This window comes from Carlito syrichta, unplaced genomic scaffold, assembly GCF_000164805.1.
Source record: "Carlito syrichta isolate Samal-C Ts95f unplaced genomic scaffold, Tarsius_syrichta-2.0.1 Scaffold309784, whole genome shotgun sequence".
Taxonomy (NCBI): domain Eukaryota; kingdom Metazoa; phylum Chordata; class Mammalia; order Primates; family Tarsiidae; genus Carlito; species Carlito syrichta.
Window position 1 is genome coordinate 1,645,632 of NW_007253880.1, and position 72,089 is coordinate 1,717,720.

The 72,089-nt window shown below is 42.8% G+C and overlaps 1 long non-coding RNA gene across 1 annotated transcript; it reads right to left on the minus strand.

The window, feature by feature from the left end:
- Positions 1–17,623: 17,623 nt before the first annotated feature.
- LOC110596526 lies at positions 17,624–49,940 on the minus strand. Its single transcript, XR_002482529.1, has 5 exons — positions 49,829–49,940; positions 47,683–47,773; positions 27,194–27,378; positions 21,807–21,916; positions 17,624–17,753 (listed from the first exon to the last, which is right to left on the minus strand). It is a non-coding gene; the product is annotated as an uncharacterized LOC110596526 (long non-coding RNA).
- Between the last annotated feature and the right edge of the window lie 22,149 nt (positions 49,941–72,089).

Consider the following 72,089-nt stretch of genomic DNA (forward strand, 5'->3'; position numbering starts at 1 on the left):
TCCTCCCGCCTCAGCCTCCCAAAGTGTTGGAATTATAGACATGAGCTACTGCACCTGGCTGCACCCACTTTTGTAGGTAACTAAATATTTGATCCTAAAGTAGCTCCTATGTCATTTTGAGCTTTATATCCCCACAAGGACTTCAATAACTCCTGTTTTATCTTTTTACCCTAAATTTTATGAGGATAAACTGCTAGTATAAAAGAAAAGGAAGTACTACTTATATAATGCTTACTTGCTAAGCACTTCACATATATTCACTCATTTAATTCTCATAATAACCCTGTTTTACAAAAAACCAGTCATTAAGAGGTTAAGGAACTTGTTAATAAAAGGTGGAAGCCGAGGGCAGTAGCTCCTACCTATAATCCCAGCACTTTGGGAAACTGAGGTGAGAGGATTGCTTGAGCCCAGGAGTTCAAGACCAGCCTAGGCAACATACATAGTGTGACTTTGTCTCTACAAAAAAAAAAAAAATTTTCTTTAAATCAGCCGGGTGTGGTAGCACACACCTGTAGTCCTAGCTACTTGAGAGGTTGAGGCAGGAGGATCCCCTGAGCCCAGGAGGTTGAGGCTGCAATGAGCTGTGATCATGCCACTGCACTCCAGCCTGGGTGACAGAGTAAGACCCCCACCAAATCAAAAAAAATTAAAATTAAAGAAAAGGTAGAGTTGACATTTAAACTGAGACAGAATGCATGCATTTACCCCCTATGCAGTAATAAATTATACAAAGATAGCTGCTAAAAAAAGTTTTGATACATAGAAGGGAAAAAAAAATAACTTTCTCTTCCCTCATTACATTACCAATTATTACATGATTAAGATGACTCTGCTGGGCTAATAGCATCACAATGTTTCACATTTTGTAATTTTCTCACAGAGTATAATGTCTTAAAAATGTCATGCATTGATGGAACAGCTCCACATTTTCTTCCTGAATCTGCAGGCCAATGAATTGAAGTAGTTATTTAATAACATGACACTACAAATTGCTGGACTCGGGGATTCTAGTGTCTCTTGCTTTCTGCCTGTGTCTATGAAGCAGGCTGAAACTTGAAAACCTAAGACACCAGCAACCTTCCAGCAAACAAAGATAGTCATTATGTTTTCTGCACTTGGGAGCTTTGACTCTGCCAGCAGATACAGAGAGCACTCATCTCCTTCCAACTCCCAAATCTCTTGACTTCCTCTTTCTCCCTCTCTCCGGCCAGGGCCTTTTGAGGGAGAAGGCCAATAAGCCCCTTGTTCCAAGACTCTGCAGGAACAAGTAGATGCCACTGTCAGCGTCCACTAAACCATAAGTCCTTTGAGGATACAGGAAGACATCCACCCATCTCAAGATCAAAATGCAACAAGAGGAAGCCTGCTCGCAAAGAAGGTGCATCCCACCACCACCTCTTACAAAAACGACAGACTCTCTGGGGACAGTAACCAGTTTGCTCTTGAATATGTATGGAATATGTACTTACCGAAGGTTCAAGAAAAATAATACTCTCCATTTACTTTTACCTTTAAAAATGTTCCTGGCTGGGTGCAGTGGCTCATGACTGTAATCCCAGCACTTGGGAGGTCGAGGTGGGAGGATTGCTTGAAACCAGGAGTTCAAGACCAGCTGGGCAACACAGCGAGATCTCATCTCCACAAAAAAAATCAAAAAATTAGCCAGACATGATGGCACACACCATAGTCCCAGATACTTGGGCAGCTGAGGCGGAAAAATCCCCTGAGCCAAGTAGGCTGAGGCTGCAGTGAGCTGTGATCGTGCCACTGCACTCCAGCCTGGGCGACAGAGTGAGACTCCAATTTTTTTAAAAAGTTCTTATTGTATAATAAACTATACTATCAGGAATAGGATATTATGAGGCATAGTCTGCCTGACCCTCATAATGATTTTACTCTCCACTTTAGAAGGAGCCTGAGATGGGATTTGAACCCAGTTTCCACAGATACCAAAGCTCCTACCCTTTCCTCAATGACAGACTGCCCCTGCATGGATTCCAGAGATCAGAGTCTTCATTTATGATCATATTTTTATTTTTATTTATTTATTTATTTGTTTTTTTGAGTCTCACTCTGTCACCCAGACTGGAGTGCAGTGGCTGCTCCCAGCCACCCCAGCCTCAACCTGCTGGGCTCTGGCGATCCTTCCGCCTCAGCCTTCCAAGTAATTGGAACTACAGGCGTGTGCTACCACGCCTGGCTAATTTTTTTTTATTTATTATAGAGATGAGGTCTCTCCTGCCCAGGCGGGTCTCGAACCCACGGGCTCAGGCAATCCACTCACCTCAGCCTCCCAAAGGCACGGGATTACAGGCTGAGCCACCGAGCCCAGCTGATCATATTTTTAAAATTATTTTATCCTACATTCTAAAATAGATGTAATTCTACATACCAGGAAAACAGCACCAAAATATCTAAAGCAAATAAGAGGAAGGTTTTATTTTTCTTAAATTTTCAAGTTTTAATCACTAAAAGCAACACATCCACAGCAAGCATATTAGGAAAACATTCGCCTTTGATTTTATGACTCCTGTAATGTTTCTGTGACCTTGACTACTAGGAAAAAGCAATTGGATAAACCCAGAGAGGGTTATCAATAGACAACCAAATCAGCATAGAAGATAAACTTGAAAATAAAATAGGATGGGATTGACTTCTGAAAAATCAGAGTAGCTATTTCTTTTTAACATACCAGCACATGTCCCAAATAGTGTCCTCCAACCTATAATTTACAGGCATTGTCCAACCAAGAAGGACTGCCCAAGGGCGTAGGACCTTGTCACCTCTCTTGCCAGGCACCCTCCCTCCTCCCTCTAACAATCCTACAGAATTCAGTCTCAGATAGGAGTTCAGACTTGATATCCCTGGACTGGCCCTGTGCCATCCCAACAGCCCGGGCCTGTGTATCCTCACTTCTTCTCTGCAGGTGGTTTTCCCAAAGAAAACATTCCTCATCACTCAGTAGTAACTAGGTCATCACCACTAATTACCCACCATGAGTTTTGCTAGACACGCATTCTCTTCCAAGTGTAGGGGTGGCCTGACTGTGATAGAGATGAAGTGGGATAGAGTGCTTTGTTCCCAAGAAAGTCCATCAGGAAAACGAGAAGGTTGGTTGAAGAGCATTTCAGGTCATCCAACAAGTCCAACTGAAATCAGGAGTGGCTCATCCTTGTAGGTATATAATATCTGTCATGAGTTATTCAGGAAATACGGGCAGTCAGTATCAGGTCAGATGGTCCCAAGCACGCAAGTCAATTAAGCAGTCCGATGGAGGTGACACGCGGCATGAGTGATACCCAAAGAAGGTGACACACCCATTGTGGCTGGGTACAGAGCAAGCCTCCTGCTAGCTGGACGTGTTTTGAAACACTTGTAAACTTCCCAAGTCAGCATCTCCCATTCTTGTGATAAATGGACACTACCAAGGAAAAAGGTACTAAACCACTCGTGTAGTTTGAATTGATGAAGAATGAGACCATCCACTAGACTGAATGACCTTGGAGCCTCTTTGATCTGTGCGTTTCTATATTCAGCTCAAGACCTCATTAAAACCAAGGAGTTTATGTTTGGGCCAATAAACAGAGCTAATAAAAGTTTACCCTTGGACTGAGACTCTTTGAATGGGCAGAACATGGGTCATTTATGGTGTTTGATGAGTGCGAATGTGACAAAACTCCTGCTCAGTGTAAACAGATTCCTTTATGCCCTAGATGAGAAGGGCCTGTTTGTAGATGTGGAAGAGTCATCAACAGCGTAAACAACCCCAAGCCACGGCATTGAAACTTCAGAGGCACTGAGCATCTACTATGCGGCAAATAGCCTCTAAGCAGGACGGATACACAGATGAGGAAGATTTAGACCCTGCCTGTGAGACTCCAGATGGAAGAAAAGGCCCCCCAGCAGTGACACAGGTCAGAGTGTGTGATGGCCAAGCAGAATGAAGAGCAATTAATTTTGTATGGAAGAATCTGGAAGACCTTAATGAGGAGGTGCGATTTACCTAAACATTAAGACATCAATGAAGAAAACAACTGCTAGAAAAAAAAGGGTGTTCTGAGCAGAGGAGACAGCTAAGCAAAGCTCAGAAGAGCTGAAGGGTGGAGAAGGTGGGAGAGAGTGCTAGAATTCCAACATGGAGGGCTGCAAGTCATAACGCTGGAAAAGTGGAAGGCGGAATGTTCAGAACAGACTACACATGGTCCAGAATGATGGGCTACACATACACTTGACCTTGGTTTGTAGACCAGGGGGTTGTAAAGCTTTTATGTTTTTATATTTATTTTTTAATTTTTATATTTCTTTTCTTTTTGTTTTTTTGAGTTGGGAGTCTCACTCTGTTGCCCAGACTTGAGTGCAGTGGCCACTCCCGGCCACTGCAGCCTCGACCTGCTGGGCTCTGGCGATCCTTCCGCCTCAGCCTTCCGGGTAGCCGGGACTACAGGCACGCGCTACCATGCCCAGCTAATTTTTGATTTATTGTAGAGACAAGGTCTCTCCAAGTTGCCCGGGGGGGTGGGTCTCGAACCCGCGGGCTCAGGCAATTCACTCACCTCGGCCTCCCAAGGTGCTGGGATTACAGGTTGAGCCACCAAGCCTGACCAATTTTTATATTTCAATGGAAATCTTTGCCAAGTAATTCTTACATGAAACACGCTTTTTGCTACATCTCAGCTTTATTATATCTGCTTATTCTTGAATTAATCAGTGAGAAAAATTCTAATCATTTACACATTGGTCAAGTTCAGGGGTAGGTACAGAGTATCATCTCATGTGAATTATTATTTTCATTTTTTCCTTTTTACCTATTGTCATGATTATTTGTGATTAATTGCAACATTGACTTTGAATTAATAGGAGAGACCTGGGATTGGACAATAAAATCTAGAATTGAAAAAGAAAAAGTTTGGGGGTATGGGTTGCAAGTGACAGAAAATCCAATTCAAATCGATGCAGACAAAAAATAAAAAGATGGGAGAAGGGAGGAATATTTATAACTCATATAAATCCGAAGGGTTCTGGAACTCACGAGTCAGGTGATTGAGGGGCTAAAAGAATATCATCAAAGCATTCTGTCTCCTCCTCAACTCAGTGTCCCGCTGGAGTGACTGCTTCATTCTCAGCCGCCCTCCCTGTGGCAGTCCCCTGGAGTTCTGAGTTTACAATTGTCTTGACGAGCTGCAATCTTCTTCCTACCAGAGTTCGCCAAAGTCCCAGAGCTAAACCTCCACGGCCTGGCCTAGAACACACGCCCACTCCTGCACCTGTCACTGTGGCCATGATGGTGACGCATACTGCATAGTCATGGTAGGTCCTGCATCATCTAGAGACTCCAGGGACTGAGAGTGTAGGCTGGATGGTGTCTCAGGAGAACACCGAGCTGCTGTCACCAGAAGAAGGATGGACATGTAGATATATACATCATTTTCTCTATCTTGACTAATACAAAATGTTTAAATTTAGAATAAAAGAATGACAATTGCAAGTTTATATCAGTTATAACTTCCAATTTGTTTCCATTTTTTTTATTTTTTAGTAGACGGTCAGTGTCTCACTCTGTCACCCAGGGTGGAGTACAGTGGCACGATCACGGCTCACGGCAGCCTTGACCTCCTGGACTCAGGCGATCCTCCCACCTCAGCCTCCTGAGTAGCTGGTAGCTGAGACTACAGGCACCGGCCACCGTGCCTGGTTTTTTCGTTTTTTTCGAGACAAGTTCTCACCATGTTGCCCAAGCTGGTCTCGAACCCTTGGGCTCAAGCAGTCTTCCCGCCTCAGCCTTCCAAAGTGCTGGAATTACGGGCATAAGCCACCCTGCCCTGTTTCTGTATTTTATTTGCACAGTATTGGGAAAAAAAAATCCTGATTCATATAGGAGAGCAAATATAAAAGTAACCTTTTTAAGCAGCACACCTGTAATCCCTGGAACACTCCAGATATTCTTCAATTAAACTTGTACCAAAACTTGTGCCAAAATTTGGAATTAGGCTGAAAGTTTGAGTCATAGGAAATTTTATTTCAAAGTTTAGCTACATAGATCACAAACAGTCTCCTCTGGTAACTTAAGCGTTCACTAGGAAGATGCTTTTCAAATATAATCTGTAATATATGATGAGAAATTTAACAATGCCATTTTTAAAAAACTCAGACATCTCAGTTCAAAGCTTGAATATAGTAAAATAAATGTTTCACTCTTTGAGTCACAAAGTTAAGTTTCAACTTAATTGCTGACACATTATCAGCAAGTGTAGGCCTGGTAATATCGCAACTTCACATTGCCAAATTGAACTCATTCAGTTTATTTAAAAACATCAGCAAGATAATGCAACTCATATCAGAGTACTATTTGCTAAGTCTCATTTTAGAAAAAATAATTAGCAATCTCTTGTCTCATTTGAAATAGTCATAACAACACTTCACCTTAAGACAGTTGAGAAGTGTCCCCACGAGAAAGTAAGTTCTGAAACTCACTCCCGGTTACGTTCAAAAAAACTTGAAAAAGTCTGACATGTGAAGATCATGCCTTATTAAATTGACGATGTCAAAGACATTATTAGCCGCTGGTTTATCATCATCATCATTTTTTTTTTTTTTTTTTAGAGACGAGGTCTCGCCAAGTTGCCCAGACAGGTCTCGAACCCGAGGACTCAGGCAATCCACTCACCTTGGCCTCCCAAAGTGCTGGGATTATAGACTGAGCCAACCAAGCCCAGCCCAGCCACTGGTTTAAAAGATGTTCATAGCTCCTGAACAGCTAGTGCCTGTCTGTGTAATGTGCTGTGTCTTACTTAAGATCACATTTCAGCAAGAAAGTTCCTCAGCACTTTGCACCAGTGTAGTCATCCTGCAGGCCTTCTTTTACTTAGTGGGGATGGCATGATGCTTTTCTCAGCCCCCACAAGTACTAGAACTCTCTTATGTGCTTTCTCCCCAGAGCTTAATCTGCATAATACAAGACACTCATGCTTGACATGAGCCAGGACTCTATAAATGTTTGGCAAATAAATAAATATATTTAAAATACATGTGTTAGGCCAGGGATAGTGGCTCACGCCTGTAATCCCAGTACTTTGGGAGGCCAAGGCAGGGGCAATTGCTTGAGCCCAGGAGTTCGAGATCAGCCTGGACAACATCGTGAGACCTCATCTCTATAAAAAAATTTTTACAATTAGCCAGGTTTGGTGGCACGTGTCTGTAGTCCCAGCTACTTGGGAGGCTGAGGCGGAAGGACCACCTAAGCCCAGGAGGTCCAGGTGACAGTGAGCTGTGATTGAGCCCCTGCAGCCCAGCCTGGAATGAGACACTTACTCAAAAACAACAATAACGATTTTTTTTTTAAATGTGTTTTATTTACAACAAAATTCAAAGGAAATTTTCCATTGTTTCACACAAAAGAATTCTTGAGAACAAAAATTTGTATGCCCCTTATTAATAGCAAATGAAAGAAGAAACCAAAAGCTTATCTACTCTGGGAAGATGTTTGCCAATAGCTCTTCTGACCATGTGACCACTCGCATTCTCAGTCATCCATCAAACAATCAGCACACAAGCACCTACTAGGAGTCCCTAAACTGTCCCAGCTGCTACGGATATGTGTATAAAGACCATTTTAGTCGCAGCCCTCAACCTCAAGGAGTCTAACCAGGGAGAATCCTAAAAAAGCAAGCTATCCTAACGCCACCTGATAGGCGCCATAGGAGGAAGATGAATATTACATGGTGTTGACGAGGCCCTTTGAGGTTGCCAGGAAGAGAGACGTGCTCGGGTGACTCGCGTTAATGCAGTTCATTGTGAGGCTGCAGGAGGAAGCGGGGAAGAGCAGGAAGCAGTTGTAGCAGCTGCCTGGCGGGGCTGGCAGCTCGGAGAATGTCATTCAGGACACCATATACCTCCAGCCACCTGTTCTTCTTGACACTGCTTCAGCAGCCGGCATCTGCTGCTCCTTCTCTAGTGCTCTGTCGGGGGGCGGGGGGGGGGGGGGGGGATGACTCAGTCGCGCTCCGCTCTGCTTTCTCTGCTTGGGCTGCTGAATCCTCTCTGAATCCCCTTGTCCCTGCTCCCCAGCTCCTGCTTTGTCGTGTGGACGTGACTTTCAGATGCCTCCCAGGGTGTCGTTTCTACCCAACCTTTTGGCCGAGTCCCCTGAGAAGTCTTAGATTCAAATTGTGTGAAGGAGGATGGGCAGTGGTCATCAAGGATACAGCGACCCTGGAGGGCCAGCGTCTTGCATCAGGTCGACTCACTGGCCACCGTCCGCCCCAAGTATGGTTGCCTTTGGGTCAGGCATGGCAGCAATTCTCCGTTGGGTCCGCCAGAACCAGGGAGGCAGGGTCCTGGTAGAATCATGTCAACCCACGCATAGAGCACTGTGAGCTTCAGCTTTTATCACAAGAGGAATGTGGTTGAGGCCAGTACTGACTTTTCTCCAACACGATGTCATTTTTTGCTTACCACCTTGTTTGCCATCTTTTTTTTTTTTTAATTCTTTGTTTTTAAAAGACAGGATTTGGCTTTATCGCCCAGGCTGGAGTTTCAACGGCATGATCACAGCTCACTGCAGCCTCTAACTCAAGGGATCCTCCCACCTCAGCTCAAGGGATCCTCTCACCTCAGCTTCCCAAATAGTCAGGACTGCAGGAGCGTGCCACCACAGTTGGATAAGTTTATTTTGTGGAGAGACGAGGTCTCGCTATGTTGCCCAGGTGGTCTCAAACTCCTGGCCTTAAGCGATCATCCCTCCTTGGCCTCCCAGAGTGCTGGGATTGCACACATGAGGCACCACACACAGCCTCATTTGCCATCTTGACTTTGACTGTGTCAACCATTTGACTTTGCTACAAATAACATCAGAGTTATGACAGATTTTTGAAAATATATATCTATGTTTTTGAGTCAGAGTCTCACTCTGTTGCCCAGGCTGGAATGCAATGGCAGGATCACAACTCACCATACCCTTGACCTCCTGGGCTCAGGCAATCCCCCCACCTCTGCTTCTCAAAGTGCTAGGATTACAGGCATGAGCCACCACACATGGCCTGAAAATACATTTTTTAAGTGATTTAAAGTAATCCAAAATTAAAAACAACTCAAATACCTCATGAGAGAGAAAACATGAATAATTTATGGTATATTTATAAGAAGAAATATTATACAGCCTTCCAAAAAAATGTGATTTGGAGACTATTGTGACAAGAGAAAATGCTCGCTGATAAAATAATTCATTACAAATCAGTAGCCACAAGTGATATACACACTTATAGACATCGTTAGTGTGTTAATTATACACACATATAGAATTCAAAGAGAATAAACTGGAAAGATAAGTTGACAGTGACTCCTGATGGTGGGATGCTGTTTGAGTTTTATGTTTTTTCTTGTACATTCTTTGTATTTCCTAACCTTTCAAAGGTTAAAAAAAGACAGTGCTCCATTATAAGATATATAAGGTAGGATATAAGACCACCTTTTCTTAGTAGGCAAAGCGCCTTAATTGACTTGACAAAAAATACAAGATACTTCAGATCCCACATTCAGTTCAGAGGTAAGATTTCCTTCCTTACTTATCCATGATTCATACTAGCAAAGAAAGCAAAGATGATGGTGAAATCAAAAACAAATGACAGGTCAGGCATGGTGGCTCAAGCCTATAATCCCAGTATTTGGGAGGCCGAGGCGAGAGGATTGCCTGATCCTGCAGGCTCGAGACCAACCTAGGCAACATTGTGAGACCTCGTCTCTACAACAAATAAAAAAATTAGCCGGGCATGGTAGCGTACACCTGTAGTTCTGGCTATTTGGAAGGCTGAGGCGGAAGGATCGCCTAAGTCCAGCAGGTCAAGGCTGCAGTGGCTGAGAGCATGTCACTGCGCTCTAACCTGAGCAACAGAGTGAAACCCCAACTCAAAAAAAAAAAAAAAAAAAGACAGAAACGTAGCACCTACTCATGAGTCCTGGGCTGTAGTCCTTAGGAAGATATTTGAGTTGTCAAAATATAGCTCTGTGCGATAGATGCAAAATGGAAAATGGTCTTTGGACAACTAGAATCCACCGGGAGAGAAAAGGAATAACAGAAGATAATACAAAGGAGTCCGGAAGCCTCAAAGACATGGTTAAGTCTGTCTGTGAGAGTGAGGTGAGAACGTAGAAAGTTATGGGCCTTTGAGCTGAGCCTTAAGTAATATTTATTGAATTTTCAAGAAAGCCCCCCAAAAGGCACCTTTATTCCATTCCTGAATTCTCAACTGACTGAGAAATAAGATCAAATAATAGGGCAGATGGGAGACCAAATGATTACCTTTACTTGATAAAGGTTTATAGCTTCAGGTAAGTGGGCTTCCAATTCCAAACCCAGAATTAGACAGATTGATTCATCCAGTCCTAAGGGATGCTTAGCTGCAGCCGGCTTTCTGAGGGAGGGCAAGGCCCTTTTAAACCTACACAGCAGACCGCATGTTCTTAGGCAGGCTCACTCCAAGAAGCAAAGGAGAAAAAGAAAGTGGAATACACATGCTCAGTGTAGTGGATTCAATCTACCAACACCCCCTCCCCCAAGATATCTGCCTAGAGTCTGTAAATGTAAACTTACTTGGAGAAAGGATCTTTGCAGATGCAATTAAGTTAAGGACCTTGAAATGAGATCATCCTGGATTAGAGTGGGCCCTAAATCAAATGGCAGGTGTTCTTGGAAGATAAGAGCAGAGACAGACAAGAGAAAACCAGGCGAAGATAGAGGCAGAGATTGGGGTGGTACAGCTATAAGCCAAGAAACACCAAGGATTTCAGAAAACCCAGAATGAGGAAGCCCAAAACCCAGAACAAGGAGGAAGGTATGGCATGGACTCTTCCTCAGAGCCTACACGAGGAACCAACCCTGTCCACACCTTGACTTTGGACTTCTGGCCTCCAGTGCTGCAAGAGAATCCTGTTCTGTTGGTTTAAGTGACCCAGTCTGTGGCAGTTTGTTACAGGAGCAGAAGAAACGAATGCACTCCGTGTCTTCTAAACTCAGCAGTCTATAGGTGGAGAGAGGAGGGAGAAGCCAGCTTATTCCCCTAGTGGACCTCTTGCCACAAAGAGGGAACTATTATGAGTTCCCCAGTAGAGTAACAATACAAGTGGGTAATATTTTTTGAGTGCTTCCTATACCGGTCATTGTTTGGAGTAGTTTCATAAAGAACACACCAGGGACTATGTAGGGAAGGGAATTCTAAAGCAAGGGGGAAGCTGGGTGGGGTTTCCCCACCCCACACACTTCCTCATCTATTCCAATCAACTTCCATCCATTCCAGGGACACTTATTTGGGCCAGGGCTACTGTGATTTACAAGTTTGAGTCTCCAGGTTTCCCAAATCCTTTGGTAACAAGAATAGGGGAGTATTTGTTTCATTATACAATTTTAGTAAATATTGTATACTGCTGGCTAGGTATGGTAGCTCGTACCTGTAGTCCCATCACTTTGGGAGATTGAGGTGAGAGGATTGCGTGAGCCTAGGAGTTTGAGACCAGCCTGGGCAACATAGTGAGACCTTGTCTCCATAAAAATAAAAATAAAAAAGTAGCCAGGTATAGTGGCACATGCATGTAGTCCCAGCTACCCAGGAGGCTAAGATGGAAGAATCACCTGAGCCCAGGAAGCCAAGGCTGCAGTGGCCAGGATCATGCCACTGCATTCCAGCCTGGGTGACAGAGCAAGACCCCAACTCAAAAATATATGTATATATTATATAATGTTTGAGAAATGTAGGTGTATTAGTGTTCTCCAGAAGAAGCAGAACCAACAGAATGTATGTACATAAACAAATATACATATATACAAGTACACAGACACATATATCTACATACTTATGGAGAGAGAAAGAAAGACTTTAAAATAAGGACTTGGTTCACCTGATTGTAGGTGCTGGCAAGTTCAAAGTCAGCAGGGCAAGCCAGCAGTCTGGAGACCCACAGAAGAGTTTATGCTGCAATCTTGAGTTCAGAAACAGTCTGAAAGCAGAATTTCTTCTTCCTCCGGCCTTCAACTGATTAGATGAGCCCTATTCACATTATGGAGGGTAATCTGGCTTACACAAAGTTTATTTATACAAATGTTAAATCACATCTAAAAAATACCTTCATAGCAACATGACTAGTGTCTGACCAAACAACCGGTACCATAGCCTAGCCAAGTTGACACATAAAATAAACTATCTAAACGGGCTTTTTTTACCTTTAAAAATTGTGGTAAAACATATATGACATAAAATTCACCATCTTCACCATTTTTAAGTATGCAGTTCTGTGGCATTGAGTACGCTCACATTATGCAACCATCACCACCATCCATCTCCAGAACTTTTTTCATCTTGCAAAACTGAATTCTGTACCCATTAAACAATAGCTCCCCATGTTCCCCTCCCTGGAAACCACTGTTCTACTTTCTGTCCCTATGAATTTGGCTATGCTGACGCCTATGAGTAGAATCATACAATGTTTGCCTTTTTGTGACTGGCTTATTTGACTCACCATAAAGCCTTCACAGTTCATCCATGCTGCAGCATATGACAAGGTTTCTTTCTTTTTAAGGCTGAGTAATATTCCATTGTATGTATGTAACACATTTTGTCTCTGCAGTTAGCTGTCAACGGACACCTGGGTTGCTCCTGCCATTTGGCTCTTATGAATGACACCGCTATGATATTATCTGTTCAAATCTCTATTTTCAATCCTTTTGGGGTATACACCCAGAAGTGGAATTACTGATTCATATGGTAATTCTATATTTAATTTTTCATGATCTTACCATGTTATGCTCATATTGGAAAACTTGTATCAGAAGATGGGATTAACAGTTGCCTCGTGAGCCAATGTGTATATTAGTCCTCAGACTATAGCCACACACCCAAAAGCAAAAGCACTCAATGAGCAACCAAAATAAATTCTGGTTAATGCAGGTTGACCATACAGCCTCCATTTCATCCTTCTTCTTTCCTAAGAGCTCAGTTTTACTCATATACTCTCTTCTTTCCTACAGAGTCATGTTCCTTAGGGGAACTCCAGCTCTAAGAATAGATTTGATTGGTCGGTGGAAAAACCATTGCCCTTGTCAGGAGTTAAGCCATGTTTGGACATAGTGATCTGAGTTTGTCCAATAAAATTAGAGGGAAATCTGTGGTCCTCTTGGAAAGCTGTTCTTCATTCTTTTTTTTTTTTTTTTTTTTCCTTGAATCGGAGTTTCATTCTGTCCCCAAGACTGGAGATCAGTGACATAATCATGGCTCACCACAGCCTTGAACTCCTAGGCTCAGAGGATCCTTCTGCTTCAACCACTCAAGTAACTGGGACTGCAGGTGTGGACCACCACACCCCAGTTAATTTTTTTTTTTTTTTTTTTTGGTAAAGATGAGGTCTTACTATGTTGCCTATGCTGAACTCTTAGGCTCAAGCAATCCTCTCTCCTCAGCCTTCCAAAGTGTTGGTATTAAAGGTGTGAGCCACTGCGCCCGGCCACATTTGTACTTTTATTGCCAACATTTGAGCAGTGATCAATTACACCCCATTTTTATTATTTTCAAAACCATGGTGGTTTGCCTTTGAAAGTCCTTGGAGATTTAAGTCATTGTAGGCAAGACGATTGACAACCAAAAACCCCACCCCCATCCCCACATATATGCCAATAACAAAATCCTACCAAAGAATCAACAGCGGTCTTAAAAGGAAACCCCGGTTATGGAATTCGCTAAACCACTGGCTGATTTCACTTCGACAGTGATACTTATAGAAAGAGGAAAAGCTTTTGAAGTGTAAGCAGTTTAACAAGGAGAGAAAATAGATACTCAAACAAATCATAAATGGAAGGAAACTGTAGAACAATGCAATTTTCAAACTGGTCTCTCAGGCTAACTTCTTTTTTCAGATTTAAACTGTGTTTACTTTAAATTTACATCGTTTAATCTTTCTCAAGGAGTGGTCAGAAATCACTTTTTAAAAAAATCCCACTTTCTTTAATAGCAAAATAATGACTCAGGCCCTGTCTGCAGAATTCTTTGCAGTTTTACTCTATCTTCATAAAGCTGGTTCAGTTGACAGTTGCTAAGGTGATGGCCTTTTTACAAGACACTTTTTTTATGGAGAAGGGTTAAGGGAGAAGCACTTTTCACTTGAGACTTTCTAGAAAAATGATGCTTGCATTTGCCATATATGTCACTCCAGGTCAAATTTTAAAGACAAGAGAACTAATAGATGTTGTGAGACTTAATTAAATTAAGGATAAATGTACTCAGTAAACAAAAACTTTCAAGTTTCCTAGCCGATGGCTGTTTTTCAATCCTTTACTCTTTGACTGTTTAAGCTGTGGAACTCAGACCTCATAGTACCCTCTAAGATTTAAAGAAATATACTTTGTATTAGATGGACCAAGGAGTAGACATAAGTAGTCAAATAATCAAATAAGAAAAAAATGTTTCAAGTTATTTGTTTTCATTTACTTGAAATTCTTTGCCCAACATCACCCCCTACTAGATGAATTAATGTCATGTTTGCACGTTTGCCACTTATTATTGTTGTAGTGGTTGTTATCATTTTTATTCTTTTTTTATTCTTTTTGAGTTGGAGTCTCACTGTCGTCCAAGCTGGAGTGTAGTGACATGCTCACGGCCACTGAAGCCTTGACCTCTGAGCTCAGACAATCCTTCCGCCTCAGCCTTCCAAGAAGCTGGAACTACTGGTGTGCACCCCCACACCCAGCTATTTTTTATGTTTATTGTAGAGAGAGGACTTGCCATGTTGCCCAGGCTGGTCTCGAACCCGCGAGCTCAGGTAATCCTCTCACCTCCGCCCCCCAAAGTGCTGGGATTACAAGTGCACGTGAGCATCATGCCCAGTCATCATTTTTATTCTTATTAAAGAAATCACTGCCAATGTAGAAACATCTTAGAAGGATAAATTCAAAGCTACTATTCTGGGTAGGTCTACTTGCCCTACATTTAACATTCCTAAATCACTATGTTTTTTGTTGTTGATGTGTGTTTTTGTTTGTTTGTTTGAGGTGGGGTCTCACCCGTCACCCAGGCTGGAGCGCAGTTGCACAATCACGGCTTACTGCAACCTCGAACTCCTGGGCTCAGACAATCTTTCCACCTCAGCATCCCAAATAGCTGGGACTACAGGTGCTTGCCACCACTCCCAGCTAATTTTTTTTTTAATAGAGATCAGGTCTTGCTATGTTGCCTAGGCTAATCTCCAACTTCTGGACTCAAGCTATCCTCCTATCTTGGCCTCTCAAAGTGCTGGGATTACAGGTGTGAATCACCGTGACCAGCTGTGTTTCTTGATGGAAATACCACCCATTCCCACCTTCCAACCTCAAAAGCTAGTAGTATAAAGTCAATGGGCAGAGCTTTTCAATTTACAGCTGATCATTTACGATATGATGTAATGGGGCCCAGTGGGAATGCTGCAAGGGCTTCTGGGTAGATTTTCCTCATTTCTAAAAGGAGACACAAGACAGAAACTTTCCCTTTTTCTCCTCTGGACTCTGTCATCTGTCAGTAAAGCCTGAAGCTGTCATGGACATGTTGTTAAAATGTGGACAAAAGCCAACATGCTAGGAATGACACAGTGGGAAACTGAATCAAAGAAAATCTGGGACCACAGTGGCATTACTAAGCAGATGAAATAACCCTGGCATCACTTTTCCTCCAAACTTTGCATTTTGTGAACTAACATAGTGTGTCTTTACCATTTAAACAACTTAGATTTTCTGTTACTTAAGCCAAAAGCACCCTACATAAGTGTGACATATTGCAAAAATGGCCCCAATTCTTTTTTGACCTTAGTCTTATTTGCCTCTCCATTCTTTGAAAAAGTCTGTACCTATAGACTGTGCAATGTAGCTTTACCTCTCCTTCCGTCGGAAGACAGTGTATCCATGCCTTGAACCTGGACTAGGCTTGTGCCTTGCTGTGGGCAACAGAATGCAGGCAGCAGCAATGTTGAAAAGTTCAGAACCTGGGCTTTAAGAGGCTTTGCATAATTTCTTTCTCACTTGTGGAATGCTGTGGCCACAATGTAAAGATTAGGTGAGCCTGTGGAGAAAGAGAGACCTGTGGAGAGTGGTTCAGATCTCCTAGCCGCTTCTACTGAGCCATCAAGCCAGCTGATCAAAGGTACATAACTCACCAGCTGATCAAAGGTACATAAATGAACTCAGCCAAGATCAGCCAAGCCAGCTGAGACCAGAACTGCCTGGGAATCCTAGCCCAAATCGCCAAACTACAGAATTAGGAGTTAAAATAAGTGGTTATTATGTTAAGCCACTATGTTGTGGGATTATTTGTCATGTAGCAAAAGCTAACTGATACACACATTAAAGTAAAAACCTGGGTTATTGCTAAGAGCAACAGCTTCCCTTAACTGCATGTTTCATTCTCCAATCTTCAAATATATATTTAGCTAGGAATTGGAAAGAGATAGGTATATGTGCTGCCAAAATTAAGTCATCAAATATATATATGTGAGACTCTTGCGCAGGTGCGGAGAGGAATTACTGAAGGTAATCCTGGCATCTCACCATCATTTCCTGTTTTTGACCTATTGTCAGATTGTCCCTCTCAATGAGACAGAAGAGAGAATAGAACAAAAGAATGGATAGTAGAAAACTGCACAATCTGAAACCATTTATATTTGGCATGAGAAAACTATATTTGTATGCATTCATAACCCCATCTTTCCTTCCTTTCTTGGGCTGGCATTGAAGGTAGATTGCTTTCTCCATGTACTCTGCAGCCCAGTGCAAAACTAGGCAACTTAGAAACCTTGTGAGTGGTAGGGCATTCAACCTGCAGTCAAATGAATCGTGAAATTGTAGGACAGAAACCAGCCTTAGAGAATACCTAGCTCAACTCCCCCTCCCAATGTAGCCATCTTCTCTGTAACATTTGATTCCGTTCAGCAACCTTTACAGAGTTCCTCCAATGTGAGAGCTACTATGCCTATGCCACAGGAAATTCAAGATGAGTAATGAGCATCCCTGCCTTCAAGATTGCCAGCCAATAGGGAAGATAAGGGGCTTACATAAATGAGATCCCAATGCAAGCAGTTAAAGAGACCTAAATACTAGATTATGTGGAGTTTAAGGGAAGAGAGAGCTCTCTCACAGTGGAAATAGGGAGGAGATAGCATTGGAAACGAACCTTGAATGACAGATCATAACTTAACCTTCGACAATACCATGGGAAGGGGAAGTCGCTGATAGAGGAAATTTCATATGCACAGATATGGAGATGAGAAACAATAGACCAGCATTTCAGGAGCAACAGATACTGACAATCTGTAAGCATTTATTACATGAACAATCTGGATTTTTACCTTCCATTCTTGCCTCTCTCCTGTCTTCTTCATGTGAATAAAAAGTGTCCACTCATCAGCTGCTCCAGCACAAACCTGGGAGGCATCCTTGACTTCTTCGCTTTCCTCAAGCCCCAGATCCAAATCATCATAATGCCCAGTAGCTCTAATCACCAAGTTTTTTTGGGGATCCCCCCCAAAAAAAAAACAAAACAGAATTTACTCTTTAAAAATTGTGTATTTATTCTTACTTCAGTCACCTTCAAAGTACTCTCCATTTGATGTAATACATCTATTGAGATGCTTTTTCCACTGCTCAGAACAGTTTCTGGACTCGTCAATTTGGATGCCTTTTAGTACTTCTGCCGTTTTGTGTTTCACTTTATCCACATCAGCATACGTTCCCATCTGAGAACTTTCTTCATCTGGGGCAACAACACCAAAAAAGTCACTCAGGGCAAGAGCAGGTGAATAGGGAGGGTGGGACAAGGGGATGGTGCCATTTTGGGTCAAAAACTGCAGAACACTCAGTGCAGTGTGGGCAGGTGCGTTGTCATGGCAGAAGAGCCAGTCACCAGTTTGACAAAAAAATTCACTGAAGTCAGTGTAGCCTCTCACAACAACACTAGCTGGTACACTGATGCTAGTGGGTTCCTAGAACACTTACATAGCAGGGGAAGCCTGTACTAGAAGGGACCCACCCTCCAAAAGATAATGCTGGAGTTTTTTGGCCCCCCCCCCGTATGTCTCAAACACAGATCCTTCTCACCACCTCTTTCACCACCAGCTGAATCTGCACCATCTTCTTCCATAGCACCCTTCTAATTTCATTTGATACCTCCACTCTGAACCTCATTCCATCCCCCACCCCCAAACACACACACACACACACATACACAGCAGCCAGAGTGAGCTTTGTAAAATGTAAGTCAGTTCCTATCACCCCTCCATTGGCATCAAAAGTAAGGTAGGGCTCCAGTGGAATCTTCCTTGAATAAATGTTTGCCTAACTGCTAAGCAGAGGGAGAATGCCACTCTCTTTGACACATGACTCTTCCATCTCTGTCTACCTACTGTTCATGAAGACAAACTCACTATTTGAGGGAGAAGCTTGTTTCAGTCTTTCAGCCAGGTCTGGTTTGGGTCCCGCTAACCACAGACACCCACAGATTTCTGAGGATACTTTCAAGCTAAATGCAAACTCTTTCATTTTCCTGAGTAGGCTTCTGCACAGAATCTCTCTGCACTTTCCTATTCTGGTGAACTGGGCTGGGCCTTGAAGAAACTCAGGGACTTTATCAGCACCTTCGCTTTAAGGCTGGATCACAGTCAGCCTCAGCAGCCAACTTGTGTGGCCTTTCTCCTGGGTCTCACCCTGGTCTCATTCAAAGACCAAAGACCCCTCCAACACAGACAGCACCCCTTTCTCCAAAGCTCAGCACCCAGCATGCCTCAGAGGAGGGAGACTAAGTGAGGGACTTTCATAACCATTTCCCTTCGTTCTTCCTCCAAATTTTCAGCTCACAGGCCAGGAGAGGGGGTGGGTAAGGCATTGTTTTGAGAGGACCCCATTGTATTTTTGATGAATACCAGGGCCCCTCCCTCAGGAGGCTGGGAAGGAGAATGGAGAGTGGGTGGCCAACAGACAGTACTTTTTTTCTTCTGGCAAATAATCCAGAAAATGAATAATTCCCACAAACATAATCATGTTAGCAATCCATGTGTAATTTGGCATATGCTCGCTAGTCAAATAATGACTTAAATTGCTTGCGGAATTTATAAAGGAAAATGTACTTAGTCATTTTAATAAGAATAGTCCCTGTAGACAAATTTTTCAAAGATTGGAGAGGCAAATAAGAATACATTATCTCCCCTTTAATGACCCACCTACCATACCCACACAGGAGTGTGCACTTCTCTCTCTCTCTCTCTCTTTCTCTTTCTCTCTCTCTCTCTCTCTCTCTCTTTCTCTCTCTCTGGCATGCACATGTGCATGCACATACCCATACACACTCAACTCAGCTGTGTTAACCATGCACACACATCCATTCACATAGACATTCACACACTTCCTCCTAGTATTTCCCAGTCCCAGGACTTCTCCAGTCCTTCTCCTGCTTGCTATCCTGCTCTCCACATGCAGACATCACTCCAGATGCAAACGGCAGCCCTGATGTCATTGACAGTTATCCCAGTAGGCTGTTGCCATCAGTCCCTATGCATAGGTTGGTTTCCTAGCTCCACCACTTACTATCTATGTGACTTTGGGCAAATTAACGTCCCTGAGCCTCTGTTTCTACATCCAAAATTGGCATCATAATAGTGTCTCTCTCATTCTCAATGTTGAGAAGCAACCATGCACCTGGCACCCTTCCAGTGCTGGGAGTACAGCAATACAAAAGATGACATTCCTGCTCTTGAGAAACTTACTTTCTAGTGGGGGGGAAATAAGTCTCAGACAAAAAAATAAGAATTTCAGATAAGCACTGCTAAAAGTAGAATACAGTAAAATGATAGAAGTATGGAGGTAAGATGTGGTAGGCAGCTTCAAAGATGGTGCTAATGACCCTCGCCTCCTAGTACTCATCCCCCTGTGTGGTTCTCTTGCTATTAAGTAGGCTGACCAAGGCAAACAATAGAATATTGTGCAAATGAAAGGGTGTGACTTCCAAGGTCAGGTCATAAAAGACATTGCAGCCTCCACACCACTCTCTCTTGGGTCACTAGTTCTACGGGAAACCAGCTGCCATATTGTGAGGACATTTAAGTAATCTCACGAGCAGTCCTAGGGCAGAACGGTAATGAATGAAGCCTCTTGTCCATGACCAGCACCAACCTTGCCAATAGCCGATCAGCACCACCATGTTGAAAGTTATCCTCTAACCCCAGTCAAGGCTTCAGATGACTGTAGCCCCAGCAAACTCATAAAAGACACCAAGCCAGAACCACCCAACCAAGCTGCTCTGGAATGCCTGACCCATTGAAACTACAAGTCTATAAGTTTTTATGATTATTTTAAGCCACTAAGATTTGAGGTCATTTGTTATACAGTCATAGATAATGCATACAGGGAACTTTGGATAGGGAAGTCTTCAGTGAACTTCACTGATCTTGGGTTATTGTGAGGATTAAATAAGTAAAATATAAAAGTGCTTAGCAAAGGATCAGGCTTTTAGCATACGCTCATTATTTGTGGTGAAATTAATCTTCTCCTATTACAGATGAGGATCTTGGGATCGGAAGAACTTCAGACATTCGCCGGTGTCCTCCAACACAAGTGCCAGCCAAACTAAGTCAGAGACCAGGTCTCCCAGCCTCTCTCCTCTAGACCCTAAGCCAGACTTCTGTCTTCTTATATACTCTGCTGCTTTATTCCTTGCACAAAAAACTGCTGGAGTGAGTATGTGGCAAGTCTGCCCACAGATTCAGACTCTTTGGGTCTGCGTGGCTACCCTGGGACATGTAGACAGAGTAGGGGACAGAAAGAATGTGACGTGGTGTGGGCGGGACCAGTTTTTCCATGCTGCCGTGAGGACTCCTTCAGAAACCACTAGCCACGGCCAGGTGGGCAGTTCTAGATTTTTACAGAATGCTCTCTCATTTGCTAATTGCTTTTGGGAATCCAACAGCTGCTTTTAAGATTTTGATGCTGATCACCTTTGAAGGCCATGGGGAGAGGGAAAGAGAAAGACAGATTGTCTGGGAAGCCCATGAGCCTATCTGGGCCCCTGCTCCAAAGATCCTTTTAACACAGGCTGGTTCCCATCTGCTGTTCTCATTCTTCCACGGGGTCAAGGATGCGGCCAGCTTTCCTCTCTTGGTGGCCACACCCACTCTTTCCCTGGGCGTCTGTCCTCCCCTTCACCCCTGTGACCAGCTGTGGAGTAGCATATCTCCCTCAAACCTCCCTCCTTCCTTATATCCCTCAAAGATAAGCTCACGGGCCCCATTTGTTCTAAAGAGTTCACCACTGGCACTACAGAGAAATAGACAACAGGCAACAAAAATAACCAAAGTGGTCAGGTGCAGTGGTTCACGCCTGTAATCCTAGCACTTTGAAAGGCCAAGGAGGGAGGATTGCTTGGGCCCAGGTGTATGAGACCAGCCTGGGCAACCCAGCAAGATCTTGTCTCTACAAAAAATAAAAAAATTAGTTGGGTGTGATGGTGCACACCTGTAGTCTCAGCTACGTGGGAAACTGAAACAGAGGGATGGTTTGAGTCCAGAAGGTCAAGGCTGTGTTGAGCCATGATCGTGCCCCTGCACTCCAGCCTGGGTGACAAAGTGAAACCCTAACTCAAAAAATAACAATAGTAAAATAAAAAGGAAAGAACTGAAGTGGGGAAAAATACAGAAATAGAAAATCTTTTGATGTGACCATGCCACTCCTTTACTTAAAACCTCTGAGTCACTCTGCACACCTTCAGAGCAAATCCCAAGCTCTTTACAGAGGCACACACAGTTCTTCAAGATCTTACCTGGTTCGAATCCTTGCTCTGTGCTTGCTGGCTGCGTGCCCTTGAGCACGTTACTTGATCTCTGCATGCCTCATTTTCTTCAGATGTAAAAAAGGTCCTCATAATATGGGCTATTGTGAGAATTAAACAAGTCAACACATAGGAAGGCTTAGATCCTCTCTGACTCATAGTAAGTGTTCAGTCAATACCTATCGCTCTTACACTGATGATGGTGAACACCTCCGCCAATATATCCATTAATCCCTGCCCTGCACCTGCTTGAAGAGCCCTCACATAGGTAGCCTGCTGTTAATCCCCTCCATGTGTTCTGGCTCTGTTCATACACAACCTTTACCATGCCCTAAACCTGGCTCATGTCTAGGTCTTCGGAGAGGACATTCTAGGACATTCTAGGTGGCTCCTGCCTGTCATCCCAGCACCTTAGGAGGTTAAGATGGGAGGATCACTTGAGGTCAGGAGTTCAAGTCCAGCCTGGGAAACAGCAAGACTCCCATCCTTATTTTTAAAAAATTTAAAGAGAGTCTGGGTGTAGTGGCTCATACCCAGTACATTGAGAGGCCAAAGTGGGAGGATTGCTGGAGACCAGGAGTTTGAGACCAGCCTAGGCAACATAGTGAGATCTCGTCTCTACAAAAAATTAGCCAGACGTGGTGGCACATGCCTGTAGTCCCAGCTACTCAGGAGGCTGAGGCAGGAGGATCTCCTGAGCCCAGGTGGTCAAGGCTACAGTGAGCAGTGATCATGCCACTGCACTCCAGCCTGAGTGACAGAGTGATATCCCAACTAAAAAAAAAATTATTTTTAACGAGAGATAGGATGCTCTACCCAAGCAAACCATTTTTGGGAATCACTCCAGGCCCATCCTGTCATCATCACAGGCTGGCTCAGGTCCCCTCTCCTCTGTGCTCCTATGGTACCTATGCATTTCTCCATTATTATCTAAGACTACATGCATGCATTTATTTTGGGTTTTTCTGTGGGTTTTTTTGTTTTTGAGTTTGTTTTTTTTGTTTGTTTTTGAGTCTCACTCTGTCACCCAGGCTGGAGTGCAGTGGCACACTCACGGCCACCCCAGTGTTGACCTGCTGGGCTCCAGCAATCCTTCTGCCTCAGCCTTCCAAGTAGCCCAAACTACAGGTGCATGTTACCACACTCGGCCATTTTTCATTTTATTGTAGAGGCGAGGTCTCCCAAGTTGCCTGGGCTGGTCTCAAACCTGAGGGCTCAGGCAATCCACTCACCTCTGCCTCCCAAAGTGCTGGGATTACAGGCTGAGCCACTGAACCTGGCCCATACATGCATTTGAATTACCTACAGCTGTGTAACAACTGACCCCAAAACTTAGTGGGTACAAACAGCAGCTGTTTTATAGGCTCACAGTTCTACGTGTCGATAGTGGATACACAGACCCACAGTTCTATAGGTCAAGGATTCAGCCAAGACTTGGAGGGGCAGTTTTTCCGCCCCACGAGGCATCAGCCGAGGTCCATTCCCTCGGCTGCATTCAGTTAGTGTCTGGACTAACTAGAAGGCCTGTGAAGGTTTCACTTATGTGTGCGGTGACTCAGAGCTCCTCTTGCAGCTTACTCCATGTGGCTAGCTTGGGCTTTTCTCACAGCATGGTAGTCTCCTTTCAAGCCAGGCTCCTGACAAAGTGGGAAATGCTTCTTCCAAACAGCATTTGAGGAGTGACAAAAACAGACATTGTGGGTCTCTTAAAGCCCAACCTCAGAGGTTACACAGCATTGCTTCCACCATATTCTATTGGCCAGAGCTAGTGATGGGGCCATTCCAAATTTAAGGGAAGGAGTGGGAGGAATTGGTAGTCATCTTGAAGTCACCATCACAGTTATCTCCGAACAAGATTCTGAAGTCCTTGAAGGCAAGGACAGAATTGTATTAGTCTTGGTGTCCCCAGTTTCCAACTGGGACTAGTGCCTGGTATAGAGAAGGTGCTTAACAAGTTGGAGTATTTTTGTTTGCTTGTTTGGTCGGTTTTTTAGTTGGGGTTTTACTCTGTCACCCAAGCTGGAGTGCAGTGGCACAATCATAGCTCACAGCAGCCTCAGACTCCTGGGCTCAAGTGACCGTGCCTCGGTCTCCCAAGTAGATGGGACGACATGTGTACACCAACACACCCAGCTAATTTATTATTTTGTAGAGAGAAGGTCTTGCTGTGTTGCCCAGGCTGGTCTCATACTCCTGGCCCCAAGCAATCCTCCCACCTCAGTCTCCCAAAGTGCTGGGATTACAAGTGTGAGCCACCATGCCCGGCCACAAGATGTTGTTGAACTGAACTCCCACACAAACACAGGAACGCTCTAGAGTGAGACAAACTGTCCTAAGCAACCCCCCGAGGCAGCTCCCCTGGGAGCTGCCAAAGTCTCCCGCCCACAGCCTCTGCTTCTCATCAAATCCATCTTCAGTTCGTTCCTGGCACAACAAGGTGTGCAACCAATGCCAAAGTCACTAATTAAGTACCAGTGTCTCTAGCTGACTTTTACACGGATAAAAGACAGAAGCAAAAGAAGTGAGTGTAGCTAGAATGTTCTACATGCCTATCTAAAGGACTGATAACATGTGAACTCTGTGTAAACATTTCCAACTCGAGTGCTGTGGAGGCCGGGAGCATCCTCAACTAAGAGGACTCACAAGTCTCCTTATTTGGAAAAAACCCTCCCCCAAACCCCAAGCGGTCAAAGCTGGTGGCTAGAGTGTGAGGCCACTCTTGAATTCCATAGAGAAGGTCCTGTTGTTTTTGCCCACGGCTCACGGCAGGCAGCAGCCCAAGATGACTACAGGAATGCAAACCTCCCAAGACCAGGCGCCAAGGGCAGACCACGGGAGGTGAGGGTGTGAGGGTGAGTCAGCTCAGACCACCAGCAATTGTCTGTGGAGAGAAAGTCCAGGCCTTGTCTACGCCAGTCTTGGCACAAGCAACTTGTTTCTAACTAGCAAACCATTGGAAGGAAAACAAATCCAACATAGGAATATCCGAGTACACAGGTTTGCTTCTTGGTCCATCTTAGTGTTCACATGTCCTCACCGATGGAATGGTCCCTTCCCGACCTAAGATCTCAAACAGCTAGAGGTTCCCAGGGCAGATGACTACAGAGAGAGCCCACCTGATGCCCAGCAGGGGCAGGCAGGCAACTCTCTGCAGCTGGGGACAACGTGGCAGATGCCAGCCAGTCTGAAGAAGATCACTTCTACAAGTCAGGAGTGTTCTAGATGCATGAAAAAGTGACCCACTTAGCAACTCTCTGGAATCCTGAGAGTGAAAAGTATTGCCCAAGTCACCATATTATCTTCTTATGAGGCAGCTAAAGGTGTAGAGGACACTGCAGGGTGCAAGAAAGAGTGCAAACTCCTTTCCTTGACACTTTAAGCAGGCAGAATCCTGGCAGCTGGTGGGGCTGTGTCCATAGTTCCAGGTTCCATGTTCCTTTTGCATGTTCTTCATTCTCCCTTAGAAACTAGGTTATGAAGGAAGAGTCCCATGCCAGACACCCACATTTCCAACTAACAGATATCTAGTGAGCTCATTCCACATACCAGGCCCCGATCCAGGTGCTGGAAACAGCAAAAAGCCTAAGAGACAAGGTGTCTGTGATATTGGAATTTTCCAACAGGCAAATAAAAAGGCAGCTCCAGATCACGACAAGGGATGGGAACAGAAGAAATTGCAAGGGTGGGAAGTGTGACAAGGAATGGCTTCTTCAGGTAGAGACTGCCTCTCCAGGAAGGTGACCTTTGGGCCTTCAAGGCACAGAGAGAGCCATTATCTAGGAGAGAGGAGTCTTGGGCGGCAGAAACAGCAAGGGCACAACAATCAGAGATAGGCCTGATGTCTTTAAGGAGCAGAAAGAAGGCCTAGGTGAATATCAGAAACACAACGTTAAGACAAAGCCGGGCTGCATCATTCAAGGCCTTGTGTATCACAGTTGGAATTTGGATTTGATGATACCCCTTATTTTGCCTGACTATTGCTGCTCCTGATTATTTAGCACTCTAAGGCTTCATTTGTAAGCATCTACGATGCACCAAACCAGTGGTCCTCAAAATGTAGTCCTCTGACCTGCAACATTGGCATCACTCTAGAAATTTGTTAAAAATGCAAAGTCTGGCTAGGCACAATGGCTAACACCTGTAATCCTAACATGTTGGGAAGCCAAGGCAGGAGGATTGCTTGAGCCCAGGAGTTCAAGTCCAGCCTGAGTAACTTAGCGAGACCTTATCTCTACAAAAAATCAAAACATTACCGTAAGACATGATGGTGCTAGCCTGTCGTCCCAGCTACTTGGGAGGCTGAGGTAGAAGGATCGCCTGAGCCCAGGTTGAGACTTCAGTGAGGCATGATCATGCTACCACACTCCAGTCTGGGCAACAGAGTAAGACCCTGACTCGATCAAAAAAAAAAAAAGCAAAGTTTCGGTCCCCACAACAGACTTGCTGAACAAAAAACACTGGGGGTGGGACCCAGCAATCTGCATTTATAAGCCTATGCTTGGAAAAGCTTGAGAACCACTGGTCCAGAGAAAAATATTTTTAGATTGTTAAAATGTTCTTAAGTGCAAACACGTTTCTAAAGAAGATGAGGAAATGTAATACACATGTTTTAGTGTGACTTATATCTAAAAGAACAGAAGTAAATAGTATTTAGATCTTGACTGACCTTTCCTCAGTCACTTTGACCCTCACTATATGGACTGTGATACACTGAGGATCGTAGGGTCTCAGGAAGCCAATTAAGCTAGTTGCCTCTAAACATAATGGGCTAAGGTAGGGATTCTTTGGGGGCTATATGTTAGGGACTGTGCTGTAATAGCACTGTAAATAAATATAATTATCACTTTGAACAAAGCAAAACAGGCTCTAAGAGATTAAGTCACATGACCAAGTACACAAGCCGAGGAAAGGGCGATGCTGGTATTCAAACCCAAGTGTATTGATTAGCAACTGCTGAGTAACAAATTACTCCAACCAGGCTCAGTGGCTCAGCCTGTAATCCTAGCACTTTGGGAGGCCGAGGTGAGGGAATTGTCTGTAACCGCGGGTTTGAGACCAGCCCAGTCAACTTGGCAAGATTTCACCTCTACAATAAATCAAAAATTAGCCGGGTGTGGTAGTGCCTGCTTGTAGTTTCGGCTACTTAGAAGGCTGAGGGGGTGGCTGTGAGCATGCCACTGCACTCCAGCCTGGGCAACAGAGTAAAACTCCAACTCAAAAAAATAAAAATGACTCCAAACTAAGCAGCTTAAAATGTCAAACACTTATTATATAGTTGCTAAGAGTCAGGGACCAGGAGTGGCTTAGCCTTGTGGTGCTGCCTCAGGGTCTCTTAAGAGTTTATGGATGCTGGCTTTTGTGGAGACTCTCAGTCCGACCTGTCCCGTTGCTATCTTGCTGGAAGTCCTCTTGAGAGTTTAATGTCAAGCTGCAGTCATCTGAAGGCTAGATGTCCCTCCAAGCTCATTCATGCAGCTGTTAGAAGGAGAGTTCAGATCCTAGCCAAGGAGGTTTCTTCTTAGAGAGCTCATGACATGGCAGCCATCCTTCTCCAGAGCAAGAACTAGAAGAAAGAGAAAGAGAGTGGGATCAAATTGGAAGCAGCACTGTCTTTCATCACCTCGTCTTGGGAGTAATGTATGATCACCTCTGCTGTGTTCTTTGTGTCACATAGGCCAATCCTAGTACAACAAGGGAGAGAACTACACAGAGAGATGAATATCAGGACTGATGACTATCAATCATGGGGGCTTGTCCTAGAGCAGTGGTCCCCAGCCTTTTTGGCAACAGGGACTGGTTTTGTGGAAGACAATTTTTCTGCGGATGGTGGGAGGGGCAGGGACAGGCAATCAACCCTTATTGCTAATCACCACCTCAGCTCCGTCTCAGGTCATCAGGAATACACAACCTAAATCCTTCGCAGGTGAAGTTCACAATAGGATTCATGCTCTTATGAGAATCTAATGCTGCCACTGAACTGACAGAAGTTGGAGCTCTGTTCACCCACCACTCACCTCCTGCTGTGCAAACGGGTTCCTAACAGGCTACAGACTGTCCTAGAGGATGGCTACCATACCAAGTCTGTCTCACTTTGAAACACAGAATGTCTTTATTTATGCCTTCAATAAAAGTTGAATGATGAGTAATTTCCAGATGCTTTCCTGGACTCTGAATAATGGTGGTAAATAAAACAAACATAATCTTTACCATCCTAGAGTTTATAATCTAATTTTTAAAAGTATACAAACAACTGGGCACAGTGGCTCATGCCTGTAATCCCAGCACTTTGGGAGGCTGAAGTGGGAGGATTGCTTGAGCCCAGGAGTTCAAGACAAGCCTAGGCAACATAGCAAGACCTTATCTCTGAAAAAAAATTTTTAAACTTAGATGGGTGTAGTAGTGAATGCTTGTAGTCCCAACTACTCAGGAGGCTGAGGCAGAAGGATCATCTCCCAGGAAGCTGAGGCTGAGATGAGGTGTGATTGTGCCACTGCACTCCAGCGTGGGCAGCAGAGTGAGACTTTGACTCAAAAAAAATGTAAACAAACAAATATACATATAATTTTAATTTGTAATAAGTACTATGTACATAGTACATTCTGTGTACTAAATACTATATACTAAGTACTATGAACTCCAATAAACAGAATACGGTGGGAAGGGGGTAGAGAGCCTAGTTATTCAAATTGGTAAAGCCCAGAAGACAGCTTTCAAGAGGTCACCTTAAATAATGGTCTTCAAACTTTCTGAATTAATCAATAAAAAATTTTGAGCAATCATTTAAGAAACACATTTTATTCTGTTTTACATTTCATATATATGTATGCTTGCATACATGTAGACACATAATACAGATATTACATAATAATATATAGAAAAACATGACAATATAATATACAAATATATATCATATATAGAAAAAGTAAAAGAATAAGATAAAGTTGAAATATAAAAGATTTTTTAAATTTATAAAGTTGTTAAATTATTTTGCTCTTAGCTTTAAAATTTTTACTGATAATATTTTGATGAGACCTATCTGACTGAATATGCTGTATTTTTTTATGCTTTTCTTATTCGTTATGAATAAAAGGTCTGCTTCAAAATTCAGTTATTTTGGTGCTTGGATTTAATAGCTATCAGACATGGAAAAGATGCTTCCCAAAAATACCTTGATTAAAGCAAGAGATGGGTTTTAGTGCTCATGTCACCTAAGTCTGAAACTTGTTTTTTAACCTTATCCATCAATTAGGTGAAATTTCCAATAAAAATGGCTAGCAAGCCGGGCTCGGTAGCTCAGCCTGTAATCCCGCACCTTGGGAGGCTGAGGTGAGTGGATTGCCTGAACCCGCGGGTTCAAGACCCGCCTGGGCAACTTGGTGAGACCTCATCTCTACAATAAAACAAAAAATTAACTGGGCGTGGTAGCGCATGCCTGTAGTTCCAGCTACTTGGAAGGCTGAGGTGGAAGGATCGCCGGAGCCTAGTAGGTCGAGGCTGGTGTGACAGAGTGAGACTCCAACTCAAAAAAAAAAAAAAAAAAAAAATGGCTAGCAAATTTTTATCTTTCCTCATGTCACTTAATTGTTCATACAAACTAATAAAAAATGGATTCAAAATATTTTAGAATTGTTTATCATTTTTAAAATGTTAAAAATTAAGTTTTCAAGTTAAGTATGTATATATGAAAGTTTTTAGAAGGGCATATTTATTGCATTTTTGGCAATAAAATTACTTAACTATTAGAGATTTTCCAAATATTCATTTTTAAAATGCTCTACTCAGAGTATTAAATGTAGGTACTTCCTCACTTACTGTTAAAAGATCACATTTATCTGCATAATTTCACAATTTTTTGGTCAAATTATTTTATTCATGGCTTTCTCTAGCAATGTAGCTAAACAAGTACTTACATGCTAGAAAAATGTCAGTTCTGCCCTTATTTGTTGTTCAGTTAAACTGGAATTATTGGGGAAATCTCTAGATTCAGCCTCTTTTTAGAAGATATTTTAAAATAACTTATTTATTTAGGGAAATGCTTGGTTAAACCTAGATTATACTAAGATTTCCTTTTCTAGAAATGGAGAACTAGGTAATTCAGACCAACTCTCCCACTGAGGACAACAAGCAAAACAAAATACTTTTAAAATCTGTTTGAAAGTCCTAGACAGCTAACATGATGGTGAGGAATTATTGGGTTAATATGTGGCAAACAAGGGAACTGAGTTTGGCAATTTGGACAACTTTTTCTCTTACAGCATAAGCCAATTCCTAAAATTAGGACTGAGAGGCCAAGGAGGTGAGCATAAAGGCTGTTAGAAAGCTAAGGCCAAATTTGGTGCCCAGCACCAACATGCCAGGATAGCTCTCACAAACCTCATTGCTTTTGGATGGGCCACTGAAGGACAGTACCCTAAAAACAATGATAAACCAAAGAAAGGCAGTACCTGAAATTGGACTCAAATGATCCCACAGTGCTCATACCCCACATACCTAGCAGAAGTATGAATTCACTCTAGAGGACGATAACACTGTTAGAGAACTCTAATTGTATCTACAAATAATGTTTTAAGTACAAATATCAGAACACAATAAAAGAAAAAAATAGCAGAAAAGCAAGGAGACAAGACCATAAAAATGAAAACCAAGAAAACACAGACATGGATCAAAAGGCTCAGATATTAGAGTTTTTAGACTTTATATTTACTTTTAAAAATACTATAACTTACAGTCATGCTGCCCGTCAAAAGAGGACTGGATTAAAAAAATGTGGTACATATACACGATGGAATACTACGCAGTCATAAAAAAGAACAAAATCATGAATTTCGCAGCAACCTGGATGGAACTAGAGTCCATAATACTGAGTGACCTCTCACAGAAACAAAGATCCGAATATCACATGTTCTCACTCATATAATGGACCTTAAACATCCAATGCAATACTATACGAAAATGACTGACTGTACTGGGAAACTATGGGGGGGGGAGGGAGATGGGATTAACAGTAGCAAATATCTGTCTGGGAACGGGGAAACACCCCATATCAACAGGGTGCCTGAATGAAACGCAATTGTATACCTAACCCTTAACTGTACCCCACAGCTTCATAATTAAAAAAAAACACAACTATATTTGCTTTGTTCAAAGAGATTAAAGTCAACTGTTAGAATTTTTTATTTTTTTGAGTCAGTCTCACTCTGTCACCCAGGCTAGAGGGCAGTGTCATGCTCACGGCTACCACAACCTCAAGCTGCTGGGCTCAGGCAATCCTTCCACCTCAGCCTTCCAAGTAGCTGGAACTATAGGCACACGCTACCAAGCCCACCTAATATTTGATTTATTGTAGAGACAAGGTCTTGTCTAGTTGTCCAGGCTGGTCTCAAACTCCTGGGCTCAGGCAATCCTTTTGCCTCTACCTCCCAAAATGTTGGGATTACAGGCATGAACCACCATGCTCAGCAACCTTTAGAATTTTGACATAGAACTGAAAACTAGTTTTTTTAAAAAGTCAATGAAAATGCTACAATTTAAAAAATAATAATAGCAATTAAGACACAATAGATTAACAGTTAATTACACGGGACTGAAGAGAGAATTTCAGTATAGAAGAAAATATCCAGAATAAAGCATGGAAAGACAACGTTAAAAAAACTAGAGGAGAGAAGCCAGGCTCGATGGCTCAGCCTGTAATCCCGCGCCTTTGGGAGGCTGAGGTGAGTGGATTGCCTGAGCCTGCGGGTTTGAGACCCGCCTGGGCAGTGAGACCTCATCTCTACAATAAGTCAAAAAATCAGCCGGGCGTGGTAGCACATGCCTGTAATTCCGGCTACTCGGAAGGCTGAGGCAAAAGGATCGCTGGAGACCAGCAGGTGAGGCTGCAGTGGCTGGGAGCGGCCACTGCACTCCAGTCTGGGCGACCAAGTGAGACTCCAACTCAAAAAAAAAAAAAAAACTAGAGGAGAGTATAAGAAACCTAGCAAAGTTTTCAAACTTTAAAAAAAAACAAAAATGTCATAAAATAATACTTTTATAAATTGCAATTTACGTGAATTAGTAGAACAATGAAATAATACAAAGACACCAAATATAAGCCCAAATTTTTATTAGACTCAAGACATAAAATTACTCTGCCAATTGCTATTAAGGCTTCAAAGTACTCTCAAGGTTTGTGCTTCCTTCTTTTAAGGTCATGACACTCACCTTAAAAGACCCATGAAAAGTTTAAATATATGTTTAATTGAAATTAAAGGGTAAGGACAGAGAAAATGGAACATAAACACTATTTGCAGAGTAATTCACTGAGATATTTCCAAAACTAATTAAACACATCAATTGACATGTTTAGGAAACCCAAAACTGAATAAAGAAAAACATAGACACTTTATAGTCAAAATGCCAATATACATAGCAAAGAAAATATCTTAAACACAACCAGAGGAAAAAAAATTTAAAAAAAGAAAGAAAAAAGAAAAAAAATTGACATAAAAGGAACAATAATTAAATTTACAGCTTATTCCACAACAGCCACACTGGAAGCCAAAAGACAATAGAATAATAACCCCCAAGTGCTGAAAGAAAATAACTGCCAACACTGTACTCTGTTTCCAAGGCATAGATACATGTCAAAAATGAAAGTAAAAAGACATGTTCAGACAAACCAAAGTTGGGAGAATTCATCCCGTACAGACTTGAAGTTTTATATATATACCAGGGGTGCCAAATATATATGCAAATTTATATACAAATACATATACACATTTTAGGAGATGTTATCTATGTATTACTTTTAGTTCATCATAATCAGAAGTGTGGACACTGTTAGTAACCACTTTGAGCACCTCTTATAACTGCAGAAGTCAAACATGACTTGTGTTCATCTTTTGTTACCGCTATATATTATTACAACTTTAATACAGTTTTTTCCTTTCTCAATATAAATATAGATAATATATATGTTGCCTTCAGACAAAAAGTAATGATTCTAAGTAAAAGGTAAGAAATGCAAAAAAGAATGATAACTATAAATGAATATGGACTTTGAAATAATATAAATATGTTTTTAGGCAAATTATTTAGAAAATTATAAAACACTGAAAAATTATTAAAAGAAAAATAGAGTCATGTTTCAAAACACATGTATTGCCCAAAAAGAGGAAAAAGAACCAAATAATATTGTATTTTTATGTCAGATATAGATGATAATATTTGGTATAATCATTACAGGAATGTATAGGACTGGAATAACTTTTTTTGTTTGTTTGAGTTGGAGTCTCACTCTGTTGCCCAGGCTGGAGTGCAGTGGTGCGCTCACGGCCATCCCAGCATCGACCTGCTGGGTTCAGGCAATCCTTCTGCCTTAGCCTTCCAAGTAGCCAGAACTATAGGCATGTGCTACTACACTCAGCTAACTTTTTTTATTATTATTTAGAGATGAGGGCTCACCAAGTTGTACAGGCTGTTCTCGAACCCGTGGACTCAGACAATCCCTTCACCTCATCCACCCCAAGTGCTGAAATTATAGGATCGAGCCACCATGCCTGGCCTGGAATAACTTTTTAAAACCCTAAATCAATGCAAATGAAGGTAAGAAATGAAAAAAAAAAATAGAACATAGAAAAAGTAGTACAAATTGAAAAGCTGAGCAAGAAGATAAAAATTTTTTTTTTTTTTTGAGTCAGAATCTCACTCTGTCACTCAGGCTGGAGTGCAGTGGCATGCTCACGGCCACTCCAGCATCAATCGGCCAGGCTCAGGCAATCCTTCCATCTCAACCTTCCAAGTAGCCAGAACTACAAGCGCACGCTACCATCCCCAGCTAATTTTTTATTTATTAATAGTAGAGATGAGGTCTCGCCAAGTTGCCCAGGCTGTTATCGAACCTGTGGGCTCAGGCAATCCCCTCAACTTGGCCTCCCAAAGTGCTGCAGTTACAGGTTGGAGCCACTGCATCCGGCCAAGGGTAGATTTAAACCTCAAAATATCAGATTAAATTGCATATAACTATTTAAATTTTATAGTTAAAAGACAAAGATTGCCATAATGAATAACAATGAATTGTACCTACTATTTGCAAAAGGCAAGTCTCAAACATGAGAATTCTCAAAGATATAACAAAAATGTCAGAAAAACTTGACTTCAAGGTTAAAGTATTAAGAGTGACCTCGTGATGATGGAAATTCATCCCAAAGATATAAAAATTCTAAATTTGTATGTAACTAGTAGTATAGCCTCAAATGTCATTACACTCTCTGAGTTCTAATAGAACAATCAGACAAAAATCAGTTCCTATTTATGGGAGCAGATATTTACAAAATTGACTTAATTGACCTGTAAAGAATACTGCACAAAATACCTACCGAATACACAATTATTTCACATGCCAAAATTACACAGTTTGGGGCCTTAAAGCAAGTCTGAACATATTTCGAAGGACTGAAGTCAGACAAAGTATTGACAGAATATTGAGTGGAATCAAGCCAGCAATCAATAACAAAACAATATTCCAAAAATAGTCATACGTTGGGAAATTTTGTTTTTATTATTTTTAATAAATTTTATATTTTAAATATGTCGAGTACAATTCAGAGTTAGGTATACAAATGTTCATTATGCAGGTACCCTTACAGATGAAGTGTGCCCGCTGCCCCCCTGGCAATTTCCACTACTGCCAATCCCTTTCTTATAGTATCACAATAGTTGTTCAAGGTCTGCTTATGAGTGAGAACATGTAATTTTTGGTTCTCCGTTTCTGTGATAGATCACTCAGTATTATAGCCTCTAAGTCCATCCAAGTTGCTGTGAAGTTCATAATTTTGTCCTTTATAGCTGCATAATATTCCATGTGTTTATGTACATTTTTTAAAATCCAGTTCTCTTTCGATGGGCAGCAGGGTTGATTCCATGTTTTTGCTATTGTGAACAATGCTGCAATAAACATGCATGTGCAAATATATTTTTCATAGAGTGATTTGAGTTCCTCTGGAAGAAATTTTAAAATATACTTCTGACCATACCCCTGATTTCAAAGAAGCAATGACCATAGAAGTTAGAAAATATTTAGAACTGAATAATTGTGAAAATATGACAAATCAAAATGTGTTTGATGTAACTGGAGCTGTGCTAAAAAGAAACTGTTGTGTATCCTTGAATTTTCCTAAGCTGAGAGAAGGAATTGTCAAAAAAAACTATGACAAATTCTGTATTTATTATACTATATTTATTAAATTAGGTTGTTCAGCCTCCTTAATAATCAGGTAAATGTAATTACTACTTCAATTATACTTTATGACAAACTCACCAGAATGGTTAAAATTCAAAAGACTGGCAATGCCAAATGTTCATGAGGATAATTAATGCATATACTGTTGGTGGAAATGTAAATTCTCATAATCACTTTGGAAAGATGGAAATCTTTATAAAGCAGGTATATATATATATATATATATATATAACATACATACATGTGTATAACGCACACGTATACATGTGTGAAGGCTTTCATATATATACAGTAAGTCCCCTACATATGAATGAGTTTTGTTCCAAGAGTTCATTCATAAGTTCAATTTGTTCATAAGTCCAACAAAGTTAACCTAGGTATCCAACTAACACAAGGCTGTACAGTACTGTAATAGGTTTATAATATTTTTTACATAAATAATACATAAAAAACAAACATACAGTATTGTACTGTAAAGTACACAGAAGCACAACAACTTGTAAAGGATTCATGCACGTGGCAATGTGCGCCAGATACATGAACTAACTTACTTGGTAATTGAATGCATTTTCGAAAGCTTGCAACTTAAAGTTTTGTATGTAGGGGACTTACACACACACATACACACACACGCACACACGCACGCACGCACGCGTGCGCGCGCGCATTCTGTATAACCCAGGAATTCCACTTCAAGGTTTGTATTTCCTAAATGTGCACTCCTTGTACACCTAGAGGCAGGCAGGGATGTAAGTACCTTATGAGCCTAATGGTGTATAGGGCAACAGAACTTTTGCTAGAAAAAGTGAAAGGATTTTAAAATTACAAATAAGTCTTGAAGTGCTTTTTCTTTTCTCCTGAAAGACATTGAATAGAGAAACGCTGTGGCTGAATGTTTTAAAGGCAATCATCCAGGAGCCTTTAAGGTATTGGTCAATGTTTTAGTCCATTTGGGCTGCTGTTAGTGAAGTACCTTAGACTGGGCAACTTATAAACAAGAGAACTCTGTTTATTTCTCACAGTTCTAGAGGCTGGGAAGCCCAAGATCAAGGTGCCAGCAGTGTCTGGTGAGAGCCCACTTTCTCCTATGGTGCCCTCACATGGTGAAAGGAGCTAGCTGGCTATCTGCAGTCTCTTTTACTCAAAAGGACACTACTCACAATCATAAGGGCCATACCCCCATGGCCCCACCACCTTCAAGCAGCCCCTGCTAATAACACCAACTTGAGGGTTAAGATTCCAGCATACAAATTTGAGGGGAGTACACTCAGACCTCAGCAGTTGGAAGTCTGGATATTGGATCAAAATTCAGTGTCCTGCTTTTTTATCTTTTAGTTATATGAATTTGGACAAATAACTTTCCTGGGGTTCATTTATAAAAGAAAAACAATGTAAGGCTGAAATTAGATCATCAAGGAGCCTAATGAGTGCATATATGACGACACTTTCCGCTTCTCCCTAGGGAGGTACAGAGGAAGAGAGGGAAGATTTTCCCAAAAGTCTGGGCTTTAGGTTAGAGGGATTCAGTGGAGCTTTGAAAGTGCAGCTGTACAGAGGTAGGAAAGGCATTTAGGACAGTGGAACTAGGGTATGAATGGAGATGGGTCTCAAAAACAAAATAAGAAACTGGGTGCAGATGCTGGGGACAGAGAGGAAGGCTGACGTGGCCATCCTCTGAGCTACCAAATTAAGAGTCTGTAAATTAGCTCTGACCAGTGATTGTGCCTCTGGAAATGAGGCGTGGAAGTCAGCCAGGATGAGAAACCAGACAAATCATTACATGACTCCTCCTCTGTGCCCACACTCACTGGGTTTTATTTCCTCTGGACTCCCGTAGCATCCTGTACAATCCTCTATTTTTTCTTTTTTTTTTGAATCAGGGTCTCCCTCTGTTACCCAGGCTAGAGTACAGGCTCAACCTCCCAGATTCAGGCAATCCTTCTGCCTCAGCCTTCCAAGTAGCTGGCACTACAGGTGCATGCCACCACACTGGCTATTTTTTTTAATTTTTAATTTTGTAGAGACGAGGTCTCGCTATCCTGCCCAGTGAGACCTGGACTCAAGCGATCCTCCCACCTTGGCCTCCCACATTGCTGGGATTACAGACATAAGCCACCACGCCCGGTCACATTCCTCCATTTTAATCCATGTCAGGCAACAGATAGTGAATGGCATTTCTGTCCGCATCCCAATACATTATGAATTTCTGAAAAACAAGGAGATGGTGTCTTATTCATCGCTGAACCCAAATGCCTAGCAGAGTAAGTAGTATAAGAGACTCTCAATAAATATTGAGCTCATAAATACACAAATGAAGGATTTTCTGCTAGCAGAAATCAGAGTCCTGGGCTGGGCATGGTGGTTCATATCTAATTCTAGCACTTTGGGAGGCCAAGGTAGAAGGACAGATTGAGCCCAGGAGTTCAAGACCAGCCTAGGCAATATAGCAAAACCCTCATCTCTACAAAAAATTTAAAAAGTGAGTGAGGCATGTTGGCACACACCTGTAGTTCCAGCTACTCAGGAGCTCGGGAAGCTGAGGTGGAAGGATCGCCTGAGCTCAGGAGGTTGGGGCGGCAGTGAGCCATGATTGCAAAAAAAAAAAAAAACCAACTTGCCAAACAGTTCACTGATCTTCCCTCCCACCTGACCCAAACTTTGCCTTCTCCAAGTTTCTTCCCAGCCCTGCAGAGAGAAGCCAATGCCCGAGGGTACGCTCTTTGGCTTGTCTTACTTCATCCCAGGGAGTCCCTCAGTTGACTGATGTTAACTTGAATGTCACTTCCATTTTCTTCTCCAGATCTGGGTGAAACTAGATTCTTGACCGTGACTGTGACGAGATGATGTTGCCCTCCTCACAAGCTGTCCCTGCCTTCATCCATTGCTTCCAGACCTTCAACTGGGGTTAGCTCTTGAGGTCCCCATGTGGACAAATACTGTCCCGGACGCAGAAGAAAGCATCTCACCCTCAGAATCAGGATGAACTAGGGGGACCCAGGGGGGCATGTCTTGGAAGGACAGTAAGCCAGGAGTGGAAGCAGGGGAGTGAAACACAAAGGAGAGGGAAGGGTCATCTCTTGGGCACAGACAATCCTCCCACCTCAGCCTCCCGAGTAGCTAAGATGACAGGTGTATCCCAACACCCCCTGCTAATTTTTTAAAACTATTTGTGTGTGTGTGTGTGTGTGTGTGTGTGTGTGTGTGTGTGTGTGTGTGTGTGTGTAGATGAGGTCTCTTGGAGGTAGTATTAGTTTGTTTCTGAATGGCTTCTTAAGGCTTGAACATGATACCTGAAAGTAAATTATGGGGAGAGGCTATAACACCTTGGCAGTAAATTGAAGAAGGGGTCAGAATGTGCAGGGAGATGATTGTTAGAGCAAATCTGTTATGTGAGACCTAAGCTTTCTGGGAGGGTTCAGAGGACATTCCCTTCAAATAAATGTAACAGTGAGGGAGTGATGTCATCTCTCTCTCTTATTTTTTATTTTTTTTTTTTAGTTGGGGTCTTACTCTGTTGCTCAGGGTGGAGTGCAGTGGTGATCATGGCTCACTGCAGCCTCAACCTCTGGGGCTCAGACAATCCTTCTGCCTCAGCCTTCTCAGTAGCTGGGACTATAGCCTGCATCACCATGACTGCCTAATTTTTTTTTTTTTAGAGATGAGGTCTCATTATGTGACAATGACTGATTCTGCCATGTAACTATCAAGGAAGATCGTGAGATTCCAGAATAACGAGGAATAACCATAGAGTCAAGATGCATATAAACCATAGAGCCAGCAAGGGCATCGTGCCTCAACTCATGGAGTTTTTGATGATGGCTAACAGACTATGGAGTTCCTAGGAGTGAGATTAGTGAGCAGCCAATGAGGGTATTGCATGACTTGAATAACAAGAAAAAAACCAAGAGATGTCAAGCAGAAGGTTGTTGTACCCACAGTTTGCAAATCTGAGCCAGTTCTCAGACCCAAAGGCTATATCTCTTTGAGAAAAGATCCAGTGGTGCCTCCCACACTGGTGAGGCGTTTAGGGGTTCAGTGGTCTAAGGCACATGGGGACATGTCCTGACAGGTACAGAACAAGTTATTTCACCTGGTACTCATGCTAAGAAGGAGATACAGTGCTTGGGGAGCCTCTTTGAATTTTGGAGAACAATACCTCTCTGATCTATGTACTGAGTGACTTCAGAGACTGGCTGCTTTTTGTTTTTGTTTTTGTTTTTGTGGGGTTGTTTTTATTTTGAGTCAGAGTCTCACTCTGTAGCCCAGATTGGAGGGCAGTGGCACAGTCATGACTCACTGCAGCCTCAACTTCCTGGACTCAAGCAATCCTCCTGCCTCAGTCTCCTGAGTAGCTGGGCCTACAGGCACATACTCATCTATTTTTTTTTATTTTTGAAGAGATGATGTCTCACTCTATGTTGCCCAAGTCTCACTATATGTTGGTCTTGAACTTCTGCACTCAAGTGAGCCTTCCGCCTCAGTCTCCCAAAGTGCTGAGATTACAGGAGTGAGCCACAGTGCCCGTCCTAGAGGCTGTCAGTTTTGAGTGGAGCCCCAGAATAAAGAGAGCGCTGGAGCAGAACCAGGCTGCCATAAATGGCGCCTGTGGCTCACATGACCTGCCGACTCAATGGTGCTAGAGGTATCTACGACAGACAAGACACCATTAGAATCTTTGGCAAACCCCGATGGTAGAGTCATAGGACAGCCTCCTAGTATTCTCCTGGAGCTGCCCTTTTCAAAACAGAACAACCCAGCATTGGAAAGTCAGCTCCTGGCATGTAATTGAACCATTTTAGAGAAGAGGCATTTCTCCCTCTAGCAAATGTCTGTTATTTTTCTTCCCTTTATGATAAAATTCCTTGAAAGCATTGTCTACATATTTACTACTTTACCTATTCTTTTTCCATTCTTTTTGTTGATGTTGTTGTTGTTGCTTGAGTCAGAGTCTCACTCTGTCACCCAGGCTGGAGTGCAGTAGCAGGATCATAGCTCACTGCAGCTTTGAAATCCCACTTCAGCTTCCAGGACACAGGTGCTCAAGACCATTCCCAACCTTGGAGAAACAGCATTTCAAACTCCTGGCCTCAAGCAATCCTTCTGCCTCAGCCTCCTGAGTTGCTGGCACTACAGGCATGAGCCACCGAGCCTGGCTCCAAATGAAAATCAATAGCGCCATCCTCTCCCCTGAACTCAACTCATGTATCCAACAACCTACTGGACACCTCCCCTAGGGGTCTATCAGCCATCTCATATCTAACAATTCCAAAACCAGTTTCTGGCCCTGCTACCACCCAACTGGTTCCCCCACCAGCCTTTCCCATGGTAGCAACGACCATGCCATCCCTCCGGCTGCTCAGACCGAAGATGGCGACTCATCTTTACTTTGGTCTTGCCGGTTCCATCCATCAGAAAAATCTTGCCAGCTTTTCCTTCAAAGTGTTTAGAATCTGGTAAATCCTAAGTGTAAGCCACCATCATCTCTTGCTTAAATGATTGCATCCTGTTTCCGTGCTTTTGCTCTTCCCTTCTTCAGTGGATTACAAACAGCAGCCAAAAGGATCCCGGCTCGCTTCTGAAAACCCTCCACAAGTTCCTTGTCTAATCCAGAGTGAAAGTCAAAGCCTTTGCAGTGACCAACAAGCCCCCTCTCAGTCTCTGATTCCCCTGTGACCTCACTGCCTGCCACTTGCCCTCTCCCATCTCTAAAGTAGCCCCTCTGCCTTAGATGGCTTCCTTCGGTGGATGGCAGGCTCACTCCCTCTCTTGGGCTCCAACTCCACTTCCCCAGAGACATGACCCTTCTCTTGTACCCACTTCAGTTTGTTTTTTGTGTTTTCTTTTCTATTGTAACATGTTTTGCCATCTGATGTGTTACTATATTTTTTATTCTGTTCTATTCTATTTTTTGAGTCAGTGTCTCACTCTGTCGCCCAGGCTGGAGTGCAGTGGCACGATCACAGCTCCCCGTAGCCTCGACTTCCTGAGCTCAGGATATTCTTCCACCTCAGCCTCTTGATTAGCTGGGACTACGGGCATGCGCCACCATGCCCAGCTAATTTTTTAGACAAGTGTGGTGGCGCATGCCTGTGGTTCCAGCTACTTGGAAGGTTGAGGTGGAAGGAACGCCTGAGCCCAGCAGGTGGAGGCCACGGTGGCCATGAGCATGCCACTGCACTCCAGCCTAGGTGAGAGAGTGAGACTCCAAATCAATCAATCATTCAATCAAGAAAAATAAAAAACAGATCTCATTGCTTTGGCCCCTCTGACCTTAGGATCTCACTTTTTTCAGAGATCTGACATAGATCCTTTTGCTCTAGAAATCCCGATGTTAACACCCAGATCCAAATCTATTTTCTGCTCTTCTGTGAATGGGAAGATTTCACCTGGCTGGTTAGGTATTACAGAGCAATCACAAGGGTCTCCTAGATGTATGAGTAACACCTCCCACACCTCTCCCACCCACTCCCTCCAAGGTCTCCCCCACCCTAAATCAGCAGAACCTGAAATTACACAATTTACAGTTCATTGACCTCTGAACAACCAAGCCACAGCTCCAGGGAGACAAAAGGTTCCCAGCCAGATTCCTTGTTGACACTGGTCTCTGGTTACACCCCAGGCCTAAAAAGGGAGGACATTCTTCAAAGCCAGCGCTTCCCCTACTTTTGTCTGTCCCCAGCAGATCCCTTCCCCCACTCCATCCTCCCCAGAGGGACTGTAAGTTCACCACCACCCGTGCTGGAAGGGGAGGCATTTTCAGGTTACACTCTATATATAGCTAAAGCAACGTACGAGTCCTGGCTCATGTTACTCTGGAGGGTTTAAAGCCTTAAACAATTCCTCTCAAGCATGCCCTGCTGCGAATCCCCTTTCCTGTCCCAAACCCTTCCTTGGCGCAGACACTCGGAGTCACCTTTCTTCTTCCGGCCACTCCCAGCTCCTCCTCTTTCAGCTGCTTCACAAAGCAGGGACTTTCCCACGGGGTTCCTGAGCTGGAGGGCAGCAGGGTGGGCCCGCGAGGCCTTCCCTCTGACCTTTTGCATCATCCTGAATTGTGAGTCCCCTATTTGTCCAGGTCAGGGTTGGAGGGGACAATGTGAGGCCCAGCACCCGTTCGTTCCACTCCTCCGCCCTGACAACTGCTCGGTTGGCCTCCATACCCTTCCAGAAACCACCTTCCATGCAGCCCTGTACCTGCAGGAAGACGTGGCAGAATTTGTCATTCCCAGTTGGGGCTGTGGGGTTCGTCTATGCCAACTTTATCATTTTTACAGAAAGTAGAAGCCAAGTGCCCAAGGTCAAAGAACCTGTTAAGGTCAGAGCTGGGGCAGGAATCCATGACTTACAGAAGTCCTCCGTGCACCAACCTCTTCACATATGTTCCTTGGGGTTTTTCTTTTCTGCCTTTCTCTCTTCTTGTCCTGTGTTTTGAATCTTTCTTTTTTTTTTCCAGTAATTTGTTTTTTGAGTCAGAGTCTCACTGTTGCCCAGGCTGGAGTGCAGTGGCACACTCATGGCTCACCGCAGCCTTGACCTCCTGGGCTGAGGCAATGCTCCTGCTTCAGCCTCCCAAGTGGCTGGGACTACAAGGCACACACCACCATGCCCATCTAACTTTTTGTTTTGTTGTAGAGATGAGGTCTCGCTATGTTGCCTATGCTGGTCTTGAATTCCTGGGCTCAAGGAATTCCTATGCCTCATTCTCACAATGTGCTGGGATTACAGGCACAAGCACAATCACACCCGGCCTGGTCCTACATTTTGAATCTTTGTTAAGGAGTTATTGTTCCCAGCGTTCCCATCAGGGCCCACCTAGAGGGGCATCTCAGTAACATCCCCCCTATGATTTGTAAGCTCCCTGGCCCCATGCCCCCGGCATCCTCAGCCCACATTCTGGGTTCAGCCTCCACCTTTATTCCCATCTTGCCTTCCTACACATCATCGTGAAGAATCTTTCAGTCCTTCTACAGTATCTCACTGCTGACGACAAAAAAATCTTATGAAGTCTTGGGGGGTAGATTATTGTCTTCATTTCCTTCTTCTTTTTTTTTTTTTTTTGAGTTGGAGTTTCACTCTGTCATCCAGACTGGAGTGCAGTGGCCGCTCCCGGCCACCGCAGCCTCGACCTGCTGGGCTCCAGCGATTCTTCCACCTCAGCCTTCCAAGTAGCTGGAACTACAGGCGCGCGCTACCACGCCCAGTTAATTTTTGATTTACTGTAGAGATGAGGTCTCGCCAAGTTGCCCAGGCTGGTCTCGAACCCACAGGCTCAGGCAATCCACTCACCTCAACCTCCCAAAGCACGGGATTACAGGCTGAGCCACCAAGCCTGGCTTGTCTTCATTTCTACAGATGCAGAGACTGAGGTGCCAGGTGAGGGTGGAAATACGGGGGCCCCAGGCTGGGGTCTTCATGCCATCTCTTTCATTCTCAGCATCTCTCCCTCCACGGAGTGAACCCAGAGCACCATCCTCCCCAGCTGTCTCTTCCACACGCTCGTTTCCTGAGACTCTGTCAGCAGGTGTCAATTTCCAAGTTTCCAAATGTAGATACTCATAATATTTTTTTCCTACACTTCTGCATGTTCTCATGGCACAGCACCTTGAGAACCTTCATACCTGCCTGGGTAAACCAGTCTCCCTAACTAGAGTATGCTGTCAGAGCTGGAGGATTGGGATGCTGAAATCACAGCCTGGGTAACACAGCAAGACCTCATCTCTACAAACAACAACAACAACCAAAAAAATCAAAAACCTAGTCAAGCATAGTTCCCAGCTACTTGAGAGGCTGAGGCAGAAGGATCGCCTGAGCCCAGGAGGTCAAGGCTGTGGTGAGCTGAGATCATGCCAATGCACTCCAGCCTGGACAACAGAGTGAGACCCTGACTCAAAAAAAAAAAAAAAATCCAGCCTGGGCAACATAGCAAGACCTTGTCTCTAAAAATAAAAAAAATCAAAAATTGGTCAGGCACAGTGGTGTGCTTCTGTATTCCCAGCTACTCCGCAAGGATCGCCTGAGCCCAGGAGGTTGAGGCTGAGGCTGAATGCGGTGAGCTGTGATCATGCCACTGCACTCTAACCTGGGTGACAGAGTGAGTGCGCAACTCAAAAAATAAATTAAATTAAATTAGATTTAAAATACATCCCATATCCTATTTTATTTGTCATGGCACAAGAAAAGGTGGACGGATTGAAATTCTGTTGGTTTCCATCTGGAATGCAAATGACAGGCACCAGCCTCCCCATCTCACAATGAGTGCCTTGGAGAAATGGTGGCGTGCCAGGGGTGGGGGAAGAGCTGTTTTGAAAGAACCCCAACAAATATGGCAGAAACTGCAACCACCCAAGTGTTTGCAGCATCTAAAGTGCCTGAGAAATCGTGGGGTAAAAACACAGAGCCTGCACTTACAGGTAGCTGTGAGGCCCAGAAGTAGAGCTCTCTGGGTTGAACACTGTGATCCACAGGTGCACGTTATAGATGAGAGGTTTGGGTGTGGGACCGTGCCAAGTACACAACAAAACTCAATTGAAGGGAGCCAAGTTCACAATCACAGCCCGAACCTGAATACAGGAGGCAGCAGATTCCATAGGATTTAAGCATAAAAGACTCGCCGTATTTTTTCATGTGAGTTAATTTAAAAATTGTGTAGGAAAAAGTAGTATTTTATTTGCTTCCACTGAGTACGTTTTTAGGATAGCATCAACTCTTCAGAAACAAAATTCTTCCACATGGAATTTAGTTCTCCAAATGTTAGATCAGAGTCAGTCCTATCTTCCTCAAAGTAGAAACAGATTTGTTTTGTTTTAAGAATGTTTACAAAAACTTACATATTTAAAGTGCAAGTATAAAATGAATCAGCCAGAGATAACCAAGCCCTAAAACAATACTATCCTACCTTACATTACAGTTCTGCCTATTTTAATCTCCAGATTGACTTGTGACTGGCAGAATGGATTGGGGAGGGTGAGAAATGGACTAATATATTCTTGAGCCTTTGCAATATGATGGGCACCATTGAGAAACCTTACAGACATCTCTAACGCTCCAAGTAGTTCCATGAGGTAGGTATTATTATTCCTATTTTTTAGATGACACTGAAGTTTAGAGAAGCCAAGTAATTTGCCTAGGACCACACAGCTAGTGGATGGCAGAGACAAGATTCAAATCCTCATATTTTAGAATTTTTTTCTTGCCACATTTAAAACAGTCCTTGTCCATCACTAGGTATCACAGAGGAACTGATGAGAACCCTGGTACTAATTGAAACATTGTTAAAGTGAAGTGGTTGTGTCAGATCTTACTATTCATTAGATAATAATTTCTGGGGAGATACTTATGTATTGTATTTTATTATTATTATTATTTTTTTTTTTTTTTTGAGGTGGAGTCTCACTCTGTCGCCCAGACTGGAGTGCAATGGCCACTCCCGGCCCACCGCAGCCTCGACCTGCTGGGCTCTGGCGATCCTTCCGCCTCAGCCTTCTGAGTAGCCGGAATTACAGGCATGCACTACCATGCCCGGCTGATTTTTTTGATTTATTGTAGAGATCAGGTCTCGCCTGCCCAGGCGGGTCTCGAACCCATGGGCTCAGGCAATCCACTCACCTCAGCCTCCCAAAGGTGCGGGATTACAGGCTGAGCCACCAAGCCCGGCTGTATTGTATTTTTTTATGTGTTCAATTTAAAATTTGAAATGTATCATTAAATTTTGCAATACTTTTAAAATATTGTCTGCTTTAATATAAAAATACTTTCACATTTTCCTGTTTTTATTTTTATTTTTCATGGCATCATGTCTGGAATGGAACATGAAAAAGTAATTCTATTTCAGCAACTTCTCCGCACCACTTTTTTTTTTTTTTTTTGGTTATTACTAGTGGCTCCTATATACACAAACACGTGAGAACTCTCTAAAGTGAAGATTCAGTTTTGAAAAAGTGCTAATGACATCAAAGAAGTCACTGAGGGATACTTTCTAGAAGACAGTATTCATATATCAATACTTTAGGGAAAACTAGGAATCTGTCTAAAGAGGGGGGAAAATGGAAATAACCTCATCAGAACACTTAGAGAAATTTATCTGCCTTATCCTGAGATCATATTGCTATTTAACCTGTTTTTAAACAAACAAGAAGTTTTAAACATTTTCTATCCTTTAAGCAAATGTTCTTTGCCTGGCTAGATGACAGTGTTCAAGAAATGACTACCACATTAAAAAAAAACCCTTGGCAATGTTCCAGAAGAAATCTACCCTGCTTAATGGGTTCCAGCGAATACTCAATAGCTTTCTGGTGAACCTGCTGGCTCAGTGTCCACTTGAACAGGACTCGGAAAGAACAAAGGAAAACCTGATAGACACTTTCCTTTTTGTGAGTCTGGCATAGTAACTTTCAACTCATTTCAGCAAACTTCCCAAGCTTGGAAAAAATCAGCCTGGGCAGGGCAAACTTACAAATCCTGCCCTGGGCTCGAGTCGACAGTTTGTTTTGCTACCTTTGATTCTCTGAAATACAAAGATAATTATACTGTTTGTCTTTTCATCCAATAAAATATGCATTATCATTTGGTTCATATGGAGTGTATCAGTTTAGATGAATATATTATTTCAAAGGACAAGTTAAAGCTTTCAAAATGAGAACACTTTAGCACATACAGAACTCTTACTATAATATTAAAAAGAGGGAGATTAGAGGGACGGGCATCTTTAAAACATTCAAAAGTGTGTTCACAGTTGACTAAAGCTGTCAATTCTCTAGATATTGACGTAAGAAATTCACCAAGCACAAAAGACTTCAAAATGGCACCCATCTTCCTTCTATAAAGTGAAATAGATGCACATTTTTAATATCTTATGCCTCTTTGCAACTTTTTCTGAGGATGAGTATTTTCCACTTAAAAAATAAAATAGTTGGACATTTCACAGGTCTGTTAAACTGTAGCAGTACGTTGGTCCTAATTCTCTCCTTGGCCATGGGGAGTGAGGGAAGGCTGGGCAGGGGAGGGTTGGGCTGGGCTGGCACAGGGTGTTTGACCTTAAATGCCCAGAACTGAAGAAGGGAGGATGGTTGAGAAGGTAAAATGTCCCCCATTCCATGTTCCAGGACAACTGCATGGTTCTGAAACTCAACCCACTTTGCAGGAGAGAAGACCAGGCTGCCAGGCCTGAGAGAGAACTTACTGCCTGAGGGCAAGACAGAAGGTCCTGGAACTACAAGGCCTTTTTCTGGTTCTCTGGGGCCAGCAGCAGGGCTGTCCGGAGGCGTGAGCGGGCGGGCCACTGACTCGAGGTTTGTATCACAGACACACACCAACAAGAGTTGGGGGAAGGATTCGTCACACCTCTTTAATGGCTAAATATCAACATTTAAAATATACTGTGCTGGCTGTTACATTCTCTTGGCATGTCTTCCTTTTTTTTTTTTTTTCAACTATGCTGGAAGCCTCAAAGAGAAAAAAGAAAAAAAATCCAGCTCTATGGACTTCAGCAAGGTTCTGGCTATGAGGAAGTCACGTGGTGTATTAGAAGAAGGCAGGATATTTACAAAATCCTCAACTGCTCTCTGCAGAACAAAGCTGGAGGCCTCCAGACTCTCAGTCAGTAAACCACCAAATAAAAAACCAGCCCAAAATAGATCCAACTAAAGGTACCTTTGACTGTTTCTCCTTCAACCAAATCTTCCTTCCTCTGCCTCCCCTCGGGGTAACCAGGATCATGAGTTCAATGTGTTTTCTTTCAGAGCTTTAAAAAGAAACATACAAACACACACATGCACACACATTAAAAATAATGTTGGCCCGGCATAGTGGCTCACACCTGTAATCCTAGCACTTTGGGAGGCAAGGCGAGAGGATTGCCTGAGCCAAGGGGTTCGAGACCAGACTGGGCGACTTGGCAAGACCTTGTCTCTACACTAAATCAAAAAATTAGCCAGGCATGGTGGCAGACACCTGTGGTTCCAGCTTGGAAAACTGAGGAACACTGAGGCGGAAGGATCGCCTGAGCCCAACAGGTCGAGGCTGCGGTGGCTGTGAGCGTGCCACTGCACTCCAGCCTGGGCAACAGAGTAAGACTTTGACTCAATAATAATAATAATAATATTATTATATGTAGGGTTTGGTTTTTTTTTTTTTTTCATATTTGGTATAATACTCTACATATCCTAAACTTCTTTATTCACTAAATAACATTTTTTGAGACCTATCCATGTGGCTATACATAGATTTAGTTCATTATATATATTTGTTGGTTTGTTTTTTGAGTCGGGGTCTCATTCTGGCTTCGTGCTGAAGTACCATGGCACAATCATGGCTACCATAGCCTTGACTTCCTGGGCTCAGGTGATCCTCCCACCTCAGCCTCCCAAGTAGCTAGGCCTACAGGTGTGCACCACCATGCCTGGCTAACTTTTTTCAAGTCTTATGTAGAGATAAGGTCTTGCTATGTTACCCAGACTGATCTCAAACTCCTACACTCAAGCAATCCTCCCACCTTAGTCTTCCAGAGTGCTGGGATTACAGATGTGAGCCACCATACCCAGCCTTAGTTCATTACTCTTGACTGCTGAATAATATCCTACCATCTGAAGCCCCACCTTTATCTAACCATTCCTCTGTTGCTGGACACTGAATATGTGTCTGTTGGTGATTTGGTGCGTTCTGGCAGCCACTCCATCCTTCCCTTCTCAGAAGTCTGATTGCCCTTTGTTACTCCTCAGTTGTTTCATGTACGTGGGGTACATGAAAGTAAATTTCTAAACCTTCGTGCATCTAATATACATTCTTGAGTGAATGAACTTTGGACTTTGGACTCCCTCAAAGATTAACAGTGGACTCCACAGAAGCTCCACAAATTCTATGTATTCCTCTTTATTTCCTTCCCTTTTTTTAAAAAAAGATAAGTTCTATATTTTCAAAGCAAGTTCTACTAAAATTCATTTCCATTCCCAATCTAGATTTGTGGCAGTCAACACTTCCTTAAGATCATACGGTGAATCCTTAAGATGTCCTAGGCTGACTCACACCTGAAATCCCAGCACTTTGGGAAGTTGAGGCGGGAGGATTGCTAGAGCCCAGCAGTTTGAGACCAGCCTGGGCAACATAGTAAGACCTCGTCGCTACCAAATCAAAAAATTAGCCAGGTGTGGTGGCATGAACCTGGAGTCCTAACTACTTGGGAAGCTGAGGCAGAAGAATTGCCTGGGCCCAGGAGGTCAAGGCTGCAGTGAGCTGTCATTGTGGCACTGCACTCCAGTCATGGCAACAGAGTGAGACCCCAACTTGGAAAAAAAAAAAGATGCTTCAAATTCTGACACTAGAAATACAGTGAAGGTTGTATGTTTTAAAATGTGTGTGTGTGCGTGTATGTGTATATGTGTATGTGTGTGTGAGAGAGAGAGAGAGAGAGAGAGAAAGAAGAAAAAGGAGAAGGAGGAGAAGAACGGAGGAGGGAGGAAGAGAGTGAACAGAGTCAATGCATTATGGTGTGGTCCTGTGGCCCCTGTTGGCCTGGAGGTAAAGCCAAACACAAAGGACTTATTCTCTTTGCAAATGAAACCTGGAACCCATGCACTTTTCTTTCTTTTAAAAAAAAAAATCTCTCATCCTGCCACTTTTATTTTACACTTTTAGGTTGCTGGTGTCAAAATCAGTTTTCATTCCTTTCCCTGGAAACTTTATTCTCTGACAATTTAAACTTCCTGGAAAATAAAAACCCCAAATAAAAAACAAAACAAAACAAAACAAAATGCCGTTTTTAGGGACAAAAAAGAAAGTGTTAGATTTCCACATCACTCACCAGAGATCCTCCAGACCATTCAGGCAGACCCGGGTTATGTCAGGAAGAGCTGATCTGAACCATGAAAACCTTGCTGGAGAAAGTCCACCATTCCACTGCGCGTGAGCAGAAGATGTAGAAGTCTTCTGGAAGCTGCAGAAACAAACAGGTACTTGGGACCTCGCTGTGTCTGTGTTACACAATTTTTTTCAATCTTGTGAAATTATTTGGATTCTTTCCTGGTTCGAGACACCCTCCAACAGTTCTTGGTCTTTTTTTTTTTTTTTTTTTTGAGTTGGAGTCTCACTCCGTCGCCCAGACTGGAGTGCAGTGACCGTTCCCGGCCACCGAAGCCTCGACCTGCTGGGCTCCGGCGATCCTTCCGCCTCAGCCTTCCAAGTAGCTGGAACTACAGACGCGTGCTACCATGCCCGGCTAGTTTTTGATTTATTGTAGAGATGAGGTCTTACCAAGTTGCCCAGGTGGGTCTCGAACCCGCGGGCTCAGGCAATCCACTCACCTCAGCCTCCCAAGGCGCGGGATTACAGGCTGCGCCATCGAGCCTGGCTTGGTCTTTTTTTTAAGTTGAAGTCTCACTCTGTTGCCCAGTCTGGAGTGCAGTGGTACAACCACTGCTCACTGAAGCCTCAAACTCCTGGGTTGAAGCAATCCTCCAACCTCGGCCTCCTGAATAGGCATGTGCCACTATGCCCAGCTAATTTTTTTTAATTGTTTGCAAACACAGGTTCTCACTATGTTGCCCAGACTGGTCTTGAACTCCTAGCCTCCTGAGTCTGCCTCCCAAAGAGCTGGGATGACAAGCATGAGCAACCACACCCAGCAGTTCTTGGCTTTTTTTGAGTATGATCCTTTTGCTCTGGCCAGCAGTCCCCTAAAATACAAACATGCTCATATACACGTAATTCTGTAAAAAATGTCAAGGACTTCAAACATCAGAAACTGAGACAGCCCAGGTCAAGAAGATCTGAACTAAGGTGGGATTGCCAAGAATCCAGATGTTTGCCAAACCAATAAATCTGACAGAGGCTATTAACATTGATAGTAGCTGTTAACTAAAGCCAATCTTCGCAGCTGGGTATTGAAGAGATAACTGCTGATCCTGAGTTGGTCCTTCCAGACACAGTCATACCTATTATGGAGAACAAAACTAGCAATATGTGATATGGTCTGGATATCTGTCGCTTCAAATCTCATGTTGAAATGTGATCCCCAGTGTTGGAGGTGGGGCCCATTAGGAGGTGTTTGGGTCATGGGGGTGGATCCCTCATGAATGGCTTGGTGCCTTCCCAGGGTGACGAGTAACTTCTTGCCCTATTAGTTCCCAAGATATTTGATTGTTTTTTTTTTTTTTCTTTTTTGTATTTTTGAGTTAGAGTCTCCCTCTGACGCCCAGGCTAAAGTGTAGTGGCATGCTCATGGCCAACACAGCCTCGACCTGCTGGACTCAGGTGATCCTTCTGCCTCAGCCTTCCAAGTAGCTGGAACCACAGACATGCACCACAGCACCTGGCTAATTTTTTGATTTATTGTAGAGATGAGGTCTCACCAAGTTGCCCAGGCTGGTCTCAAACCCCTGGACTCAGGCAATCCTCTCGCCTCCACCTGTCAAAGTGCTGGGATTATAGGCATGAGCCACCATACCTGGTTAGATCTGATTGTTAAAAAGAATCTGGCCCCTTTCTCCCCTCTCCTGCCCCCTCTCTTGTCATGTGACCTGTACATGTGGGCTCCCCCACCTTCCACATAAGTGGAAACTTCCTGAAGCCATCACCAGGGCAGATGCTGGTGCCATGCTTCTTGTTCAGCCTACAGAGCCACAAGCCAAATAAACCACTTTTTATCGACTATCCAGCCTCAGGTATTTATTTTAGCACCAAAAATGGGCTTCAATGATATGTCATCAATAGACCATCATCTCTGAATACACTGGATGACTGTGTCTGGAAGGTAAACACTGGACAAGGCACAAGACTGATAAAGGGACTTTTCTCATCAAAATATCTATACTGGTTATAAGTGTATACACTGGCAATAAGTGAATACATGATCTTGCCCATCAGAGTCCTTTATTCCAATTTCTCTCTTTTTTTTTTTTTTGAGTCGGAATCTCACTCTGTCACCTAGGCTGGAGGGCAGTGGCACACTCACAGCCACCACAACCTCAACCTGCTGGGCTCAGACAATCCTTCTGCCTCAACCTTCCAAGTAGCTGGAACTATAGGCACACGCCTCCATGCCTGGCTAATTTTTTGATTTATTGAAGAGACAAGGTCTTGCCAAGTTGCCCAGCCTGATCTCGGACCCTTAGACTCAGACAAACCTCTCTCTCACCTTGGTCTCCCAAAATGCTGGGATTACAGGAGTGAGCCACCACACCCAACTTCACCCAAATTTCTGATCACATCCTTTACATCATTTCTTGCAGTAGCTACTTTGTCCTCAAAGTCATTCTTAGCCCTTCTTCAATTTCAAAGGCTTCTACATAGGTCATCTTCCTTTGATCAACTCTATATCAAACCATTAGCTATTCCAAAAACCATGGAGTCATAAGATGACTGTCACTGTAGTAACTTTTACCGTTACAGAGTGACTGCTATGTGCCCGCTATCCCCGTAGTACTTAAAACATACTAGGAACATGTATTAAATCTGCACAACCACGCTGCTATGGAGAAAGTACTTCCATTTTATTTTTTCAAGATTTTTTTTTTTAAACATAGACAGAATCTTGCTATGTGGCCCAGACTGGTCTCAAACTCCTGACCTCAAACTCCAACCTCAATCTCCCAAAGTGCTGGAATTACAGGCCAGTGCACCTGACCAGTACGTGTTAAAGATAAGAAACCTAAGACTCAGAGAGAAGTCATTTGCTAGAGGTTGCTGAGCAAAGATCTGACAGAACTAGGTTCAATCTTCATTTCATTTTACCGCAAACTCTCCATCTCAGTCCTTATGGCCGGCGCCAAGGAGCCACTTTTCCAGATGGTTTTTAAAATTATAGAATTCTAGCTGGGTACGGTGGCTCATGCCTGTTATCCCAGCACTATGTGAGGTAGAGACGAGAGGAATGCCTGAGCCCAGGGATTAGAGACCAGTCTAGGCAACTTGGAGAGACCTTGTCTCTAATAAATAAAAAAATTAGCCGGGCATGGAGGCGTGTGCCTGTAGCTCCAGCTACTTGGAAGGCTAAGGTGGAAGGATCACCTGAGCCCAGCAGGTCGAGGTTGCGGTGGCCGTGAGCATGCCACTGTACTGTAGCCTGGGAGATAGAGTGAGACTCTGACTCAAAAAGTAAATAAATAAAATAAAGTTCATTTAAATTTAATTAATTAATTAAATTACAGAATTCCCAGTTTATGTGTGCTCTTAGCCTTCTTTGACTCATAGGATATTTGAGCAGAAAAGAATCTTAGAGGTTATCTTGTCCAACTTGCACCCTTCACAAAGAGGACACTGAGACTCAGCTGGGTGGGTCACTACCCCTACTCTGGCCCTCCCTCTTCCGGTTCTGAGGGAACAGAATCATAGCCTCTGGGAAGGCATTACATGGTTCCTCTCTCACAGCACCAAGTGCAGGCACGTGGTGGCCTTCCAAAAGGAGCCGGCACTCAAGTCCAGATCACCTAAGTGACGTACGCAGAGGACAGCCACACTCCCATGGCCTCTGCCTCAAAGGGAGTAGAGGGCTTCAAGGGGTGCCCCTCCCCAGCCCCAGGAGAAGGCAAGGATGCTGCCTGGTCCATGAAGCTAGGACAGCAGTGAAAACATGACATGTAAAATCGCAACAAAGATGGTCCAAGAAACCAACACCTGCACCCTGCAGTCACTTCTAAGTGGTGACATGCAGCCTCATTAAGCCAATGATTTCAAAGTCCTCCATTTTCAATCAGTAGCAGCCAGAATGAGGAGGAAACATACAAATCGGTGCTTGATAGCTTGCCCTTAGTTTGTTTTCAAGCTAGAATAGCAAGCAATTGCCTGTTTCAAGTGTGTTGAAAACGTTCTCAATCAGCTAACTATTATGCCTTGCATTGTCCTTGAAAATGCAAAAATAGAAAAGGAAGAAATTATCTAAAAGCAATAAGCCAAGAAAACAGAGACAAGGCGGGGGTGTGGGCTACTGCTTAAGAGTATTTACTATAAGACAGTAGTGGACAAACCCCATTAAAAATGCAGAGTTAAACATAGTGCATAGGAGAGAGAGATAATGATAGAATCAAAGAATAAAGAAAGTAGCTAGTTAATGGGCATTTTTATTTTCTAAAGAAGGCGGTTTAGGTGGTGAGGGACATTAGTTTTTTCACTTCATTATGTTGTAAGGGAATATTGAAAACAAAGTACATCACATGTAACAAAGACAGGGCACACTGGGTGGGTCAATGACTTGGGCTTGCTTGAATTAGCTTCAATTGATTCACTTAACATCTCCAAGCTTCCTTGGGCTATTTGTAAATAAGCGTGATTAAATACAAGGTGATAGATAAATATTCGATATAAGCGCATATGTAGTTATCTGTATACAGTATTTATACAGATAAATACATATGTATATACATGCATATGTGTGTGTGTTTGTGTGTGTGTGTGTGTGTGTGTGTGTGTGTGTGTGTGTGTTGAGGCCAAATGTGGTGGCTCACACCTGTAATCCCAGCACTTTAGGAGGCTGAGGCAGAAGGATCACTTGAAGCCAGAAGTTCAAGACCAGGATGAGCAACATAGTGAGACCCTGTCTCTACAAAAAAAAAACAAAAACGATTTTTAAACTAGCCAGGCATGGTAGTACATGCCTATAGCCCTATCTACTCAGGAGGCTGAAGTGGGAGGACCGTTTAAGCCTAGGAGTTCGAGGCTGCAGTGTGCTATGACCTCACCACTGCATTCTAGTTTGGGCAAGACAGCAAGATCCTGTCTCTAAGAAAAAAATAAAGAAAATATATTGAAACCCTTTGATACATCCAGGTACTGAGCTTACTGTCCTGCTGAATAAGTTAGTTCACTGAGCTGTCAAAGGATAGATCCTAAGCCCTCTTAGGGTACATGCACTGTTTGCTCAATCTGTAAACACATAATTATTTAACTTGCCTTCTAAAGTAACACCACACCCTGGATATGATGCATAGCCCAGCATTACAAGATAAACCCTGTCTCAAGTTTCTGCTCGTTAAGGTGCCTGAAGTGTTTGCTCATACGCTTAGGGACTGAAGCAGAAGTAAACAGTCGGGCCAGTGTTGTAGGGACACCTGGGTTACAAAATCGACTTTCTTATGTTGTGAAAGCAATGAATGAAGTTCAGCCGGACTCTCGCAAGGACACCGGCTCAGCCCACACCACACTGGACAAACAGGACTCCAGCCTCGTGGCCTCTGTCCCTGACCCACCGGGTCAGTCTCCTCTGGCGTCAGATCCTAGTGCCCAGTCAGAGGCCTCGGCTGCAGTGCCGGCCTCCTGCTTGTCCCCCGTCAGTGCCCTTCTTCCACGAGGTTAACCTCGCTGTCTTCCATGCGCGCTCCCCGCAGTCTCCAGGGAGGCCTTTGCACCATGCATTTGATATGCCTACGCTTTTCCTCTTCAAAACTCTACAGAATCACTCCTCTTGTGACTTCTGTAATTCAAAAGAACACGGTGTCCCAGGCAAGAGGCTCTGGGGCAATTTGCACTTCGGTTAGGTTTGATTTTTGAGCTCTCCTCCACAACACGCACACTGAGATGCGATAGGGCTGAGAGATTAAGAGCAAAACCTTGGAAAGCCACATGGCCAGGTTGAATCCTAATTTTACTACCTGCTAGCTGTGCCTCAGTTTCCTTATCTGTAATTAATAAATAGATACCTATGTAGAGAAGTGATAGATCGATAGAATAGATACAGAAGATGGATAGACAGGCAGATAATGATAGAGAGAGCAATAGAGAGATAGGATGGAAAATAGGTAGATGACAGGTAGATGGGTAGATTGATAGTTGATAAATAGATGGCAGATAAGATAGAAAGATAGGTAGATGATGGATTGATTGATTGAATAGATAGGCAGACACCAGAAAGATAAGAAAGATAGGTAGATGATTGATAGATGAGTGGATGGGTAGATAGATGACAAATAGATAAGGTGGATAGATAGGTTGATGTCTGATTGAATGACTGATTGAATGAACAGACAGGTAGATGATGGATTGATGATAGATAGATAGATGGTAAAGAGATGGATAAAGAGAGAGAGAGAGAAGTGCCACATGAGTGTGAGCATAATAAATGAGATTTTAATGCTGGTCCCTATGTGCCTTGACGTTCAGGAGATGGCAGAGCGACGGGACTGCCCTCATGGTAAACTCACCAGGGCATGCTTGAAATGACAGCTGCAGCTGTGCCGCCTCGGCGTTAACCCCATGGATGGACTTCATGTGACCAGCTCTTCACATTTTCAAGAGAAAGCAAAATCCAGATCTCTGAATTGTCAATTGCTGGTTTACATATTTTTAAAAATTCATCTTCGAGCCAAAGAAAGCATGTCTAGACCAGAGGCAGACTCAGCCCTTATGTTGCCATTCTGTGACCTCAGACATGCATGAGTCTATAATGTGTGTTTCTACTTTCCACTCTTTATCTTCTATATGCCTTCCTCAGCTGAATACCCTGGAGGCAGTAGGAAGCACACAGGGGTTACTCTATGAAGGCCAGGTGTCCGATGAACTGGTGCACTGATGATCAGAAACCAGTGGAACTTGTCAGGAAGAAAGTGGTGAGTCCCTGAGTGTCAGTCCTCTCTTACTGTGTGTGTTCAGGCCTCAAACAAGATGCAGTCCCTGATCTTGAGGAACTTACAGGCTTGTGGGGGCCACAAAAATGCAAACACTATAATGTATATGAAACACGATGACATGCATTGTCTCATTGACATCACCAGGTCCCACGGAAGTAGATACTGCACATGTTTTATACCCAATGGAAGAGAAACTGAGGAAGAGAGAGGTTGAGTGACTTATCCAAGATCACTCCACTGGTAAGGGAAGCGTAGCAAGAACCAGTTCTGCAGGCACCAGGCCCAGCACTCTTGCTGCTGCTCCCATGATCCAACATAATTTGCATATTTCCCAGTACCTGTGACACTAGACAGGTCAGGCTCATCAAGAGAGCTGACATGCAGTGAGTGACAGGAGGCGCTGACAGCATCGTGAAATGCAGGCTTTGAAACTACCTGAGAAGGGTTAGAGACATTTTTTTCTTCTCACCGATTATAATTTCTCTTCTACCAAAAAGAATTTGAGGCTACATTCAACAATGAAATATAATGGCAGAGTGGCTCACTCCTGTCATCCCAGCACTTTAGGAGGCCAAGGTGGCAGGATTGCTTGACCCCAGGAGTTTGAGACCAACCTAGGCAACACAGCAAGACCTCATCTCTACAAAAAAAATCGAAAAATTAGCCGGGCAAGGAGGCATGCACTTGTAGCCCCAGCTACTTTGGAGGCTAAGGTGGAAAGATTACCTGAGCCCAGGAGGTCATGGCTGCGGTGAGCCATGATTGTGCCATGTACTCCAGCCTGGGCAACAGAGTGAGACCCAACACTAAATAAATAAATAAATAAATAAATAAATAGAAAAACCTTAATGCCTTTTTAAAAAAAATATTAAAAGAATTTAAAAACAGGTGACAAGGAGCAACAGAGATGAAATCACTGCTTGGGGAAATCAGGGTTAAGAATAGGTAGCAGGAGTGAGCCCAGATTGTCCCCATGAGCCTACTGAGTGACAAGGCAAACCAAGAAGTGACAAGGTCTTGTCTATAAAATGAGACACACTAATTTTGTGTTGCAGGTGTTATCACCCTTTGTTCTCCAGTTTCTTTTCTTTTCTTTTCTTTTCTTTTGAGTTGCAGTCTCACTCTGTCACCCAGGCTAGAGTGCAGTGGCACGCTCATGGCCACCGCAGCCTCGACCTGCTGGGCTCAGGCGACCCTTCCGCCTCAGCCTTCCAAGTAGCTGGAACTACAGGCATGTGCTACCACGCCTGGCTAATTTTTTGATTTATTGTAAAGATGAGGTCTCACCAAGTTGCCCAGGCTGGTCTCGAACCCATGGGCTTAGGCAATTGTCTCACCTCGGCCTCCCAAAATACTGGGATTATAGACCTGAGCCACCACGCCCGGCCTGTTCTCTGATTTCTAACATACATGGCAAAACTCAGTATTATGGAAAACACTGATTTAAAAGTCTAGCATTTTACCAAAAGAATAGCTGATTTGTTGTATTTGTGAAGCCTGTGGTTGAAGAGAATTGTGAATGTACAGCAGCACACTCGCTTGACTTTTGTCACAGAACTTCCTGATGTGGAGGTGCAAGAGGGAAGGAAGCAGAAGATCCCAACTGGTAAACACAGCTGGGGCTACAGCGCTCTAGATCAATGCAAATGGAGGCCAGCTACCCTTCTGCTCAAAAGTAGCCAGATACCTCCTTCAGTCTGGTGAAGTGAGCCTCCTCTTTTCTAGAAATAGCTTTAAGAAGCAGCTAGAAGCTGGGCTCAGTAGCTCAACCTGTAATCCCAGCACTTTGGGAGGCCAAGGCGAGTGGATTGCCTGAGCCCGCAGGTTTGAGACCAGCCCGGGCAACTTGGCAAGACCCGTCTCTACAATAAATCAAAAATTAGCTGGGTGTGGTAGTGCGCACCTGTAGGTCCGGCTACTTGGAAAGCTGAGGCAGGACTGCAGAGCCCAGCAGGTCGACACTGGGGTGGCCGTGAGTATGTCACTGCACTCCATCCTGGGCAACAGAGTGAGACTCCAGCTCAAAGAAGAAAAAAAAAAGCCAGGCTCGGTGGCTCAGCCTGTAATCTCACACTTTGGGAGGCTGAGGTGAGTGGATTGCCTGAGCCTGCAGGTTCGAGACCCGCCTGGGCAACTTGGCGAGACCTCATCTCTATAATAAATCAAAAATTAGCCAGGTGTGGTAGTACGTGCCTGTAATTCCAGCTACTCAGAAGGCTGAGCCAGAAAGATCGCCGGAGCCCAGCAGGTCAAGGCTGTGGTGGCCGGGAGCAGCCACTGCACTCCAGTTGGGGCGACAGAGTCAGACTCCAACCCAAAAAAAAAAAGGAGAAGGAGGAAGAGAAAGAAGAGAAGGAGGAGCTATGGCAGCTATAGAAACGGTTGGCCAAGATAAGGAAAAACAAAAAAAGTGGGACAGGGGAAGAAGGATTTTTAAGACCCGTCCAGACATTGATTCAACCAAGATGTATCATGCCCTCTCTGAGTGCAAAAAGCTCTGGAGTAGATGCCAGGGAAGCAATGGGAGGGAGGGAGGGAGGGAAAGATGGCTCCTGCCCTCCAGAATGCATGTTACAGAGTTGGACACAGAACATCATATGAATTATTTGTTTAAAAGCAGGACAGCTGCTAGAAAGAACTATCAGAGGCTATGACAGCTATAAAAGAGTAAACTAACTTAGTGCCAAAGACGGCAGAAAATCTCTACACAATCCCACATGCCTTCACTCTCTCTCTCAGACACACACATAGGCACGGGTGCACACGCACACGCAGGCATACACAGCCATGATAGAATCAGGCACCTGCCATCCCCGCCTTTCAAGTAGACTTTAAGGCTGGAAATGCTGAGGATGCCATTCCTTCCAGTTTTTAAACCAACAGTCTATGACCCTGGCAAATCTCATCAGTGATATTCCTTTTTCTGAACATACAGTTGGGTCTAGAAGAAAAAAAAAAAATACTGGGACTATTATTCCTTTGAATGTCTTCTAGGTCTTTGAGCTTATGTGCTTATCCCTATTGACACTTGATTCGAATGTGCAGACCTCCGATAAGGGCTTGCAGGAGAGCACAGTGTTCAAAATGAAAATGATGTCTTCCCGATGGACCATGGGCTGACTTAACAGGTATTAAAGGTAAAAGAGACTGGGTCCAATGGCTCATACCTGTAATCCCAGCACTTTGAGAGGCCAAGGAGGGAGGATCACTTGAAACCAAGAGTTCCAGACCAGCCTGGGCAAAAAACGAGATCTTGTCTCTACAAAACATTTACTCAGGAGGCTAAGATGGAAGCAATGCTTGAGCCTAGAAGGTCAAGATTGCAGTAATCGTCATCGTGCCACTGCACTCCAACCTGGGTGACAGAGTGAGATCCTGACTCAAAAAAAAAAAAAAAAAAAGTAAGAGAAACTACAGAAAAATGAAAGATATAAAAGCTGACGTTGCAAAACTAAAATGTAGAGTCTGGATATACTGAAATGTGATTGGCTAACAAATTATTTTAATCAGTGATGTCAAATGGATAAAAAGCACACAAAAAATAAGTGTGACTTTGAACATAGCATTGAGCCATGCAAACTTTATCACTTTTTAGTTACATAAGTACATTGTTTGTGGTAGATAAAATTAGAAATTGCAACCAGGTGCAGTGGCTCATGTCCATAATCTCAGAAATTTGGGAGGCAAAGGGGAGAAGATTGGTTGCTTGAGCCCAGGAGTTTGAAACTACCCTGAGCAACATAATGAAACCTCATCTCTACAAAAATCCAAAAACTAACCAGTTCTGGTGGTGCATACCTGTAGTCCCACTACTCAAGAGACGAAGGCAGAAGGATCACCTAAGCCCGGGAGGTTGAGGCTGTAGTGAGCCATGACTGTGCCATTACACTCCAGCCTGGGTGACAGAGTGAGACTCTGACTCAAAAAAAGAAAAGAAAAAATTTAAAAAAGGAAAATGCAATCAAATACATAGAAGATAATACAGTTGACCCTTAAACAACATGTGTGTTGGGGGGCTGCTCACCCCTGTGGTTATCCACAGAACACTTGTAACTCCCCCAAAACTTTACTAATAGCCTACTGTTGGTCAGAAGTCCCATGGATGATATAATAAGCAGTTGATTAGCACATATGTTGTATGTTTTATGTATTGCATATCACCACACTGTTTTCCACAGAGGCTGTACTAGTTTACACTCCCACCAACAGTGTAGAAGTATTCCCTTTTTCCCCCAGCCTCTCCAGCTTCTGTTGTTTTTTGAGGTATTGATGATGGCCATTCTGACCATAGTTAGGTGGTATCTCAGTGTGGTTTTAATTTGTATTTCTTTGACGATTAGTGAGGCTGAGCATTTTTTCATATATCTGTTGGCTACTCATATGTCTTCTTCTGAGAGGTGTCTATTCTTATCTTTTGCCCATTTTTTAATAAGGCTGTTTGTTTTTCTTCTTCTGGCTTATTTGAGTTCCTTATAGATCTGGATATTAGACCTTTGTCAGACTTATAATTGGCAAACATTTTTTCCCATTCTGTGGGCTGTCTCCCCACTCACTTGATGGTTTCTTTTGCTTTACAGAAGATTTTCAGTTTGATGAGATTCAATTTGTCTATCTTATCTTTTATGGCATTCACTTTTGGAGAGTTGATCAGCAATTGGTTCCCTATTCCAATTTTCATAAGAGTGTTTCCTACATTTTCTTCTAGGATTCTTATAGTTTGAGGTTTTACATTCAGGCTTTTTATTCATTTAAAGTTGATTTTTGTGTATGGTGACAGGTAGGGGTCCTGTTTCAGTATCCTGCATGTTGTTAGCCAGTTTTCCCAGCACCATTTACCAATAGGTTCTCCTCTCCCCAGTGGTTGTTGGTGGAGGTTTTGTCAAAGATGAGTTGGTTGACAAATCAAGGTTTGCCTCTGAAATCTCTATCCTGTTCCATTGGTCTATATGCCTATTCTTGTACCAATACCAGGCTGTTTTGATTATTGTAACTTTAAAGTAGAGTTGAAGTCTAAAAGTGTGATAACTCTTGCTTTGTTTCTTTTGCTAAGGATTGCTTGACTATCTGTGGCCTTTTATGTTTTCATATGAATTTCTGTATTGTCATTCCCAGGTCTGAGAAGAATGATGTTGGTAATTTAATGGGTGTTGCATTGAATTTGTAGATTGTCTTTGGCAGGATGAACATCCTAACACTGTTAATTCTTCCAATCCATGATCATGATATTTTTCCATTTGTTTGTGTCTTCTTGGATTTCTTTGAGCAGTGTTTTGTAGTTTTTATTGTAAAGGTCTTTCACTTCTTTGGTTAGGAAAATGCCAAGGTATTTCAATTTTTTTGTGACTATTGTGAATGGATTGTGCTTTTTATTTGGGTTTGTCTGTTTATTATTGGTATATAGGAATGTGACTGTCTTTTGCACATTTATTTTATACCCTGAGACTTTACCAAAGTCATTTATCAATACAAGGAAGTTTTTGACAGATTCTCTTGGGTTTTCAAGGCATAGGATCATGTCGTCCACAAAGAGGGATAACATAACTTTCTCTTTTCCTATTTGAACACCCTTGATTTTTTTCTCTTGCCTGATTGCTCTAGCTAGGATTTCCAATACTATGTTGAACAGGAGAGGTGAGAGTGGACATACTTGTCTTTTTTCAGTTTTCAGAGGAAATGGTTCCAATTTCTGTCTGTTCAACAGTATGTTGGCTGTGGGTTTCTCATAAATGGCTCTTACTATTCAGAGGTATGTTTGAGGGTTTTTTATCAAGAAGGAACGCTGGGTTTTAACAAAAGCTTCTTCTGCACCTAATGATACAATCATGTGGTTCTTGTTTTTATACCTCTTGATGTATTTCATTAGGTTTATGGCCTTGCAGCCCCACTGTTGAACCAGCCCTGCAAACCAGGATGAAAGACTATTTGGTCATACTGGATGATTTTTGAGATGTATTGTTGGATCCAGTTTGCCAAATGTTGTTGAGAATTTTTGCGTCTATGTTCATCAAGGATATTGGCCTGTAGTTCTCTTTCTTTGTTGGATTTTTACCCAGTTTGGTATCAATGTGATGTTAGCTTCATAAAATGATTTGGGGAGAGTTTTGTCTTTTTCAATTGCCTGGAGTACTTTCAATAGGGTTGGAGTCAGTTCCTCTTTATATGTTTTGTATAATTCTGCTGAGAAACCATCTGGTTCAGGGCTTTTTTTTTTTTTTTTTCTTTTGTAGACAGTTTTCTTATGATGAAGTCAATTTTCTGAGTTGTTATTGGTCTACTTAGAGTCTCAATTTCTTCTTATTTCCATTTTGGGAGTTTGTGTGATGTCAGAAAGTCCTCCATTTTATTTAGGTTTTCTAGTTTGTTTCTATGCAGGTGTACATGGTAATCTCTGATAATCTTCGGTACTTCTTCAAGACCAATTGTGACTTGATCTTTTGCATTTCTGATTGTATTTATTTGGGCTTTTTCTCTCTTTTTCTTGGTCAATCTGGTTAGGGAGTCCATTAATCTTGTTTATCCTTCCAAAGAACCAGCTTTTCATTTCATTAATTTTTTCTATTATATTTTTGTCTTGTGTCCTGTATTTGGGCTTTTATTTTGGTGATCTGGATTCTTCTGCTGAACTTAGGGTTTTGGTGGTCTTGTTTTTCCAGCTCCCTTAGGTGATTTGTTAGGCTGATATCATTATTTTCTTATGACAAACTTTTAGAAGAGGAATTTCTAAGTTAAACAGTATTTCAATGTTTAAAAGCAGAATTAAAGCAACAGCCAAATCAAAATCACTTTAAATGGCTTTTAAAGATACTTACAGCATCTTAACTTAGTAAGCATTCAAAAATTGAAAGTGAACAGTCTTTATTTTCATAACAAAGTCAATAATAACATTACATATATAATTTCAGGACTCTGACATTTCTTAAAACCTCGCCAAATACTGACAGACAGTAATGCCATATGGTTATAGACACTTGTCAGAGAGCAAGCCTGTTTCCAATTGCAATACAACAAATATGTTAACTGATTGTTTCATTTCTGAATTTCAAATGCTGCACAGAAAACCAATCACACCAAATATACACAATATTTTTGAATGCACACAACTGCACTCCGTCCAAAAACAGGAAAACACAAGACTGAAACATTTATTCCTTTGTTTGGTTATGAGCAAAGTCATCAACTCTCTGGGTCTCAGTTCATTTTTTTTTTTTTTTTTTAATTTCAATAGTGTTAGGAGGTACAAATGGTTTTTGGTTACAAGGTTGCACATATAGTGTCAAAGAAGTCTGGGTTTTAAGTGTACCCATGACTCCCACCTGTGTATCTTTTGAGTCAGGAGACTAACTGTCACTCAGACTGGAGTGCAGTGCTGCGATCATGGCTCACCACAGCATCAATCTCCTGGACTCGGGTGTTCCTCCAGCCTCAGCCTCCATAGTACCTGGCATGTTTCATCACACCTGGTTCATTTTTTAATTTTTTTGTAGAGTCGGGTTCTCATTATTTTGTCCAGGCTGATCTCTCCTGAGCTCAAGCAATACTGCCATCCTGACCTCCTAAACTGCTGGGATTACATGCATGAGTTACCATGCCCAACCTAAAATAGAGCTTTACAGTAGAAAAGAATTTCAAGGTCAGAAATTCCTTTTTTTTTTTTAAGAAAAAAAGGAATGCATTGCAAGCTTATAAAACAAAACAAACAGCATAGAATTGCATAAAATTGAAAGGAGAATGTTTCAATCCCCTCAACCAAATCCCACTCCCCAAAGTTAATCCCTATTGAATTTCATATAAACCCATGTATATTTTATCTAAGCATATACAAAATATACAATATATTGGTCTGCAGCTTGCTTTTTTCACAGAATTATCAGCACAGATTGATCTCTTTCTTTTCTTTTCTTTGTATTTGTTTGCTTTTTTTTTTTTTTTTTGAGTTGAAGTCTCACTCTGTCGCCCAGACTGGAGTGCAGTGGCCACTCCCGGCCACCGCAGCCTCGACCTGCTGGGCTCCGGCGATCCTTCCGCCTCAGCCTTCCAAGTAGCCAGAATTACAGGTGCGTGCTACCACGCCCAGCTGATTTTTGATTTACTGTAGAGATGAGGTCTCGCTGCCCAGGCGGGTCTCGAACCCGCGGGCTCAGGCAATCCACTCACCTCAGCCTCCCAAAGGCGCGGGATTGCAGGCTGACCCACCAAGCCTGGCTTGTTTGCTTTTTTATAGAGACAGGGTCTTGCTATGTTGCCAAGACTGATCTCAAACTCCTGGTCTCAAACGATCCTCCTGCTTTGTCTTCCAAAGTGCTGGGACACCTGGCCTGATTTCATTCTGTTTGACTGCATAGTATTCCCTTGTATGGGATGGGTGTGCTTAACAATTAATTGAACCATTTCTTTCTAGGTAGTCATTCAAGCCGTTCCCAATTTTCTAGCTGTTGCTGCAATGAACATCCTTGACTATTTGCAAATTTGTGTTTCTCAGGATAGGAATTAGTAGGTTAAAGGAACTATGCCTTTAAAATTGTGAAAGTCACTGCCCAATTGCTCTCTAAAGAGTTGTTCCAGGCTAGGAGTGATGGCTCGTGCCTATAATCCCATCATTTTGGGAGGCTAAGGCAGGAGGATCCCTTGAGCCTTGATGTTCAAGACCATCCTGGGCAACATAGTGAGATCTCATCTCTATTTTAAAAAATCAAAAAATTAGCCAGCTGTGGTGGCATACCCTGTGGCCCCAGCTACTTAGGAGGCTGAGGTTGGAGGATCATTTGAGCCCAGGAGGTCGAGGCTGCGGTGAGCCATGATCACACCACTGCACTCCAGTCTGGGCAACAGAGTGAGACTGTGACTCAAAAAAAAAAAAGAGAGAGAGAGAGAGAGAATTGTTACATCCTATGCTCACCCAGAGTACAGAAGGTGGCCCATTTCTACCCACAATGGCCAGAAGTGGGTGTTATCCAGCCTTTGAATCTTTGCCAATCTGATAGATAAAACATTACTTCATGATTTGTTCGGTTGCCATTTTTCTTATTGTTAGTGAACCTGACCATAACTTCACATATTTACTGGCTAAACTTATTTTTGTCTATAAATTGCTTTTTTATAAACTCCTCTATTTCAAGATTCTTAATCTGTGGTGCCATCTGTCCTGATACATGACATGAAATTTTCTGCAGCTACCAGATGTGCATAATTCTCATGACAGGGCCCCAGGAACATGAAGAACTACTGATCTCAAAACTTGTAGGCTAACAGAAGAATGTGGAAAGGAAAAAGGAGGCCTAGAAGGAAGAATGGAAAAGAGGTTAGGGCAGGGGTCTATGGTTGCACACAAGCGCACATGTGCATGCATACACACACACATACAGAACACACACACACACACACACACACACACACACACACACACACACACACCTTTTATTCTCTCTCCCTCAACTACACCAGGACTTCCCAATAGTATTTCCTCATTTTTCTCCTCAAAGGACTCACCAGTCAGAGGCAGGCTATTAGACCTACTGTAGATTGGGCTTGCTTTGTCATTTTTATACACATTACAGAGAATGAAGACAAACAATTCAAGATGCCTTTCTATGACAGTCCATCAATATATGATTGGATAAAGAAATCATGGTATATACAGACAATGGAACACTGTTCAACCATAGACAAGAACAAAATCAGGTATTTTGCAGCAACATAAATGGAGCTGGAAGCAATTATCTTAAGTGAAATAACTCAGAATTAGAATACCACATCCTGCATGTTCTCACATATAAGTGGGAGCTGAAAAGATAGAATATGTATTATATATGTACATATACTGGGGGTAGCAAAAAATGCACACACATTTTAAGAGATGTTATCTGTGTATTACTCTCCGAAGTTGAATTGAATTATGGTAGCAATAACGTTCACTCAAAGATGGTGTTAATCAAATAAACGCTAGCATCACCCTGAGACTGGAAGGACAGTCAAAGAAAATGGCAGAGGCATGGTAGTCATTTGAGGAGCACAGGACCATCTTGAAGTGGTATTTGAAATTCGAGGACATTGTGGAAGTACAACGATATGAGGCATGAGAACTCAACAGAACCTCCAACATGCCTAACAAATGCTCACATCCGTGATGGGTCTGAGATGCGTGGTCCTTTGTGTGATGTGTGCAAGAGAAGGTCCGGGAGGCATCACCCAGCAACAAGTGCTGCTTCTTCTGCAGGTGTTGGAACAGTTCACAAGCTCGCCATAGAAGTCTTCCCAAAGATGCGCACAGGAGACAGGAGTCAGCAGAACAAGCATAGGATGCAACTTCAAACAGCAAAATGGAAAGTTTTCATCCCAAGGTTATTATGCTAAAAAAATGTGTATACATTCTGATTTATAGACATATTCGAAACCTTATACATATAGGCCAGAAGCCATTTATTGGAAATGAGAACAATCATAGCCATTCCCTTCCATTTCAGCTCCTGTTTCTCTAACCCCCCCACCCATCTTCCTCTGCACTCCAACCATCACTTATGGCTTTGATCGCAGCAGCATCCCTACCCGGCCTCCCTACATCCTCTCTGACACACGCTCCAAGCCACTGTCCATCTCTCTTCATTTCAGCATCCCCAGCTCACAACCTGCCCGTGGCTCCTCCCTGCTCTTGGCCAGAGCCAATCCCTTGGCGCATGTACCCAGGGGAGCCATGTGATATGCCCTCCCCACTTTCTTTATGGAGCTGAGCCCCTCCTCCCCCAGCTTGGCTCTCACCACACCTGGAACATTCAGTGTACCCTCTCCCACGCAGTGACCTTTGTCATTCTGTTTCTTCTGCCTGAATGCCTGCTCTCCCACTCCTCTCCTTCATTGAGTTGACATCTACTCAACCTAAAAATAACTCCCCTGACCTCCCAGGCCAAGCCATGTGCTGCTGCTTCATGTGTTCATGGCACCTTCTTTTTTTCCTTAGCTGTTATCCCAGATCGGCAGTGATATTGTTCTTTAACATCTGTGTCTACTCTGGCAGGAGACTTCCATGAAAACAGGGCTGGAATCTGTTTTGTGCTTCTCAAAATCCCAGGGCTCAGAGCAGGGCAGACACAGAGCAAATGATTTATTTTTATTTATTTTTGAGTCAGAGTCTCACTCTTTCGCCCAGGTTGGAGTACAGCGGCATGCTCATGACCACTGCAGCCTCGACCCACTGGGTTCAGGTGATCCTTCCACTTCAGCCTTCCAAGTAGCTGAAACTACAGACCATGCCCGGCTAAGTTTTTGATTTATTGTAGAGATGAGGTCTCAAATCCCTGGACTCAGGCAATCCTATCACCTTGCCTCCCAAAGCGCTGGGATTATAGGTGTAAGCCACTATGCCCAGCAGGTGATTTTTGAGAAATACTGGACCAGGTGTGGTGACTCACCCTTGTAATCCAGCACTTGGGAAGCCAATGCAGGAGAATCACTTGAGACTGGTGTTGAAGACCAGCCTGGGCAACATAGTGCGACCTCATCTTGATAAAATAAATATGGAAAGAAGGAAGGAAAGAAGGAAGGAAGGAAGGAAGGAAGGAAGGAGGGAAGGAGGGAGGGAGGGAGGGAGGGAGGGAGGGAAGGAAGGAAGGAAGGAAGGAAGGAAGGAAGGAAGGAAGGAAGGAAGGAAGGAAAGCAATACTGTAAAAGGGAGGGAGAAAAATAATTCTATGATAAATGACCCCTTGTAGGTCTTTATTTTCTCTATACTTTTCTTCAAACAAAAGGATGGTAACCATGTCCTAAACACAGAAATCTGCAAACCCTTTCAAAGAAACTGCACAGTTGCCCTCTAAAGAGTTTCTCCAGGGCCAGGCGCAGTGGCTCAAACCTGTAATTCCAGCACTTTGGGAGGCCGAGGTGAGAGGATTGCCTGAGACCAGGCATTCAAAACCAGCTTGGGCAACTTGGTGAGACCTCTACAATAAATCAAAAAATTAACCAGGCGTGATGGTGTGTGTTTATAGTTCCTGCTACTTGGAAGGCTGAGGCAGAAGGATCACCTGAGCCCAGCAGGTCAAGGCTTTGGTGGACTTGAGCATGCCACTGCACTCCAGCCTAGGTGACAGAGTAAGACTTCAACTCAAAAAAAAAAAAATGGGAATAATTGAGCACATTTTCCACTCTACTGTTATGACTTTTATATTTTAATAAACATACTTTTATTTTGGAAATGTCTTACATTTAAAATTACCTAACATTTTGACCCGGAAGGTGGCATAGATACATGTTTCAGACTGATGAAATAAGCCTTGCTAAGCACAGAGAATGAGTAGCTCAGTACAAAGTGGGACATTCGTCAAGAGCAAACAAAGGTCCAAATCCTGATAGCTATGGGCCTATGGACAAGTTCTTTAATTTCTCTATGGCTTGGTTCACTCATCTATAAAATGCCTATAATCATACCCACCTCATAGGGTCTAAAGAAAAACTAAGCAAAATAATTCTCATACAGCACTGCACATGCTTCCTGGATCATGGTAAATGCTCAGTAATGGTGACTGCCATCATCATAGAACCAAGGTGATAAGAACCAAAGATGCACCTCTTGTAACTTTATGTTCACTTCCCATTGGCATACCCCTTCCTTCGATGGGCTTCCTCTAACTTCTCTTACATTCCTGTAGTAACTCCCACTTGGCCATGATACAACATCTCTTCAAGAGATTGCTAACATTCAGTGATGCTAGTACTTTGCTAAGGACATCAATGTGTATGTTTATAATGTATATTAATTTCTGTTAGTTCTACTAGTTGTTTTGCAGTATCTGTCTGATTTGGGAATAATTTCATCCTCCTATTTTCTAAAAGAGTTTGTAAAACATTGGTATATTTCTTTCTGAAAGGTTTGATAGAATTCCTGAGTGAAGTCATTTGGGCCTCAAGTTTTCTTTGTGGGAGATTTTTAAATCACACATTTAATTTCTTTACTCAATATAGGGCTATTCAGGTTTTCTATTTCTTTGTCACGTGGGGTAAGTTAGAGGTGTCTGACTCTTTGGCTTCCCTGGACCACATTGAGTAAAGAGAAACTGTCTTGGACTGCCCATAAATTATATAGTATAGTTAGTATGACATAATATTTTTTATTATGAAGATTAGAAAAATGAGAACAATGAAAAACGAGTGGAAAATTTGGCATTGTTTTGGTAAAACCAATCTATCAATGTCTGGTTCGATGGAAGCGGTCGCAATTCTTAGTGAGTTCTCAAGGTGCTCGACAGAAACATTTGTTCATATTCTGCTCTCCCTGTGCTTCATAACTGAAAGCAGCTGATCACAAATGTATGATTTGCCAAAAAGCGATGATATGAATAAGGTGTGACTGGGGACTTCAGAAATGGAACTACACATAGGGTCACGAAACAAATGAATGCTAAAAAACACATGATGTTAAAAGATGTTGGGGGGCCGCATACGGCCTATAGGCCGCGGGTTGGACATGCCTGTGATAAATTTTATTTTCTAAGGAATTTGTTCATTCATCTAAGTTGTTGAATCTGTTAGCATAAAACTACTCATGTTATTCATTTCTTATCCCTGTGATATCCGTAGCATCTGTCATGTGTTCCACTTTCATTCCTGATATTGATAATTTATATCTCCTCTCTTTTTTCCTTAATGAGTCTAGCTAAAGAGTTTAAAAGTTTCACGGGAATTTTCCAAGAATCAGCTTTGGGTTTCATTGATTTTCTCCATTATTTTTTGTTTTATAGTTCACTGATTTCTGCTTTTAATCTTTGTTATTTTCTCCCCTCTACCTTCTTTGGGTTTAATTTGTTTTTCTTTTTTGCTTTTTTAAGGTAGCATCTTAGATTGTTGATCTCAGACCTTTCTTCTTTTTTAATCTAGACATTTACTATTATACAGTTCCCTTGAGACACCGCCTTAGCTACAGCCCACAAGTTTCGATATGTGTTTTCATTTTCACTCCATTCAAAATAAGGGCCAGGAGCAGTGGCTCAAGGCTATAATCGCCTTTGGGAGGACGAGGTGAGAGGATTGCCTGAGCCCATGGGTTCAAGACCAGCCCGGGCAACTTGGCAAGACCTCATGTCTACAATAAATCAAAAAACCAGCTGGGCATGGCGGTGCATGCCTGTAGTTCTGCTATTTAGAAGACTGAGGTGGAAGGATCACCTGAGCCCAGCAGGTCAACGGTGGGGTGGCCGAGAGTGTCCCACTGAGCTCTAGCCTGGGCGACAGAGTGAGACTCTGACTCAAAAAAAAAAAAAAAAATACATACACACTCACACACACATATATATATTCTAAATTCCCTTGTGATTTCTTCTTTGATCCATGTGTTGTTTAGTAGTGTGTGGTTTAACCCCTAAATATTGGGAGATTTCCCTAATAGTGGTTATTGATTTCTATTTTAATTTTATTAGAGGCAAAAGACATACCCTATGATTTCAATCTTTTTTAACTTGTTGGAACTTGTTTATGATTAACATATATTCTCTTTTGGTTAATGTTCCGTGAACTTGAAAAGAATGTGTGTTCTATTGTCACTGGGTAGAGTCCAGTTGGGTTCAATTGATTGACGGTGAGTTTTTGATTTTCTGTCTCGTTTTTATTGATCACTAAGTGATGAATGTGGAACTCTTCAGCCTTAATTGTGAGTTTTTTAAAAATTCCTTTTCAGTTCTGTCAGGTTTTTCTACATGTATTTTGAAGCTCTATTACTTTTAGGATTGCCATATCATCCTGATGAATTGATACTTTTATCATTACGAAAGGTCCTTCCTTATTCCTAGCAATACTCTTTTTAATATTATCTGCTCAGTCTGATATTATATAGCCAGTCTATCTTTCTTGGAATTAGTGCTTGCACAGTAAATTTTTTTTCCATCCTTTTAGTTATAACCTATCTGGTCTATATATTTAAAGTCACTGGGTGCAGTGGCTCATGCTGGCAATCCCAGCACTTTGGGAGGCTAAGGTGGAAGGATTGCTTGAGCCCAGGTTCAAGACCAGCTTAGGCAACATAGCGAGACCTTATCTCTACAAAAAAGTCAAAAATCAACTGTGTGTGGTGGTGCATGCCTATAGTCCCAGCTGTCAAGAAGTTTGAGCTGAGGAGGTTGAGGCTGTGATGAGCCGTGATCGTGCCACTGCACTCCAGCTTGGATGACAGAGTGAGATCCCAATTTTAAAAAAAAGTTGTTTTCTTGTACATAGCATGTAATAGAATCTTATCTTTTTAAAATCTAGTCTAATAATCTCTGACTTTTCATTGGAATGCCCAGACCATATTCGGTTAACATAATTATCAATATGGTTGAATTTAAATATGCTATTTGCTATTGGTTTGTTGTTAGTCTCATCTATCTTTGTTATCTTTCATTTTTCACTACTTCTTTCTAATTAATTCATGCCTTTTAATATTTCATTTATCTCTACTGTTGGATATATATACATGAACATATATATATATACCTATATATATAGGTATATAAAACCTCTTTATTTTATTTTTAACAATCTCTCTAC